Here is a 57,915-nt window from a genome sequence, read left to right as displayed (position 1 = left end):
TATATGATTCTCATTCTTTGACCTGGTTTGTAAGTACTAAGTTTAAGTTGTAACAAACCTAGTCAGATTTCTTCACTCTTATCGCAAAAATTTGAGTTAATAACATTCCTAGTTCTTTACTAATGATAATAATAATAAACAATAATTTTGAGTCACTTCTCTGACTATTATTGTTTCTCAATACCACGGTTGAATAGATTACTCAACAATTCAAAGAATTCAGTGAAGAGAAAGATGAGTTAGATTTACAGTGATACGTAGCCATTTGATCTCATTTGCAACATTACTTAATTCGTCACAAGTAAAATGTGCTTTATTACAAAAACTCTCCCAAAGAGCTCCAAACCTCATTATATAATCTCCTAAAATTTTAGAGTTCAAATTTGTTTCTTTTTCTATATTCTCATTCTCAACTCATTATAACATAAGAGTTTTAATTTCTCACTTGATACCTAAAACTTCTAATTCTAGAATCAAAACACTCAAAAGACATTTGCATTTCTTAGAAGTTGGTGTAGCACCAAACAGTCTCAAACACAAATAGGAGTTACCGACAATTTCACAACATTAAAGAATTAAGAGTTGCAAAAACACCAAATAGTCTTAAACAAAAAAAACAGGAGTAGTTACCGACAATCTAACAACATTAAGAATTAAGAGATTACAAACAAGCATGTAAATAAAAAACTTTATGTACAAAAACTAAAACACAATTTATTACCATTTATTTATTCATAGTAGTACAAACACGGTCACAAACTCCAATAAAGATTCTCTATTCCAAACACTCTTTGCCTTCAGTATAAATGCATGCATCCATACATACATGCCACGTGTCACATTCCACTGTTAAACTTCTGAGCATGACATCTGAACCAATCATATATGATGCCACGTCAGCAGGTGGTATTAATCCAACCACCGGCCGCCGGCTTCAAATAGCTGAGCTGTCTTTCACTCACTGTAGCAGCAAAGTGTTTTTTGTTTATTATTATTATTAATTTTTTTTTCTCTGTCCTCATTTCTTCTTCTTCTTCTTCACAACTCTCAAAAAAAAAACTCTTCTTCTTCTTCTCGTTGAGCTGCCCATTGGAAAAAAAAAAATGCCTGCCTGCTTGGTGGGGAAAAAAAACACCAAAAACAAACAAAGAACACCATCCTCATAATAATTCAATTAGAAATGAAGAGAAAAGAGGTAAAGCCAAAAGCTTTGATGAAACTGCAGCCAGAACTGCTTGTTCAGTTATAACTGGTGCTTCTTCATTTGATTCTGATTTAGAGAAAAGGAAGAAAAAGGGTCATCCTTTACCCAGACCATCTTTTTCTTCAGCTCCAAATAATTTTGTTCATGAACAAGCTGCTGCTGCTGCTGTTGTTTTAGGATCTGGGTCTGGGTCTGTTTCTGTTTCTAGTGTTAGTTCATCTGGTTCTTCTGATGAACCAATATCTCATGATTTTGGATTCACTAGTCATTACAGGTTGGTTTTTTTTAGCTTGTTTCATGATTTTGGTTTATTTGATAAGTTATTTTAATGGTTTCATTTGTTTCAATGAGTATTCAAAGATTATTCCCAAGTTAGGTATGTTTGGTTTCTTAGTAGTTCTTGTATGTCTTATTTAATTTGTGTTATTGGATTCCTATGTTTCTGAAACATTGTATATTGGATAAGAAAGTTTTAAGCTTTTATTTTGGAATCTAGAACATTTGCTTTTCATAGAAGTTGACTAGGTTTCTCTTTTTATTTGTTTTTATTTAGCAATTCATGCAGAACCATTCCTGCTTCAAGATCCTGTTGAGTAGTTGAAATTCCAAATTTGTAGCTATTTTCATGAGAAGAAATTTCAATATTTTGTTTCTTACAGAAATACGTGTTGTGACCATAGAGGACGTACAGAAAACAAGTTTAGCCCAAGAGCAAGAAGTCCAAAAGCAATGTCACCCTTGCACCACCGGATGTCTGTGATGAATCTAGAGTCTGGAACAGGAAACCAAGAAGATGGGAGAAGTCCATGTCATCCGCTTCCGCTTCCTCCAGGTTCTCCTACCAAGTCTTCCTGTCCTTCCTCCATCAGTAGCAGTGGAGGCAATGAGAACTCACAATGTTTTCGATCAAAATGGAAAAAGGGAAAGCTTCTCGGAAGGGGAACCTTTGGTCACGTTTATGTTGGATTTAACAGGTACCATTCAACCCTATTCTTTTATAACATCCAATCTGTAGAGTTGTCTCGTTCCTTCATATATTGACCTAGCATTAAACACCTTTTAAGTACTGGTAGTACTTAATTTTGTAGTATAACAAACTTTTATACTCTTTTTGGCAAAGATGTGGAAAAATGACTTAGTTCTTACTTTTTTTGTTTCCTACTTTAAATTAACAGTGAAAAGGGTAAAATGTGTGCGATAAAGGAAGTCAGACTTATATCCGATGATCAGAACTCAAAAGAATGCCTCAAACAATTGAACCAGGTTTGGCTAACTTCCTTTTTCTGGTCACCCAAAGTTGTAGTGCTTCTCTTCTTTCTTAGAAAAATTTGGGTTTTAGCACCTTTTGATGTGTTTCATTCTTAGCCTCTTGACTGAAATCTTTGTTGAATCAAATTTTAATGGTATAATCAGGAGATATCATTGCTTGGTCAGCTTTCACATCCAAACATTGTTCAATACTATGGAAGCGAGCTGGTAAGTGCTGATTGTGAAAAGTGAAAATTCTGACCTTGAGACCCATGTTAATACCTGCTGTACAATTTACTATCTAAAAATTCTCTGTTCGGTCAGTCATAGACCATGAAATTTGTATAATAATGTCAACTGACGTAATTTCAATTTTACAGGGAGAAGATACACTATCAGTTTTTGGAGTATGTCACTGGGGGCTCCATCCACAAATTACTCCAGGAGTATGGTCCATTCGGAGAACCAGTTATTCAAAATTACACCAGGCAAATCCTTTTAGGTCTTGCCTACTTACATGGGAGGAATACAGTACACAGGTACACGTCGATTACTCCACTTCAAGTTGCCAACACTATCTCTTACTTGGTCATTCCGCTTCCTCTCACTGCTATACTTAATTTTAGTGTAATGGGTCTCTCCTGGCAGGGATATTAAAGGAGCAAACATACTGGTTGGTCCTGACGGTGAAATTAAGCTCGCAGACTTTGGCATGGCTAAACATGTATGTGCCATTTCTCTATATTTGACATTAATAAATTATTTTGGAGGAAAACCTACTAAAAATGAATGTTAATGATAGGAAGTTCTCTCGATGACATGTGCTGCCTAGTGAAGTACTCATAATTGAAGTGTAATGCTATATTATATTAAAGGATGCATGCTACAAATATGCATTGCCTAGAAATTACTCCTAAAGGATTTTGGAAAATGAGAAATAAGCACTAGCCACTGGGTAGGTCGAATCAGATTCTGTTTCAGCAGTGAAAGCTTTTCGAGACAATATGGTTCATTGGAAGGTGAAAGCATTATGGAATCAACTCAAGGACCAACTCCAGTGGATAATGTTTACTAGTACTTGGCGAGAAGTTAACTTTGCTGCTGATGCTTGTGCAAGGAAGGGAGGGCAGCTGGACAAAGGGATCAACCAGTGGTGAAGCTCTAGGCCAGACTTTCTCAAAAGAGTAGAACATGAAGGCCTTACTTACTACAGATTTGTAGGATGAGGGTCTTGCTTGTTAGGATGTATTCTCTGTATAGTTGGTATGCTTCAGCATATGCAACTATTTTCTTACTTCATTTTTTTCGTTTGTAACACGTTTCACTTTGGCTATTCAATACAATTACCTTTAGCTAAAAAAAAACTAGGTAGACCGTAGACCATTCAGATAAATGTCAACTCGTATATTGACATTCTAGTCATCACCTCTCCTTTTCTTACAGCGCTCACCACTCACCACTCACCACTCACCACTCACCTGCCAAATTATATTTGGTGATTTTTTTTATATTTGGTTTCTGGATGATAAATTTTATCTGAGATATAAATTTGCTCTTTAACCCGAGAATTTTAGGTCTAGTCGCTTCATTTGCTGTAGAAACTTGGAGTATTTGCATGAAGTGGAAAGTGCACAGTGAGATGGAGGGGGACTAGTTGTATAAGCGGAAGACCGCTATGGATGTGAGTGCGAGTGGGGTGTGGGTTGGCACTTGGCAGTGAAAAGATAAAGGTGGGAGTGGGTCTGGTATGTGCGAGGGTGTGGAAAAGGACCTTGTAGATATAACATAAATATAATCAAGGAACTGTTCTTGACTGGAGTAGCTGGCTCTTAGTTGTGATTCTATGTTCTGTTGTTTGTCAACTGAAAACTGAGGTTTACATGTTTTGTGAGATTTATAATCCCATATCGGGTATCTAAAGCTTTGCATAAAAATATATAAGTCTTGGGGCTTCTCCACTCATTGCCAATTGGTTTTGAGTTGGATGCCCAAATTTAAGAATGTATTGGCGCATACTACTTCTCTGGCCTGGAGGCCTATGTACTCCTTGTCACCCATTCTAAATATGTTCACCTGTTTGGCTCAAGATACCTTGTACGTAAGGAGTGGGTGTTGAGATTTATAATCCCATATCGAATATCTAGTGCCTGACAATATATAAGTCTTAGGGGATCTCCACTCTTTGCCAATTGGCTTTTAGCTGGATCTCACATTTAAGACGTTTCTTGCTAGTGTTATTGGCTTTGAAATCTGGACGTTATGAGGGTCCCAAAGACAGTAGCTGATTCTTCTTCTTTTTCTTTTCGTGGCCAGGTTACGTCCCATACCTCAATACTCTCATTTAAAGGAAGCCCCTATTGGATGGCCCCGGAGGTATTTAAGTTTAAAATGTTATGTTTCCCTTTACCTATTTTGCCCTTTCCGTGTATATATTACTCATCACTTCCTTTTTCTGACACATGCAATAAATCCAGGTCATTATGAATATTAGTGGATACAGCCTTGCAGTGGATATTTGGAGTCTAGGATGTACAATACTTGAGATGGCAACTTCAAAACCACCTTGGAGCCAATTTGAAGGGGTAAGATATCAGATTTCCATATACCAGTCGACCAACATTATTTATGTTTCAGAAAAATTAATGCATAGAGAAACTGTTGTTTAAGTTAGTTAATTTGTTGCAAGTAATTTGAACATTTTGTGTTACTATACAGGTGGCAGCAATATTTAAAATTGGAAACAGCAAAGATATTCCTGAAATCCCTGATCACCTTTCTAATGATGCGAAGAGATTTTTGAAACTCTGCCTCCAACGGGATCCATCTGCACGTCCTACTGCTGCACAGTTATTGGATCATCCTTTTATTCGAGACCAATCTGCAACAGCAAGAGTTCCAAAGACCAATACAGTTAGTGACGTCTTTCCTTCTTCATCTGATGGAAGCCGTGCAGGGGTAAAGTCTTCACGCTACTCAAACCAACTGTTTTATGGTTTGTTTTTCCTTTGGTAATTGTTATTACTTTTTCAACTGACCTTAATACTTGATACTGTCAAGCAGACAGCAGCTGACTTTTATTCCATCAAATCTCGGGATGGAGCATACAGAGTTAAACCTTTGGTTACATCTTCCAGAGGTTTGAAGAACCCAAGGTAACATTTCTGTCGTAAATCATTTAGAACAGTCTATTCTTTGGATTTCAAACCCTTGGAGAGATTCTGAATCGTTATTTATCCACAGGGATGGTTTGAGAATGAACATGTCTTTGCCTGTGTCTCCCTCTTCAAGTCCATTACGACAATATGGTCCAGCACACAGGAGCTGTTTCTTGTCTCCTCCTCCCTCTTATATGTTGGCGGGACAAAGTAGTTATGGCACAACTGATCAGTTGTTCATGTCCTCAAGGCAATACATGAACTATCCTACTGATCAGTGGGTAGACATTCCCCAACTTAGATCCCAAACACCTGGTGGATCCCCAAGAGCAGGAACACACTTTTGAGGAACTTATATGAAGAACACACTTTTGTCTTAATCACACGTTTTTACCTCGTGGGTTAACACTGTATATTGTACTGAGGAAGTTCATATCCATACAATGACTACAACCTTGAAAGTGTAGTTGGCTGAGAAACTCTTTATCATTCCTGTTCAAACAAGTGGAGTATAGCAAGGACCCTTGGATTATTCTTGTGGGTTACTTGAGGAAGTTTCGTGGAATTATATCAAGAAGGATTATAAGGCAGCAGGGATTTGTTCTTTTTGTAAGCATTTCTCTTCTTTGTTAAATCATTGTAAATATACATTTACCGAATAGTTATTTTGTAAGAAAGAAAGGTTTTGTTTTATTGGGTGTAATTATCTGAGAGACGTAAAAAATGACATTTTCAGAAGCCATCTTTTAATAGGTAGGGTGTAGTTTGCAAAAGCAACGTACGACATTCATCTGCAGCAATGTAAAATAACTTCTTTAATATTTCTTTTGGTAGTTTAATTGGGCACTCCTAAAATTGGATTGGGCAATCCAAAAAAAAAATATTACAAGTTTGCCATCAAAATCTAGGCCTAATAACCAATTCAACCCGTCTCATTATAATGAAACCTTTGGATCGTTTGAGTGTATATTCAAATGGTCTCGCTATGTCGTTTAAGTATACACTCAAACGGTTTCGTTATATCGTTTGAGTGTATATTCAAATGGTCTCGCTATGTCGTTTAAGTATACACTCAAACGGTTTCGTTATATCGTTTGAGTGTATGGTTTCGCCATGTCGTTTCAGTGTACACTCCAAGCAGTCTTTGTGTGTTGTTTGAGACAAAACTATCGGGTTTTTGGCTAGACGATATGGCGGGATCGTTTGGGTAATTTCTAGGACGACATAGCCGGATTGTTTGGAGACTCTCTTTGGGTGACATGCTGGATGGTTTGGACTTAAAAAATTCGGTTTGTTTGTCAAAATGTTTATTTTAAAAATCAACTTCTACTTAATCAACCCAAACTCAAACTCGAAACGACTTAATCAAGTTTGGGCAAATTCAAACTCAAGTTTAATCAACCCAATCTTCTACCCAAACTCTAACTCATTAAGTTTGTATTGAGTTTAATATGAAATCATATTTGTAATATTTGAGTTAAAGTCATTAAAAAAAACACTTTGTATTGAGTTTGAAGTCATCAAGTTTAATCAACCCAATCTTCTACCCAAACTCGAACTCAAATTTTGTATTAACAGTGGTTAGATTGGACAGCTAAACTCGAAATTTCTTTAGATGCAAACTCAAATTTTTTAAATGCCAAACACAAACTCGCGAGAGAGATGATACCGGTACAAGCAGTTACAAAACAAAACTTCCGATACGCATTGAGGTGGGGGTGTATTAGGCTATTTCTGGTAGACTTAGTTGTTGGGCTTGGGTCGGAAGCTGACCAATGCAATTTCATGAGTGCCTAATACATGACCATTTCTTTTTCTTTAGCAACGGGGAGCTACCTCTAACTGAGTCAGAGGTGAGAAAAGTCACCATCGAGAGTTTTCTTACATTTTAGGTGGCAATGGATAAGTTCAATAGATTTGACCACAGCAACTATCTTCCCTGAAAAGTTCTAGAAGAAAATTGAAGAATGTGTAATTAGAAAGTAAAATAATTCTTGCAACTTGTGCAGGTAATGTAAGTGGCTTTATTTGCTTGGTGCAAAGCGCAAAACAACACATGAACCTGTTAGGTAGTCCACATGAAAGCATTGTCACCAAGAATGCGTGCAATTTAAAAAGCGGTATTTGAAAAAACTTAGTTAGCTTTTAAACTAACGCCTCTCGGGGAAAAAGCGGAAAAAAAAGTAAAAAAGCGGGGCATAAAAAAAATTCGGGTTTAAAACGTATAATACGTAAAAAACGGTAAAACCGATGATAAATAATATAATAGATAAGGAGTTTGATTTTCTATAAAAGTGGGAAAAAAAATAGACACATAAAATAAAAATAATAATAATACAAATGAAAGAAAATTCAAATACATGAAAGTATCAAATTATCATTACTCATCCAAATACTTAGAAGTTTTAGATTCATTGCCAAAACACTATTCAAAATAAGATACTACTAATTACCAACCATAATGGCATAATTAAGAAATTATTAATAGTCTAAAGCAAAATAGAACGGTCTCTCAATAAGTCAATCTAATCTTCAAAAAGAAACTCCAAAACCCTTTTCTTTTCTAGCATTTTCTTTTAAAAAAAAAAAAAAAAAAAAAGTTTTAAACGAGATTTTCAAAATCTCTTGAAACGTTTAAAACGTTAAAAAGGGTTTAAAAAGCGTTTAAAAACGATTTTTGTTGAAAAACCGGTTTTTAAACTGAATAAACGTTTTTAAACCCGTATTTGGTGACAATGCATGAAAGAGCAACTTATAATTTTGGACTTGATCGTGTTACAAGAGAATATACGTTTTGCACTCTTGCATGCTTGTCTCTTTCTTACGCATGAAACATGAAACATGAAACATGATAATTGAATGGCCATTCCTGCGTGGTTCTTTATCACTAACAAGATCTGACCTTTAATACTCCAGGCATGTTTAGTAGTAAATTAAAATAATAAGATTATTATTATTATAATTTTAAACAGAAAACTACTCAATGATGTATCTTCCACAATTTAGCGGAACATATTTTACATTAGAATTAGGAAAATCATCTAGTAAAAGTCTGTAGTGAACTAGATTTTGCTTGCACACCAATCATCTTAGATGCTCGATTTTTCAAGCAATTGGTCTCCAACAATTCAACCAAAGTTTGAAATTAATTTTTATTTACTAAATTCGCAGTCTTTAAAACTTACCAATTCAAACTGTCCCCTAGAGCCTACACACCTTCCAAATGCCTCCAGGAAATCTGTGTCTTTGACTAGATATTTTCCCCAATCATGCCAAACTACACTGTTCATTCTAGCTACGCACAGTATCATGATGCCAAAATCGTGTCTTTCACTTTTTTTCTTTAAATTATTCTAAGTCGGTGAAGTCATTCTAAGAGTCGTGGAGTTATTTTATAAACAAAAAGAGTCGTGGAGTTCCATAAAGAAATCTAGATGTACGTAATGCGTAATGGCAGTATATGTCAAAGGCGTGGAGTTCCATAAAGAAATCTAGATGCAAGTATATGTTAATATATAGTGTAAAATATCAGGATATAAAAAAATATTAATTTCTGATTTATAGATATGTAGATATATTTATCTCTTTAGAGATATTTGACATTTTTTTTCATATGTAAATATTGTAGATGTATCCAAAATATCAATAAATATCATAAATATTGTGAATATTTTTTAATATATTATGATATATAATTTATATTTATTTGAAATATAATAGTAAATATTAAATAAAATTATTACTGACATAAAATATTATCAAATATCTTAAAATATCATCAATATTTATAGTTTTATCTCTAAATATATTATGATATTTATATATTTTTTGTTAAAATCTTAATATTTATCGTAATATATTGTGATATTTTGTACTGTGTCAAGAATCCAAAAAAAAACCCGATGGCGACAGAGACAAAAAAACAAGAAGCGCAAAAAAAAACCCGATAGCGACAGAGACAAAAAAACAAGAAGCGCACGTAACAGCATTAAAGATGCTAGAAAGTGTAAGTCTTGATGAGTAAAAAAAATTGAGTATTGAGCTAGATGTGCATGTCATGAAGTCAACATGAGCTTGCTTCACCAAAATACAAGTCCACATGAGCTTGGAACGCCAAAAATACTTTCGAAGTGTTTGAAATGCAGTTTCTTTTCCCTGGGGTCAGTTAGTCAGTATGACAAATATCAGCAAAGCCGTTCATCCAATAAAAGAAAGGTAAACAAGAAAAGACAACATCAAGCACGATTAACACCAATCTAAGAGGGCAGTCAGCCTACTCCATGATAATTACATCACAACAAGACACAAATCCTTCTATACATCTCTATGAAAATCGGTCTGTCAAATTGATAGTGTCTAATGCAAGAGTACAATCGTATATGCTTGCAACAAAACTAGTTTTTTCATCTACGTAATACCCTTAAAATGAATATTCCTTCAAATCATTCTTCACGTCACCTAGCTCAATGTCTGCCATGCATTCTTCTGCTGTGAGTGGAGGAAGTTGCCTGGTCTTACGCTTCAGGTTATGCTTGTGCCACTCACTCTTGAAATGATCTCTGTATTGTTTGGCATCCCCAATAACTGCATCGCATGTGCTGCACTTGTTCTGCTTAGCCTCGGCTCCAGTACTTCCATTTCCTTCAGAGATAGCTTGCTTCTGTACTTTCTCACTTAGCTTGACAACAGCATCAGTGAGAACCTTAGAGTGGCTTGATGAAAATTCTTCTTGATCATCGTAGTGATCAACACTGGTATCCCCTTCAAAGTGCACTGACACAGCAAGTATTTCTACCCTCCCCTGCAAGTTCCTCACCATGGCATCACAGTCCCGAAAATAACTAGGTTCTATTTCACAGACCTGCACAATGATTAGAGTGTATGGTTTAAGCATGAAGAACTGGATAGTTGTTGAAAATCTTAAATGATTGCATTTATTTCTAGCTTCAATGTCAAGAAGTGATTTTAGATATAGACATATATGGTACATATTGTATAGATTCTTTTAATCAATGTCAAGAAGTGGGTTTAGATATAGACATATAGTACATATTGTATAGATTCTTTTAATTAAGTTCACTTCAATTTGTTCAAATTTTTTATTTTACGTTTATTTGTCAACTACTCACTTCTTTCTAACAGAGTAAAATAGTAATCAGTTTTTTTTACTTCACAGCTTGACTGACACTGTGGTAAGCTCTTGCACAAGTCACATCAAACAACAACAAATTACAGCAGAAACTACATTTTTACATTATTATTACTCTTTTTTTTTGTTTTTTTGACAAATGAATATATTTTATTAAATTTCCAAAATATATCATACAAAGGATTTGAGGGTAAAAGCGTTCACTATTGATTATTCTCTGGAGTTTTAGATAACTCGGTCTTACCACAGATAGATGCTCTCCAGATTCATCCTTTGATACAATGTTAGTTTTCCAGGCATTGAGCTTCTCTGAAAGCGAAGTAAATTTCTCTTGAGGTATGATGAGACGAAGTCTCATTGGTGCTCTTTTAATAGGAAATTGCTTCTGAAGTTCACGGATAACTTCTAACGCCTGCAGGTGAGACACTAACAGCATAAAGAATAATCCAACTGACAAGTAAGAACAATAAAAAAAACATAAAAAGATGAAGCAGAAAAAGTAGATATAAAAATGCTTAGATAATGTCACATGCGTGTAAGCATGAGCGGGAGATTCCTATCAATAAGAACACTGCATGAAGTGCAGACAAATACTACTAAAACAAAGGTTGTTCTTCTTCATAAAAGTCTAATACACTCGAGCATTATAAGCAGGGCCGGCTCAAGCCAAAGTGTGGCCTTAGGCGAGGCCTTTATTTGCGAGGCCTTTATTTCTCAGGCCATCTATAATCACCAAAAAAAGTTCACTGTATATTCACAATTTTATTATAAATTAAGAGCGAAAATCTAGTATCATGACTCAAATCGAACGAAAAAACGACAAGAACGTAACCAAATAAACATCAAAACTATAAATAAATAAAATAATAGATTCATATTGAAATAAAAAAAACAAAAACAAAACAAATTTCACAAAAACTGTGAGTATTAGATGATGAATTGATGATTAACTGTTTAGAACTCAAAAGTGAAATTGACAAACGGTTAAACTTGAAATTGGTGAAATAGAACAAGTGAGAGAGAAAGATTTAATGAGAGAAGTGTAATGACAATTTCTTTAATTAAGACCAGTTAATTAAGATAGAAAAGAAGAAAATGCATAGAATGTGGAGATTCTTTCACTAAACGTGGGATTTTCCATTTGTTTTTATTCTTCCAATGAAACAATTTGATTAAATGAGCACACTCCTACAAAAACTGAAATTACTATGCGCTTGTAGTCATTGGATTCATATTAATACATCGGGATGTCATTTGTACGGTGGACTATTGGATTGTATACACTCCACATTAATTCACTCCGAAATTTAGTGCGTGGATAGAAAACCCATTTGTAAATAAATTGACTATCATATCCTTTTTTGGTATTTTTTTCTTTATAAAATTAGGTAATAATAAACAAATATGTGGATAAATTAGGAAATATGAGGCCTTCCAAATTTGAGGCCTTAGGCGGCCGCCTAACTCGCCTAAGGGTTGAGCCGGCACTGATTATAAGCATTTTCTTTTATCACTACACTCAAACATTATAAGCTGTAAAGAATTTGATCAACAGATGCGATTTGAAATACAGAGTAGATGTAGCATGAGTTTTATAAATGAAAGTAACAACAAGGGAAAAGGAAGAGGAGAAAACGAGTATTCTCTCAAAATTTCAACTCTTAACTCATTCAGTGTTCATGTGTTATTGTTATGCATAATAAGGTACCTCAGATTAAAATTTTCAGCAGGACTACAGACTTCAAGATATCTTCTGTACACAATACACTTGACCAAAAAAGCCTTTGAATTACAATGCATAAGCATTTACATCTCATCGTTACATAACACAAGTATTTTAGAAGTAACAGGTTATGAGTCATCCGAAGTACTTGAGAAGAAATAATATTATATACCTAGAACAAGTTCTTAAAGATTTGCTGGGACCTGGATAATATAAAATGGCTGAAAAGGGTATTCCCGACTTCAAGTTGGTTGGAGAAGGGCTTGGATTATGATGACGATCAATCCATTCCTAGCATACCATTCACATCATGCTTGGGTAGAAAGAAGCATGAATAACGAGCTAAAATTTGATAAAAACCTACGTAGATTTTCAATATCTAAAAGTTTATTTGATTACACGGAAGATATGGGAAGTAGCATATCGAAGTTTCACTTGCCCCAGTTATTATCCTCAAATGAAATTTCTTCCGTAAACCCTGGTTGAATTCTCCCGAGGAATTTCTCCTAGAGTGGAGAAGTAGATTCTAAAATGCTTCCCATCTACCCAAAAATATCCAACGAAGTGGGATTAACCCATGAAATTTGCAAATATTCAATCAGAAACGCCGGCTATTATTGGAAACCAGATTCAACAATTAGCTAGAAAAGATACCTTAAATTACACATATGGCATCTTCGTTAGTCTTGGCACGTAAATTACACAACTATATTACAATCGGAACTTTCAATTTTCTAGTGAAAAAAAAAACTGTGATAGTGCTGAAAAGAGAAACCTGTTTCTTAGAGCTGTTATGAGGATCGACCGCAAAGTGAATTTCATGCATAAGTCGCTCAATCATGCTAATGGTATAGGGACGTTGAGTCTCGGGATTGATGGTCTTCTGCATGACAATTGTTGCAATATCACGAAACTGGCTGGACAACTGTGACTCCCTCTCCTTCCCTGCAACTTGAAGCTCTCCTTTGTCCAAAATCTGTGATGAATACACAGAATGAAAAAACAGAAATATCTCTGGCCAGTTTTGAAATAGATTATTTAACTAGTAACCTCCAAGCATATTTTGGAATGATCATCAGTCCCAAATGCCAAATTCAACTCTCTTGATTTCGCAAGTACTCCTTTGGATACATTGGAATACACAGTGTGCGACTGCACCACCTCATCCAAATCTTTCTCTCTGTCAAAATCCAATCTTTCTTATCAACACTAGAAAACAGTTAATAATATAAAAAAAATAATAGTAATAAAGAAAGGGCCTACACGCCGGAGCGATAGGAGAGGACTTTGTTTTTGAAGCAAGCGATTTCGAAACGCAGACCGTGCTTCTTCAATCGGACTACTGCCACGTTTGTTAGTCTCTTCTGTCCAACTGGCTGCACTATCATCGTTCGAGACATCTTTCTCTCTTCAACCCTGCTGCTACCGCTTTTATAATACCAAATTAGGTCCCTGGAATATGTTTGATATATCGGCTGTACTAGTTATACACACACAAAAGCTTAATAGTCAGTTTTGGAGACACTAGAATTTCCAATGTACTCACCCCAACTATTCTACTTTTACATCGACAAAATAAAATGATTAGGTTAATTCGGGTTCGAAATAAAAGTATTCCTTGGCATATATCAAACAAAAATCTGTTTAGATAGGCCGATCTAACCAAATGAGTTGACCTGCCAGATAATAATTTACATTTAAAATAATGAAACGATTTCATAGGCCAAAAAAAAAAACTCTTGGTTAATATATATACAAGTATGCAAACCGTGTTAAGCCACCGAAGTTTTTTTTTTTTCCTAAGTGACATTAGGAAGTTTTTTTTTCTAAATTCTTTATAAAAGAGGGTTTGTTCTAAATTGAGAGAGAGAAATGGAGAATAATTAAATAATTTAAATGACATTAGGGAGATTTTTTTAAATTATTAATAAAAGGGGGTTTCTAATTTTTGTGAAGAAGATATTTATAAATTGAGCAAATAGAGAGATTTCAATTTTTCTATTCGATAGTGGAGAGTGGGTTTCTGAAAACCGGCTATAATATAGTGGAGATATGCTTCTTTTTCCGCCGACTACTACAACTAATCCTACACTTTTTTTCTTCCACTATAATAATAATAATAATAATAATAAATCTGTGAGTAGAAATTGCGGAGAGAAAATAATGAGTTCTACCTCTCACAAGAAAGCGAAAACAAATGCAAAAACAGCCAACAGCAGCAGTGCCTCAACTTCATCTTACATCGATGTGTACGGGCAGTACGGCCCACAAGTATGATTTTTTTTTTTTAAATTTAGTCCTCATTGTGCTCTTTAGATACCATATTGATATTTTAATTTTGCTCAGAATAATAAAGTATTGTTTTTTATTATTAATAGTTGATTTTAAGTTGTAGCGAGTATAATTTCAAAGTATTCATGGAACTAAAACTGCGTCCTATTGCCTAGTTGTAGTACCTTTCTATGCTGCCCCTTCACCGTTCCCCCCCCCCAGCATCAGCCTACCCTTCTCCATATCAATACCCTTCCGCTTATCTACCATCTCCTTACCATCCCTCTCATCAACCTGCTGCCTACCCTCCACAACCGTACCCACCTCTGCCACTAGCAACACCATATTATCCCCCACCAGGTATCAATCCTCCTCCAGACATCTCTCTTATGGTTGTCTTTTTACTGCCGCCACTAATGTTTGTCTCTTAGTTTGTATTGCTAATTTTTCTGATTGTTCTTTACTTGCAGGCCCATACTCAGGATCGTATCCACCACCACCACCATACTGATAAAAGAGATGATATGATACACTGCTCCCCTATCGTGGGAGAAGTTGCCTACTCAGATGAAGATCTCAGAGCTCTTATGATTGTCTTGTGCATGGATTATCAAGGCTTGGTTGTCAATTGCATGTGATTGTATATTGGCTAACATCACAAGATTTTGTTCTGGCCAACTTCACAAAGATGCTATTGGCTAACATCTGGAGAATTTGAATGCTTTGTTTATAGCCAGAATAGTTGATGGTTTGATATGTTTATATTTTCTCAGTGGTTTGTTATTCGATAGCCGTATGTTAGTTTTGGGTAAACATGTACTTTTTATTTAGCTAGCTGGATAAAAATCAATAAATTCATTGAATTTAGTTCGAGTTATACATATTAAGCATGAATTGGACTCTAACATATTCTCATTAAACGTTGAGCTTTGAGAGGACAGTGTTGCTTATATTCTGTATCTTAATATGGCATGGATGCAAATTTCATCAAACCTTTGTAATGTGATAGACGCTGCCAAATTATATTTTCAGTTTTGCATCATCTTAAACGTAAACTTGGCAGCAAGACCACCACCTAAGCACAACATGCAGTGCCAGTCAGCGCAGCATCTGCTCTCTCGCCCTTCTATCTACTACATCATGTCATCATGTCAAGCAGCTCCCCCGCACCTAGTGTAGCGCGTTCGCCTTCAACTCACCACATGTTCACCTGTGTTGCTCTGGTGATACCCTAATTATGAAGTTTAAAAACGTCATCTCCTATTTTCAATTACATGCATCCTTATTGGCATTCTCAGACCAAACTCCTGTGAATCATGTATGCACTGCTTGCACAGTCCTGTCTACATTAGTTAACACGTCAACTCTTTCTGAGCACATCGATGTGAAATATTTAAACTTTCTCATGTTTTCAATTAAGTAACAAATGGAGCACTCTTGCTTTTGTTTTGTTTGGGGAAGTTTTTTTTTCCTTAGTTATTTTTATCATGTAACCAATGAAACAAATTTTAAATAATCCTAAGGTAATTGAGTTAAAACGGTACCCAATAAGGCAATAAGTTCATAATGGGCACAGTGTTTTCGAAACAGATAAGTTTCTCCTTAAGATGTGACTCAATCTCCCTTTGGTAAAGAAAACTTGGTCAATCCACGGAAAGATTCTCAAACATACGAGATTAATAATAGTACAAAAATGTTCCTATCCTTATTTTCATATACCATTAATACATGAAATGGGAACAATCTACAATCCTTGCTTTCTTGTAAGAGCAGTTATGATCTTTTGCAAGTTAGCAACTTCGTCATCCCTTTGACGCAGTTTTTTCTTCAATCTTTCAATCTCTTTGATGTGATGCTCACACTCATCGCTGTTCTCCACTTCTGCTGATCTCTTCTTTGTAGAAGTACATTGTACAAGAGAACCGTCACCTTTGTTCTCTTCAAGCGGTCGCTTTTTTGAAGTGGGTTGCTCAGTGGAACCATCTGGTGCCATTTTACGAACAAAGAGGGTGGTATGTAATCCTGTACTGCGTTCGAACACAACATATTTCTGGGGATGCCCAAAGGAGTCCTGAAACAGGAAGAAACACTCTGAGTCCAGCAAAGAGAACCAACTCGATGAAGTAGTCTAAGGATTAATGGAGCAAATAATATAACCAGATTTTCGGCTCGCGATGTTGCAAAAATTAAATTGTTTGTGTGTGTTGTGGGTAGGCATGTGCGGGGGGGGAGCAACAACCAAAGAGCACCCTGGTCGAGGTTAGATGCCCAACTATCCACAAAATTTAGAAGTTAATCTGACTTATCCGAACATCATATCAGTTGACTACTGCAGTTAATTTAATCAAAATCAAAATGTATATATTGAATATCCAGACGGTTTCATTTTGCCTATAAATCGACATTATAACCTATATTAGCAATTCCAATAACTTCCGCCCTCCAATTTCTACTTTCACATCTGAAGAATGATGACATTTAAATACTTCATACCGTTTCCTCCTCTCTTTCTATACTTTGAAATGCCCTGTCTGCTTCCTGGGGATCATTGAAAACTGCACTGATGGAATACTTCTTCTGTAATTGCTTTCGAATATTCAACCTGGGCTGCAGATAGAATTGACCATGGTACCAAAACAATCATGACGGCTTCAATTAAAACAAAGAAACAAAATAATTGATCCTTAGGTGGTTCACTGTGCAAAGGCAACATTAACTGGCAGCCTAACAAAGCTCTCCTAGAAAAACATCCCAAAGACATTAGCTGCCTAATGGGTCAGATATATTCCCACTTATAGGAAATACTTGTGCAATATTTTAAAGTTATTAGGAGTTAAGGTCATAATACTGTGTAAATCTTTTGACGAGGAAAATCAATATAGGAAAGCCAGAGGGTACAATCCAGTATCACTGCATGTACCATATCAATGGATTAGACAGTAAGGATAGCTCTTTTCAGTCATCGGGAATTGGGTTCTATTTGCAAGTAAAGAACCATGTTTATAGATATAACCTGAAATTCAAAAGTGAAGCCTGGAAAAATTCTTCGCAGTTCCTCCTGGGGAACATCCATGGATATTCCATGAAGAAGTAGCTTTGCTGATTCAAATTCAGGAACCTGAGACTTCAAAGTGCATAAATTATTAAGTCAACATGTCGACTAAGCAACATTAAAAAAGCTATAATTAATTTGCTGATGGATGAGACTCACGTGTTTGCTGATGCAAGATATGGTACCATCAAATCCATGCTCAAGTTTTGCAATAATTAATTTCATTGCTGCTCGTGCATCATCTAGACAATTATGTGGGGCACCATCTTTCCGAACTTCATAACCCAAGATAGTCTGGCAAAGATCAAAAAAGAAAAACATCAATCAACAATTTGAAAAACCAACTAAAAATGCTGGGAAGCTGAGTTTCTCAGGATCCAATTTGCTAATAATCGCATGTAAAATATTTTATAAGGAGAGTTTCACCGACTTGTGAAGACAGCATTTCAAGTATTAGCAATACACAAACATGGTACAGACCTTAGTCACACAAACCGTGTGTATAACCTATCGCTCTCGCTCTCAAACCTTGCTCTCACAGTTTGAGAGCAAAAACGCCATAAAACCGCGCTTTGGATTTTTGTAAATCGCGCTCTGGTTTTTGAAACCAGCTTCCCCAATTCTTGAAGAAAACCAGATCTTTTTTAGTATGAAACAGAGTGCACAGACCATTTATATCCCAAATGTTATCTTCATGTTTTAAATTTGTAAAGTGTTTGGGATAAGATTTGGATGATTTCTTGGCTTTTGATTTGGGATGTGCTACTGGTTTTGTATGATGTGAACGAATAGAGAGATAAGAGAAGAGGGAGACAAATGAATAGAATAAAAAACAGGAGTTGAATTATTTCTTACAGTTTCTGACTTTTGGATTTTTGTGCCCAAACTAGTTATGACGTGGTCACTAGTTTCATTGAATTTGCACATTTAGGCTTTTGGGTCTATATTCTACGAGGCAATATTCTATAGCATCTTTTCTTTCCTGTAAATTTATTTAAAATTTAGAAAATATGTCTTCAATTTGGGTCGTGTGATGGCATATGTATTTTACAATATACTATGTCCTTTATATTACTAGAAAACTCATATATGTAAGTAATTACTTTAGAAAAATATCAAAATATCCTATATGCATACACGCTCCCAAGGCGCTTTAGATTACAGAGCTTCCCAAGTTAGACGCTCTCGCGCCTGCTTCACGTTCTGGTGACTAAGGTACAGACAATCGGATCTACATGGCCTCAACTTGCCACTACTCGCCCAACCTACTGACTTTGAAGAAGAAAAATCTTACTTTGATGAAGCTTGAATGCCCCGATGCCCAAACCCAACTATTCACTACAACTGTCTCCCCTGAAAAAACCTCATTATTCCAAACTTCTGTCTCTTCCAACAGGAAATCTGCACATCTTTTAGGTACCTATATGCCCGGTTATACTAATCACCAATTTGTTTCCTCAATTCTTCTAGAAAACCCATTTTATTATTCCTCAAAATGAAGATCATACATGTAGGCTACTCAATTTTGCAATTAGATTTTCTTCTCAATGTTTTTTTTTTTTTTTTTTGGCTCGGTAAAAGTGAAATCTCATTAAATATGAAAATAAAGTAGGCCGAGAAAGCCTACTATTACAAAGAAACACCATAAAACTAAAAACATAGCCACAGGAGGCTAACCCGAGAACTACAAATTATTCTACTTCTAAATACAAAAGTCTATCCCATCGCACCACAAAATACTTAAAAGGGATACTCCTAAACTCTTTAAAAATCTTAGACCACTGAAATAATAGAACCTTAATAGATATGATAATCTCCTGCTTAGATGCGGAAACGCCTTCAAAGTGTCGACGATTTCGCTCAATCCAAATACCCCACAGAAAAGCAAATGGTAAGAAGCTTCAAAGACGATTGCCTGATGAGGTAAAAGGACCATGACCACAACCCTTCAACAAATCCACCACTCGCCCAGGACTCACCCAATAAATACAAGACTCTAAATGGAAAGAAGACCAAATGTTCCAAGAAAAAGGACACCCCAACAAAACATGATTTACAGATTCACCATCTTTCCTACTTAACAATAATTTTTTTACGTTTCTAAAGATTATCAATGGTAAAAATACGTTCTAAGGAGACTGTCCAAGCAAAGAAATAAATCTTAGTGGGGGCTTTAGCTCCCCATATGATTAGACTGGGAAAAGAGGGAATAGGAGCACAACGATTATGAGAATTTGACCAAGTAGGAATGCTGAAATAAAAAGACTTCATAGAAAAAGTACCTTTCTTGCTCGGGTACCACACTCTCTTATCACAATTTTGCGTCACAAAGGTAGTGCATCAAGCCTAGCCATAAGAGAAACTAACGCATCGATCTCCCAGTCATTCAAAACTCTTCGAAGACCTAGATTCCACGATATGCCAACCTCAGTTCTGACCATGCACTCTGTAACCGGTTTACCTTTGAAGCTAGACAAGCCAAACAACAATGGATAATTGTTAGAAAGTGAACCTCCCTCTAACCAACTATCTTCTCAAAATAGAATCTTGTCACCAAGCCCTAACTTATACTGGACACCTTTCAGAAACATAGGAAAAACATTAAAGATTCCTCTCCAAACCCCACAACCATAGGAGATACGAACCGAACCACTATCCTATCTGAAATGAGTTTCCCCGAAGCGGAACGCAATCACTCTTCTCCACAAGCTCTGATGTTCCTCTCAAAATTGCCACAATTACTTTCCCAGCAAAGCTTGATTAAAACTACTCATGTCTCGAAGACCTAAACCCCCGTTCTTCTTAGCCAAACAACACAACTCCCACCTTACCAAGTGATAGTAATGTTGCTCGTCCAAATCATCCCAAAGAAAGTTCCTCATAATACCTTCAATCCTATTCGCCACACTTTTGGAAATGACGAAAAGAGACATAAAATAGACAGGGAGACTAGCCAGGGTGCTTTTAATGAGGACTAACTGCCCCCCTTTTGATAAATATCTACACTTCCAACTTGCCAATTTCTTCTGAATTCTTTCAATAATCGGGTCCCAAATGAATTTAGACTGTGAATTTGCTCCAAGAGGCAACCCCAAGTACGTACAAGAGAAGGAATCAGCTTGACATCTCAAGACCGTGGCTAAATCACCAAGACCAAAAACATTGCCTACACCATAAATCTTACTCTTGGACAAGTTCACCTGCAGCCCCGACACAGCCTCAAAACAACAAAGGATGCCTCTCAACCATCTAATCTGATCCACCTGAGGTCCCAATAAAACTAAAGTATCATCAGCAAACTGGAGGTGAGATATGCGAACCCTGTCATGCCCAACACGTATCTTAGACAAGTATCTCAATGTTTTAGTTGTTCACATCTACTTAATTAACAATGGTTTATTGGAGCATTGGGGGTTTTGAGCTTTTGACATCCATTTCTAATGCGTCAATTTTGTACCTTTATTGTTTATTCAACAATTTATAATAATTTATGTTAATTGGCTTCTCTTTTCCAATTAAATATTACTTATGTTAATTGTTAATCACTATTTTTTCTAGTATTAAAATTGTTGAAGTAAAGTTATAAAGATGGTAAGCTCTGTAATTTTGTATACCCCCAAAAAAAAAAAAAAAAAAAAAAAAGCTCTCATCGGGTACGCACAACATGCAAAAATTAAGGTATGACTCCTTTAGCAACATACCTTGCACAAATCGTTCAACGAAAGTTTCCTGCGAGTAGGTCCCTCAAAAATATAAGATGTGTCGATCACACGAGCATGATCCAATTTCAGTGCTGCATAAAAGAAAGGAAACAAAGTCCACATGAACAGAATACCATTATGCTAAATTCCTTCCTATAGTATTGAATCCCTCACAACACTATTCAAAGCATACCGTGTAAATCGTTACTCAAACTATGACCGACCAAAATAGTTCCATGCCGTAATAGCTTCTTCATCTTTTTCTGGATGTCCAATATCAGCTTGGGTGAGAAAAATAAAAAACCTCAAAGTCCAAACATTCTGATATATAAAGCTCGTATTACCTGTATGTTTGCCAGAGTACAAGTAACTCCTTCCAGGTCCTTAGCAGAGAGTCCAGTAATATCAGTTCTGTAATCAGCAATGGCTTTATTTGGATTAACAAGTTCATTGAGTTTGACCTGAAAGACTCCAAGGAAATCACAACAATATAAGGCATATTATACATGTGTAATTTTAAAACCTTAGAAGATTCGGACCGAGCTCATAGTGCATATAAAAGATTGAGGTCCAATTACCTCCATATTTTCATCAACGACACACACTTGAACTAATGCTTCTGTATTGTCTTGACAAAGGACCATCTCACAATCGACAGCAACCATGGAATTTGATTTTACTGCCTTTGAAGATTTACCTAGTTTTGTGGCAACCCACTCCTGTTTATCGTTCCACAATTGTAAAGCAGCAGAATTAGTCGTGTTTACTGACTAATGTTACTAACAGGATGGTAAATTGGTAATCATTTGAACTGTAAACCTAGTACACTAGTAGTATATCTTTTACTAAAAGCAAACTTCTAAGGCATTTGTGCATAAATTGAGGACAGATGACTGCTAGATTACCATTGACAAAAAATATATAAGCAAGTATTAAAATAGGATATGACCTCATTCTTGGATGGGAATGAGTAGTTCAACAAGTAGTCTGGGTGTTGAATTGTTGATCTAACCAGTTTCTGCACCCAAACAGGGGTTAAAAATTTACAATATACAAAAGTAGGTCAAATATTGCGATGTCCAACCAAGCCCACCTGTTGGGGGGATTCCGCTTCTGTAGAGCTCTCAGACAATTGTTTGACTGCTGCACATTTTGTGATACCCCGAACCATTGTTGCAAAAAACTGCATGCAGAAAGAGCAAAAAGTTATAAAACGTGCCCATAGATAAGAAGTTAATTGAGACTAATAAGCCGCTTATTATTAGTTACCTTTAAATCTTCCTCCTTTGAGAATGTTCTAAGAAAAGCAACTAAGTCATCGACTGATCTCTTTGCAGGATCACTCATACTAGTTCCCATCTTTGTATCATGAACAGTCAAGAAGTCCTTCCATTCCCCTTTATCACCCTTTAGTCCTTGCTTTTGTGCCATCTTCACCACACCAACAAGAACCTACCACATTAACAATTTATCACTGTCATTAATAACTAGCTCAATACATTGCTAAATATGTGCTTGATTAATTTTGCAATAAAAAAAAAAAACTTAATTTGAAAGAAAGAGTTAAATAAAAGTACCTGCTTTTCACAAGATAAGATGAAATGATCTCTGTATTGTTTGGCATCCCCAATAACTGCATCGGATGTGCTGCACTTGTTCTGCTTAGCCTCGGCTCCAGTACTTCCATTTCCTTCAGAGATAGCTTGCTTCTGTACTTTCTCATGGACGGTTTGTACACGTTTCTTAGTCTCTTCTGTGCAACTGCTTGCACTATCATCTGCTGCCGGTTTTATAATACTTTCTTTCCCTTTTTCGTCTGGAAATTTTAAACGAGTAGACTCACTGAAATATGTTTGATATATTGCTTTAAATTTCAACCCTTAACTAAATTTTAATATACTAAAAACATATTTTATTTTAGTAAAAAGAAATAAAAAAAATTTCAGTTGCATCCAATCCAGTATTTCACTAAAGTGCAAAACAAATAGAGTTAGTGGGTGTTTGGTTCTCATTTTTTCAAAAAAGTATTTTTTCTTAAAAAACACTTTTATGAAAAAGTATTTATTCTAAAAAAAAACAGTTTTCAATAAAAACATGTTTGGTTGTGACTTTTTAAAAGCTATTTTATCAAATCGGATTTTACACTTATGTTTACCGATATATTTTTGGCGTATCATGTATAAATCAATCAAGCTCTCTAAAATATCCGGGGAGTTCATTTGCCTTTTAAATTTCCAAAAGTGTTTCCTTCAAAGAAAAATAGTTTTTTAACTTAAAAACAAATTTTACCTAATTATCATAAAACAAGTTTTTGGGACCAAAAAATGTTTTTTGGATGAAAAACTATTTTTTTTTAAAATAGAAAACAAACACATTTATTTTTTCAAAAAATGTTTTTTCACTAATAAACACTTTTTAGCAATAAATAAATAGGATCCAAACACCCCCTTAGACTATCACTTCATACGATAAATGATTCAATATGTGCAACTCCCCGTGATACATGTTCCATCTTGAATTCAACTTGCATATATTTTTTCCAAAGTTGCATAACTAATTCCGTATGCTATTATTTAAGTTGTATATTTCAGATATACACACACAAGCTTAGGCTGAGTCCAATGGTGCATCACTCTTTATCTCTATTCTACTAAAAAACAGTGTTTTGAGGATGGGGAGTCAATTTTAGTGTCCCTACGCCACTTTGACCGGTGCGGAAAAAAAAAATTAAAAAAAATAAAAAAAAATTCATTCCACGCCACTTTAAATGGCGTCGTTTGGATTTTTACAAACCACACCATTTCAACTCGCGTGGAATGCACAATCTATTTCTCAATATTACTCTCTATATGAAAAGTATTATGGAGATAAAAGGCAAAAACCACCGCCACTCCCTCCACTTTTGAGGGAATGGAAAACCATTGCACCCAGTGTTAATAGAAAGTTTTGGAGACACTAAAATTTTCAATGTATTTACATCCACCAAGCTACCCCAACTATTCTATTTACATGGACAAAAGAAAATAATTGGGCTACTACTTGTCCAATACTGTAGCACTTGTCTCTTTTGTATTTCCAAACTTCAATATTACTCTCGTCAACCTAATTCGGGTTCGAAATAAAAGTATTCCTTAGCATATATCAAACAAAAATCTGTTTAGATAGGCCGATCTAACAAATGAGTTGACCCGCCCAGATAATAATTTACATTTAAAATAATGAAACGATTCCATAGGCCAAAAAAACAGCGTTGGTTAAATATATGGTGCTACCCCTCTTTGCCGCGACTACTACAACTAATCCTACTTCTTTTTTCTTCCACTCTAATAATAATAATAAACCCGTCAGTAGAAATTGGCGAGAGAAAATAATGAGTTCTACCTCTTACAAGAAAGCGAAAACAAATGCAAAAACAGGCAACAACAGCAATGCCTCAACTTCATCTTACTTCGATGTGTACGGCCCACAGGTAAGTTTTTTTTAGTCCTCATTGTGCTCTTTAGATACCATATTGATATTTTAATTTTGCTCAGAATAACAAAGTATTGTTTTTTATTATTAATAGTTGATTTTAAGTATAATTTCAAAGTATTCATGGAACTAAAACTTTGCCCTATTGCCTAGTTGGATAGTTACTGATAGAGTACCTAGTGATTAATGTGGAATGCTAATCATTTTATATGCAGGCAAAGGCAGGTGCTGTTTTTAAGTCTGCTGCTTCGGACTCTGTATTAAATATTCAAGTAGGTTTTACGATTTACTTATTCATTTCCGTCAAGATGTTTGTGTTAATATTCTGAACGTCTGATGATATCTCTGTGGTGAAACAGGATGTACAAGGACTTGTTACCTGGGTGCTTGGTGAAGGTGTTAATCCATCTTGGATTTTTGTCAAAGTAAATAATCTTCTTCTCATTGCATTTTTTGTGTGTTCGTCTACTTTAATTTCACATTTTCATTTTCTCCCCTGCTTTTTTATGCACACAAATAGGAACATGCTAGTGGCCTGGGCACAAACAACTGGTTTTCACATTTTCAATTCTTCTTATAAATCCATTTTGAAACTCTGTCCATTATTAACCAATGAAGTTTGGTTAGCAAGCATTTGAAAGATATCATCAGCTGCTTTTCGTTTTCACTGTTATGATATATGGCGCTTCTATACCTTTATATACTGAGCAGGTATTCTTATGATCTGCAGAACAAGCCCCTTATACGAAAAGTGGTTCTCCTTTATGTCCCAGGGCTTGATGCAGCACTTTACATGGCACATACTGCTCTGCTTGCTGGTCTTAAAGAAATATGTGGCAATCCAAGGGCGTTATTAGCTCTTAGGTTGGTAACAAAAGCTCTAGTGGTTTTTTATCTTATTTGCTTTTAAAAGAAATTTAATTTACTGGTTTATAATTGATTTTCTTGATATTTTTTCCCGCCTCCATAGTGTTTTAGACTAGTCCTTGATGTCCTGGCTATTTTTGATTTCCAGTGCCACTTATTTATAGTGGTTCTATGTTCTTTGCTAGCTGTGTATCAGATGGAATGCAGACAGTAGATGCACTATTAACAAGCAGGGTGAAGAGAAAGAGGAATGAGAGTGAATCAGTTAAGAAGAGGCCTGATCAAGCGTTGGAACCAGGTTAGTTGGCTTCCTGAAAAAATTAGGGATCCTAATCTTGTGACAATGCCTGCACTGATGTTCTTAGTGTAAGGGTGTCTTTTAGGCATGATTAATGATTTTTTATAAGATCTGTATGGCGTGATTAATATATATTGTGGCACACAGCATCTTGTGGTCAAGACACTTGGCTTCATTTTTCAAAAGTTAGTGGCTTGTTTCATGACTGCTTGTTCGCGGGTTGTATATTTAGATTTCCAAGCCACCGGTTTATTTAAAATACCCCATGTTAATATGGTGGATGACATCTGATTTCAAATTGAACCCTTATAAGTCCGTAGAAGATAAAAAATGATACTAGCATGCATCTGTTGGTCTATAGATATTCAGGCATTTATGAGAGAGATTGCTCGGGCTTATTTATGCAGACTTTTCTTTCTTATGAGAGAGAGGCATTTATGAGAGAGGTTAGTTTTTCTTGTTTGTTTGTTTTTTTTTTGGTTTTGTTAGTTTCTTTGTTTTTGGTTTTGTTTTTCTCCCTGTACATTCTGTTAGTTATGCATGTTTTCTTCGAAGTAAAGTCTTAGTTTGAATTGAATCTTAAGTGAAATTGGCCATTTTGGTTTTATTAAAGTAAAATGTTAGATCTGAGTATAGTAGGAGAAGCTTCAGTAGGAATCGTAACTTTGTATTGGTGATGTTTTTGGTTGCTCTGTTAATGAAACAAGCTTGAACATCTTGGAATTCGTTCAAGTGATTTGGAATTTAGACACATATGGCCATCCCGTCGTATAAATTAAAAGTTTTTTTTTTTTTTTTTTTGATTGGCAAGCCTGTTTTAAATGAGATCAGTAACTCTTTGATGCTGGCGGGGTTCGAGCCCCAAACCTCTGGTTTCATCACCCAAAGGTTTTACCGACTTTGCTAGTCAGCACCTGCATAATAAATTAAAAGTTGTTTGTATGAAATGTTTTATCTTTAGGTTTTTTGTTAGTGTCATAGAGTTTTATACCTTATTCTTTATTCCATGTTGCATTTCTGACTTGTGCTTTGTAATGCAGCTTCTACCTCTAGTGTTAAGCCCTCTTCTACCGAACTTATGAAGAATCTACCATTTCCTATTTTATACTACACACTCAGTGCGAAGGAATTGGAGGATAATGGATATTGTACCACGCGACCAGGTAGTGTGAGTCTTTTTTCATAACTTCTAGTTGTGCATTGTTAAATAACTTATTCCATTTAAATAAATGTTATTCGTGACATCTTTTTATTGGATCTTGCAATGCAGATTTTGTTTCTACTGGACCTGCTCCTTTAGGATCTTCTACTAATGAAATGCTGTCACTTGATTGTGAGATGGTAGGTCTAAAGTAGTATTTGATTCTTGAAACTATCACAAGTGATATTCATGCATAGTATAAAAATGGAGAGTTATCAAGGATAAGAAAAAAATGGAAAAATAGAGGGAAACAAAGAAAGGATGAAAAGGAAATTAATCATATGTCTGTAGGTCAGAAATCTCTTACCATTATCCCTTGATCGTTGAATATATTGGAGTAACAGAGTGAGTCAAAGGGGCACGAGTGATCTACGCCTCATTTTTAGTGTCTCACCTATCTTTGTACATTTAGTACCAGGCAATTAGCTGCATGGCTGATTTTTGTAGGCACATGGGTATGTTAGGTCATGTCTGCAATTATAATAGCAAAAGACAACACATCGACTGGAATCTTCATTTGCACCTGTTGGAATTGATATTTTTCTAATTAAATCCTGTGTAGTTAAAGGCACATTTAGGCTCACCCTTTGCTCTTTGCACCGATTTTCGCCCAGTCTCGTACCTAGCCCCTACCCTACAGTTTTCCTTTAACTGCACAGCTTAAATAAAAAATACTGCGTGTGTCCACAAGTCTACAGGTTTATTTTGTCATAAGTTTTCGCAATACATGTTTATTTCATTGAATGCGTGTTTAGAAAACTTCATAGACACAGTATAACATATTATATAAGATAATAGTAATTTTACGAGGGGAGTCTTTTTTTTTTTTCTACAAGAGAGATGCTTATGAAGTATTACCGCTCTTCTTTGGCAGTGTATCACAGTCAATGGATTTGAACTTACAAGAGCAACACTTGTAGATATTGAGGGACAGGTGATATATTTATATTACTTTTTACTGCCAATGTTCCTTGTAAATCCTCGTTTCGGAGAAGAAATGATTTATGATGCTCTTGTATCCTTTATTCCCACAGGTTGTGTTGGACAAACTTGTCAAACCTTCCAACGCTATTCTTGACTATAATACAAGGTATCCTTATAGTTTGGTCTGGATATTGCAAGATAAATCATGTCTATGTTTTCTAAACATTTATGTGAATAGTATATGCTATTTCAAGGGCATTGGGAGCTGCCAGATGCTTACATTCTGGTACTTGTAAGAATTATCGAAAGAATAATAGATACCCATTAGAGTTAGTCTGGGCTATCAGAATGGTTGGACACTACTTGGACACCCCCTTTGCTAGTAAATTGACTTAGGTGATGAACGAGTCAACGAGTAGGGTTGCAGACGTCACTCGTGTGCCACGTGCCATTGATCTAAATCACAAGCATAGTTTGAAAAAAACTCACCAGGGCTTACGCCTCAAGCCTCATAGAAGAAAGTCCACCGAAGCTATAGCCTCTTTGTTAGTTGAAGAGGCTTCCTGATGTAGGAAAGAAGCACTATTTCAGCAATTATTATTTAGTATGTTATTGCTAGTCTTTTTTGGGTTTACATTAATTAGTAGGAGTTGATTTAATAGTTTTTGTTATTGAGTTTGATTAGAATCAGAAGTCTAGGTTCCTTGTTCTTGAAGTTTGGCTAATTTATATAAGGAGGCCAACATGAGTTGGTTAGTAATTCAATTATTCGATCACACAAATTATTCAAATTATCTCAATCCTATTACTCTTCTTGTTCTGAAAATTTCATCTTCTTCAATCCTTTTTTTTTGTTTGACTAATCTTCTTATTCGCCTTCGTCTTTTCTCCTTTCAAGGATCTCCACATTCTTTTCTTCTAAATCTACATTTGTCCCCATTACTTACTCCTCATGCTAATGAGGCATACACATCGCTCCCTACTTATCGAGCCTCAATGGAAACCCTTTTTCAGCATTGATATAGATTTTTTCCCCTCAAATTCTGCAGATACAGTGGAATCACTTGTGAGATGCTGAATGGCGTAAATACAACACTTCAGGATATACAGGTTCAGATTCTTCTGATCTGCTTTTGTTTATCATGGACTTTATTTTCACTAAAACCAAGTTATTGTTATATTTATTATTTTTATCTTTATGACTTTCATATGTAGGAAGAGTTTTTGAAGCTTGTTCACAAAGAGACCATCTTGGTTGGCCATTCACTGGAGAATGATCTATTAGCGCTGAAGCTAAACCACAATTTGGTAATTGATACCGCAGTGTTATACAAGAATCCTCGAGGAATACGTTACAAAACTGCTTTACGAGTCCTTGTTAGAAAATTTCTTTCTCGGGAGATTCAGGATTCTGATAATGGACATGACAGTATTGAAGATGCTAGAGCAGCAATGGAACTGGCACTTTTAAAAATTAGACATGGTAAAATAGTTATCTCCTAATTAGATGGACCACATTTGTTTGTTTGGTTTTGACCAGGCAGTGTATACTATGCATACCTGAATGAAAGACAATAGTTGCTCCTGTTTTCTTGATCATATTCTGTAACGCGGGCCTCGCCTCTTCTAGTAAAGTATTACTTCATTTAGTACTTGATCTTAAGATAAGCTTCTGATTTTTCATTTGTGGATTCAGGACCTGATTTTGGTGCCCCTCCATCAATGTCATTCATGCGGAAGAAGCTGGTTACGATTCTGAGTGAGAGCGGTAGAACCTGCTCTGTTATTGATGATGTTTCCATAGTGAAGCGATATGCTGCTGGATCATGCAATGCCATTCCAGTCTCTTCAGATGAAGAAGCACTTTCAAAAGCCAGAAAGGAGGTTTGCATTCCTTCTTTTCTAGTATATAGTAATGTATGATACTTAAGTGCTGGTCTGGTAAGAATAAATTGAAATCTGTTAATTGGGTGTAGGTGAAAAATGAAAAGGTACAGTTCATTTGGACCCACTTCTCAGAGTTGTATTCTTATTACAAGAGACAGGCTGAAGACACAGAGAAGTTGAATGGGAGTGTTGCAGAGATGATATCATTGCTTACATGCAATAAAAACTCTACAAAGAAAAGAGAAATCCGTTGCAGTTTGACTTCAGACCTAAAGAGCATCTTAACTCGCATGGATGACAGGATTAAAAGTCTATATACTGCCTTACCTAGCAATTCTATGCTTATTGTTTGCACTGGCCAGGGGGACACAGCAACCGTCCAAAGGTTTGTGCTTTTATTTCTTGTAGTCTTTATTGATAGTATGATTTTTATGTTTTGTAGTATCTGCTGTGCATCCGATGACTGGTAAGGTGTTGTGCATTAGTGAGTCAAAATTTTGAACTGTAGGAAATAAGTAATACAGCTTCTGTAAGGGAAGTATACCATCTTGAATTGGTAGACCTTATTCATTCAGTTATCAAACTGTTGTGAGTAGCTGGTGCAAACAATGTGTCTCTCTTCTGTGTCATTATGACAATGTGTGTCCTTCATATACCATAATTTGGGGGGATGAGTGGTAGGTATGATATTTAGGGGTTAGAGAAGGTGCTTTGAGAACAATCACTGTAGGCTTGCAAAGTCTTGACTTAGTCAGCTTTTTATGTATTTTACCGAGCAAAAAAGAGAACTGTGTTGCATGTTTTTTGTGTATTTGATTTCGTGGAAATTTTCTTACCCCATTTGTCTTTACTCATCTCTGCTCTCTGTGCTACCTTCTTTGTGTACTTGTGCAGATTGAGGAAGATGCTCGAGCAAAAAGAGACCGCAATGTGCCGCGAGATGCTTGTTAAGGTGCTGGAAGAGCTGCAGGCCCAAGCTGAAGTTGCATTATGTTTCGTTGGTGTCAAGACTTAATTGCACTTGTTTCATAATCCCATTTTTGTATTAGTACATTAAATTAAGCATGCTGAGATTGAAAATATTTAAAGCCAAAATTGAAGAATTGTTCTAGTAGTTTAAGAGAAGGCAAGAAAAGTTACATGTACTAGATGAATCACTGTTATATTAGATCCTGTTGTCTCTCGTGTATGTTTTAGTAACCATTTTTTGTAAATAAATTTGATTATTTATGATCCACTCCACTCTCGTGGTTCTCTCATTTTTTGAAAAATTGAGAATTGCGTCAATGCCTATAAACGTTCAACGTGTCATCTTCTGAGAGCCCAAGTTCTCAATTCATAAAGTTCAAACTCTTATTTTTTCGATATCGGCATGCCACATTAGTCAAACTAAAATAATTCGGGGTGCAAATATAAATAATAAAAAAACGACAAAATCCCTCCCCCAATCAATTATTTTCAAAACCCATCATACCATGTGCCCCCCTTATTATTTTTCAAGCCCTAAAAAATCACACCATCAAAACTAGTCCAATCTTCAAATTAACTCCAACCCTCACTTTCTCCCATCATTTAAACCAAAACCCGTTTCTCAATTTCCCCCAATTCCCAATTTCCACAAAACTAGGGTTAGGGTTAGGGTTTTGATTTAAAAAAAAAAAAAAAATGCTTAGCTGAAATTGAATGAAGATTATAGCATTGTAGTTGAAAATAGAAAAAGGGTATTAATTAGATTTAGAAAATTTAGTTTAGAAATATGAGTAGGTTATCGTTTAGACCTAGACCACTTGACATACACAAGAAACTTCCAATATTCAAATCTGTTAAAGATTTTGAAGATGAGGAATCTTCGACATCGTTACGAAGCTCCCAATTACTCCGTCTTGCTGGTGAAGAAGTTGATAATGAGGTACATCGAATTCCCACTAAGAAAACTGTTGCTGAAATACCTACACCTCAATATGATATTGTAGATACTTATGAAAGAGATTATTTATGTACATTTAATCAACCGAACTCTTATTTACGTGGCCGTGGAGCTCGTTCGGAGATTGGGGAGTTTGTTGAGTATGATCTTGATAATGAGGATGAAGATTGGTATGAAGAGGAGTATATTGAAAACGAAGCGAAAAAGAATTTACTTTCGCCGGAGGAGTTTGAAGGGGTTTTGTTTAGGTTAGAGGTTATGGATCATAAGACGAGGGAGAGAGCGGGTGTTATAACACCTACTCTTAGTTCGCCGATACCTGTTTTGTTACAGATGGATGCTGCATTCGAGGTTATGCAGTTTGAGTCGATAAGTTATAGTGTTTTTCAATCGATTTTTAGGTATTGGAGAGATAAGAGAGAAAGGTGGCAAAAGCCTATTCTTCGTCGATTGCAACCCCCACCGCCTGTTAATGATACTAATCCTTATAATGTGTTTCGTCCTAGGGAGAAAGTTCATCGGTTACATACAAGAAGAATGCAGAGGAGGGAAAACAATGTGTTGTCGTTTGACAGGCTTCGTCAAATTAGGCGTAATTTGGATCAGACTAAGACAGTGATAGAGGCATTGATTAAGAGGGAAGAGAAGAAAAGAGAGTTATTAGAGAGTGAAGTTAGTATTCTGCGGGTTCAAATGAAGTACAAACAAGATACTCAGTTTATGGAAGATGGTTTTGGGTTTGGCTTTCCACCTTATTCTTATACTATAGGTTCATCGATTGAGGATGATGATTATCCTGATTCAGATGATATGACAATTACTCGGCTTCCACCTCAACCAGCTTTTGCACAGAATTTACCGTTTACAAGACCGTTAGATCCACAAAAATTGGCTGCTGCAGGAATCAAACCACCATTGAGTCCTCCAGTCCAGAATGGTATGCCAGGTCCAGTATACAGATTTCGTGGAAGGATTGGCAGAGGAGGACGGATAGTATTTGATAGATGGAATCCACTTTTGAGAACTCCAATTGGTCATGACAATGCTCCCTTTGTATCACCTATTTAATTTTCAAACTTTTGATCCGATAATTTGTATAGTTTTGACGTTTTCAAGAATGAATATGATTCATTTTTTGTGATACTGATCGTAACAATGCCTTAATTAGCTCTTGTACTGAAGGCTGCATTTCCTTAGATCCTTCATCTGTTATTGGGAATTTTGACTTTCAATAATGGAGGAGATTGAATACTTAAATGATGGTGGACTTCTACTTGGTTTGGCATTGAGACCTCCATAGCTCAGTATTAAAGCAAGTAAGCAACTAAACTTAGAAATTTAGTTCCAATCTGCAAAATTGTAAGGATAATCTGTAAGGCCATTGGGCATTAAGCCATTTCCACAAGAAACCAAATGGTGATGGGCAGCTCAGGTGTAATAGCGTAGTTAGCAGCAGCTAACGAAGTTCGGTTTTAGCAAATATTCCATATGCCGTCCATATTTTGAGTTTGTTGTTAAAAATACACTCCAAACTGTGATACGAAGTTGGTTACCAATGATGTACTGAAGTATTCAACCCTTTTAATTACTGGCGGTTTAAGAAGAACTGGTTCAAGACAGTACAAGATCCATAATTCTGTTTTATATCGAAATCCTAATACTGTGCACCCAATGATGCACAAAGTTATACACATTATGGGAAAACAAACACTCGGACAATTACATAAATACTTCCAGTCACTCATCTATCTCCATGCCGATGCAACTATCAAGATCTTGTCCTCCCACCCAAAATGAAGTGCACCCCCTTCTTCTTTCAACTTGTATCTATCGCAGTACTGTTGTTTAAGAAGTGTTCTGATCGTTCCGTTCACATAGGTACTCAACGGGTATGGCCTGAAACCAGCCATTGTCATCCTAGCCCTCCATTTTCCAGCCACCTCGTACCTTTCTATTCTGTCCTCACCCTCACATGCTACAATGTTAACAATGTCTCGTGCGAGGCACTGTCTCTCGACATTCATCCGGTCTGGGCTCTCTCTAGGCAAAGTTGCATCCAACGACTCAAACACAGCAGAGTAGTAGTTATATGCTTCCACAAACCTTGGGAAGAAGGGGGCAGTGTTGGTGTTAACATCTTGTTCAACCACTGTAACTAGCTTAGGTTTCATGCTCTTGACCATACGGAGGAGCTGATCCCTTTGGTTTACAGTTGAGACACTCTCATCTGGCATGTGGTGGAGCTGAAACGCAAAATTAACCACAAGCGCTTCGTTGGGTCGGCAGTTAAGCATTGATGGGGTAACATCCTCAGTCTTTACAGCTAATGCATGGAACTCAAATGGCACCCCACCTGACTCAGCAAGCTCCTCTAGCCTCTGCCCGATGACCTTCAGACCACCAACTGTACGTTGCACAGTCTCAGGGTCATCCACTCCAGTTATCCTAATGTGTGGCGGCTTACCTTTCTTGGTTGTGAGAGCTTGAATCAGTGTGATGTACTGGCTCCCTTGGTTTATATCAAAATCTACAATATGTACTCCCTGTTCATCTTTGAATGCCTCCGCAATTGCACCATTGGCGGCCATAAACCCAAACTTGAAGCATGGGCATATCTCAAAGAGGATCTGCATAGCTGACAGTCTATCACTAGTGGGTGGCTCCTTGCATTTCAGAGCCTTGTAAAGTCCGTGGCCTGAGGTGGCCATGCGAGCTGCAAGGCCTTCAACCATGTAGGCTGCAATTCTCTGGGGAGGATCTCCTTGAATAGAGACCATCTGTCGGAGTTTGCTTATGATGGTTGATGCCTCCTCCATGTTGCCTTCTGATATTAAAGCAGCACATTCGAAAAGCATTTGCTTGGGAGTTAACGTTTGAGATGGGTGTGGGCTAGAAACAGAACGTAACACAGGGGTGTCTTTGTTGCTACTGATGCTGCTGAGATTCGAGTCGGAAGATGATTCTTTTGGGGAGTTGGGGAGTACTAGATTGTTGATCGAGTCTATCCACTCAAAATCAATATCCATGTTTTGGTCTACACTTAACACATCATCATCATTATCATTCAGTAGCTCCCTTTCCAGCTCTTGAAGCTTTAACCTGATATCATCTACATCATAGTGAATTATTCCCAGATCTGCGCTCAAGCTATCAAAGTAGTCCAAATCAGAACTTGGTTGATAGGTATCGGGGTGCCTTGTTGAGACAATAGAGGAGCTAAATAAGTTAGGCGAGGTAATAGATCTAGCTCCAGGAATCAGCTGGTAGGGAGCAGCACCCTGGGGATGGAATATAGCTTCCGGACTACCAGAACTATAAGGGCTGTGAAACTCATTCCTTGAAGCAGGGAATTGTCCTGTAGGGGAGTTGGAAAAGTATGATTGTTCGTAACTCTCACGGCTCAATGATTCAGGTGCATACTTTAACTTACGCCTTTCTGAGCTGAGTATTCGAGTGGATAAACTGGAGCTTTCACCGGTACTTTGAAGAGAATAGAGTTTAGACTCACCATATGAGGTGGCGGATGGATCTGCTGACCTGAGCAAAGACATTTCTTACGAAGCACTGCCAAGGGCTGAGGCTAAGTGGTTGCAGTATATCTGTTTACCAGTATTGATTGCAGAAGCTACTCCTATGGTTCCTCTGACAAATTATACTGCAATGAACTGTGACAAAAAATGAGGCAGACAATGTCAATGTGGTTGTAGACCACTTTGATGCCAAAATACTGACCAGAAATAAGTAATAGGTTGAAACATATAACTCAATAATTTTGTATGCTTAAGCCTGATAGTGATTCGTATAACCAAAATACTAAAAAAGAAAAAGAAAAGAAGCTGAACATTAGTGACAATTGAGTACTGCATAAACACAAACAAGGGGCTAGAGGTAGGGGTATAGGATTTGCAGAAAGGCGAGGGCATAACGAAACAAGAATAGATTGAAAATGCAAATTGAGCCAAGAATTTTACTCTACCAAATCATGTACAAAGAACATAATAGAAGAGGAGGCAAGAGGGCATTTACCATATTTATTTTTCTCAAAACTGAACGTTTACTTCGACATACAAAGGCAGGAAGAACCCCTCTGAACTCTGAGCTTAACCAGAAAGGCATGGCACAAGATACATGACGAGAAAAAAATACCTTAATACCCAAACGACTATACAAAACAATATAAATTGTCGTCTTATCAAGTTTCACTTTTGAAGTTCATTTGTTCAGAAAAATTCTCCTGTTAATGACAGATGCAGTACTTAAAAAAAAAAAAATTCTTTACACACCTACACACACGAACATAAAATCCCTCTCTTTCTAAGACCTGCCTATTTCTGAATACTAAAGGGAAGGGGGGATGGAAAAGGAGTAACATAATCTTTTGAATCTTGTTCCTACGTAGCTCATGCAATGAACGAATGAATATTCACTATTAAATCATAAGGAAGTATATACAGGTGCATCTTTACAATTAAAAGATCCATGAGAATCAGCAAACATAACACATAATTTAGTCCACACAATTAAACAAAATGAAATTAAAAAAAGAAAAAAAAAAGAAAAAGAGAAACACAGAAAGTAGTATAGATCACCTGCTATAAAGGCATATACAAAGAAGAACCAGCAAAGATCATAATCCAAAGAGAAAACCTGCAAACTGAAAGGTGCCCAGATGAAGAAAACCCACAGAGATGACTTTTAGATAGGAAGAATGAAACTTGAGCTTTGACCATTATTACATTACAAATAAAGCTAACAACCAAATATTCAAAGCAATTTAGCAAGTAGACAACTTTGTGAATCTAAAATATAACAAAGTAATAAATTGTGGGGTTTGGTTGGTATAAAAACAACAAAGCAATAGAATCAAAAGAGTTGAAGAAGAAGAAGAGCAGCACCAATACAAAAATAAAAATGAAAAACAGCCCAACTCTTGGTAAAAGTAGTATAACATATTTTTCCTTGAAAGGGTCCCATATACCTATCAAGAAAGATTTCTAGATGAGATTATTTTTCAAACTTCATCATTATAGTAGATAGATAAGTTACAGGATAAAACTCACTAAATTCCTCTTAAGCTAAGTTATGTGCTATGACTCTTTCTTGTGTTTTCTCTGTGTCCTTAACTGTTTATTTCCTTCTTTGGTATAAGTGATAGAGTGATAGCCTGATAGCTGACTTTTGGTTTACTTTGTTCATGTGTTTCTGTTGGTGAGCATGCTTACTGCCACTTGTTCTGACGTAATTTGACTCTAGGTTTTGCATCATTGTACAACTAACACATGAACTATTATGTCAGGCCTTGGTGGTACCTCCACCCATCAAACAATCATATCTTCATTTTAATCTTCTAGACAATGATCATGTTTAGCAATTCTTAATTGTTCTTTCGATGCGTTCAAAGGTTCAATTGTTCATCAGTAACATTTATCGTAGACTTATTCGGACTTGCTGTAGAAAAAAAAATGTAATTTTGACTTGAGAATTAAAAAAACGACTCGGGTAGATTAGTAGATGACTAAGTCACCAGATAGTAACGTCAAAATGATATGGCTGTATTAAAAAAAAAAAAAAAATGGTGTGAGCTACAAATTTGTACAATTCATTGGTAATATATACTTGCCGACGTGCATACAGATTATAGTTGCTATAATCCGTAGTAGAAAATGATCCCTTGGATTAAAAACTCCAGTGCCAATGTGTCTTTTTGTCATTGTGGACGTTACAATTGAAAAGATACAACTGTTTTGCCTACTTTCATATATAAATTACCCAGAGTCAACGTCTTGTTTGTTTGAATAAAAATTAGCGTCTAACCTCTTAATTTATTCATGCATTCACGGACAAACTAAAGAAACAAAAAAAAGTGTTTTTTGAACTTTTTCTTGAAGCAAAGTCCTGCCTTAATATCGCTTTCATGACTCGCGGCTGGGATTTAATCTAAGGGTGGATAAATCGAAGGCTATCGTTCTGCCCCATAGATTAAGAATAATTAGAAAACCCTTCGGAGTGCGAATCCCTTGGTTCTCACTTTCGCCTAAGAGAAACCAAAGCAGGCAACGCCTCATCTCCTTAACTGACCTATCTATTCATGCTCTATCTATTCATGCTCTCTCAACTCGCAACCCAAGTTCAAGTGGACTCTCCCTCTCACGCAGCTCTCAAATCCGAAATCATTGACTGTAAGTGTTAAAAGTTAAGGATATTTGTTTGTTGTTGTTTATGCGTTTCGATCAAAGTCTGGCTTAGGTGCCATTACACTGTAAAAGTTTGGCCTGCCAGGTTTCAATAGATAGGGATGCTTCTATATGCAAACAAACCTTTGGTCCATTACATTGTAAAAGTTTCGGCTGCCAGGTTGCAATAGATGGTTCCTGCTTCTATATGCAAACAAACCTTTGGTTACTATGTTGCAACCTAAACTGATTGGGATATTAGATGTGTTAGTGGAACATAATCTGTCATTGTAATTTAGTCTTTTGTTGTTCATTGTATGCTTCTTCAGTTGTATGCACCAAACTGCTTGGAAGCTTTGAATGATTTAGCCCGTGCCTTAACTGCTTAGGTGGTCATCTAACTTTCGTGGATCCCCATCATGTAGGCCTGCTTTTAACGGCTGTTTTGTTTATTTGTGCACAAATTAACTTCCTCAAGAGTGTTTCCTTAATCCTTAACCTCAAGAGTGTTCATTAGATGCTTGGTCGTTCAGCAGCATCATGCGTTTTTATTTGTGAACAATATGTAGGAAAATTGATTATGATAATAACATAACTCCATTTTACAAACTGCTTTTGCAGCAAACCAAAAGGTCAAATCAACCAAAAAGAAAAAAAAAGAAAAGATAAATTAAACCACCAAGACCTACACCTCCTCTTTGTCATTCGTAGACTGACATTGCAAAGAAACACCCCTTTGCCAACAGTTAGTTTTATCAAAAAAAAAAAATTCCACCCCCTCCCTTGACTGCAAGGAGAGGGTCTCTCTTAATTAATAAGAACCTCACTAATTTTGTCTTGCTATTTCTCAATTCAATTTACGTCTGATTCAGGGTAGCCACATAGGCACCTAAAACAGTTTACATCTATCGTTATATCATGGTGCTGTTGTGATAGTACATCTACTTTTTCTTATTGATTATAGTTTATCCATTCTAAGTTGTTGTTCTCTTGAAATTGCATTTAATGCGGTCATGCAGCGTCGGTGGGCAAAAAATTATTGGTGCTATTTATTGTCGGTGCACTCGGTGCAAATCCATCTTATTCCTCGAAACGGTCCAACAAAAAACGTAAGTTGTTTTGCATACTCATGTTGTGCCACAACTCAGAGTTTTTTTTTATTAACATGAAGGTTTTTTTGCATATGTAGTTTGATCTTGGTATTTGCATCAGCTATTGTTTTAGACTGCTGTACCACATCATGCAAAAAAGCAACTGTGCTTTTTCTAACCGCATCTTCTTAGATATACTTTTTGTTGAATTTCTTATCTACTTAAGGGCTTTGGTCAAATTTAATTTCTTTCTTCCTTCGTTCTTATTTTTTCCTCTTATCACTTTTTGTTTCCTTGGCGTTCATCTTTATTTTGTTACTCTTCATAAGATCGATTGGAAGCGCACACGGTCATAAGAGTCTTGGTGTCCCTTTGAGGGTGTTTTTTCACCCTGGGTTTGCTGTTTTGCATGCTCAAGTTGCTTATTTAAATTTGGTTAGTCATGTTAAAAGTGGCTACTAAACCTATTGTGTAGATGATAAAAGGAATCTAGGGATTAATGGTACCTAATTCGCTCATTGTATTAACTTTTTCATTAGAGCCCTCCCCTCGAGTCATTTCAGTTTGCCAAATTTGTTGTTATTAGTTTGATTAGGCTGTTTTTTATCCCATTGCTTGATGTAGCTGAAGCTACCCAATAATTGAATTAACAACAAATGAACAGCCAGGAAGCTGCTGGGGAATTCTTCCATTGCTCGATGTAAGGAATGAGGGTGATATGATTAAATCAGATTCCACATGATTAACCTAATTGGACCACACTGGCGCTGTTCAATTGCGAATGGTTAACCTCAAGTAGTTTTAACATTACAGATCAACTCAGAGTTTTTAATTAAAATTAGGGTCTTTTTGCAAAATGTAGTCTGATCTTGATATTTGCATCGACTGTTGTTTGAGGCCGCCGTACCACACCATATAAAAAACACCTGTACCCTTCTTTAACTAGGCAACAAGAAAAATATTATACGGTTTTATTTTTGTCTCTGTTCTTTTTCTAACCGCATCTTCTTAGATGTTCTTTTCATCGAATTCTTTATCTACTTAACGGCTTTGGCCATATTTTTTTTCTTTTTTCTTTCGTTCTTATTTTTTCCTCTTATCACTTTTTGTTTCCTTAACGTTCATTTTTTTTTTTTACTCTTCATAAATATACGCTTGATCGATTGGAAGCGCACAAGGTCATTGGAGTCTGGCTCTCCCTTTGAATGTGTTTTTCCCCAAAAAAGGACAAATTAAACCACCAAGAGCTACACCTCCTCTTTGTCATTCGCAGACTGGCATTGCAAATAAGCACCACGTTTTCCTGTTTTTTTTACCACATTTCTAACTTTCTTGACAAATTCCTTTACATTACGTTTCGATCTTATTACAACTTTATGAAAACTTTGGTTTCTTTCTCCTCACCTTTTTATTTAAGTTTTTTACTTCTTGGTTAGTTGTGGTTAGATTAATTCTTACTTTTGTGACTTCTCAGAAAAAGATGGTAGACTCGGCTGGAGGACACCAGTTTCTTGAAATTGAGGTATACCGTATATAGTGCAATTTTTTCCCATGCCTTTGTTATTAGTTCCGTTTTGCAATTTTATCCATCTCATTATAAATACTTTTAATGTTTTTTTGAGGTTGACATTACATTTTCACTGTTAAGGGGAGTGTGGAGATCTACCGGGTGACAATACGTAACAAAATCCGAACTCAAATTATCAAAGAAGTTGAGGTATATGTATAATTCTTATCTCCGCCTTGCAAAGTATTGTTCGATGATAGCGTATCTTATCCCAGTTACTAACTCAACCGAAAAACTGCATACTTTCTTTTTTTGCCCATAGGGATTACATGTTCATCGATCAAGGGCGAGGAGAAACTTCCATCTGAAGCGGTTAACGACATTAACGTACGTTTGTATTTTTTTACATCATATATTTTGTTCACTGTTTATTCCCCGCACATGTTTTTATTTTGTTTTGTTACCCACTATACACTTTATGCCTTAAACTATTAATGAACCCATTATGCATATCTTCTTCCCCGGTTTCTAAACACACAAAAAAAAAAATTAGATTATTGTGTTGTTGTTAATACAATGTCTTATTACGACCATATCATGTTATTTTCGATGCTACTAACTCTTATTTCGGTTATAACATTTCCTTTAAACTGTGCTGACGATAATTAATTGCTGCTCAAAGAACGGTGCAAACTCAAACGAAGCGGCACGAGTGCAGCTCCAACGCCAGCTTACTCCAAGATCTGCTCCTCCTATGCTTTCTCGACGCATTGCACAATGTGCTCGAAGAGAAATAGAGCGTCTTTCGTCTTCATCCACATCTCATGGAATGCAACTATCATCTCAAGATATTCGCATCCATTTGAGCCTAACCGTGACACCAAACTGAAAAACACTTGTGCGCCGTGCCCGAAGCGACAGGAAAAAAATGGCCCGCCTTCCTAGGTCAACTTTAATTAAGTGCGCCTGTGTGCCACCAAACACTCATCGGGACGCTTGCTACGCACCTATCGTTGGCGGTTCCGCATCAGCACAGAATGAAAATCATAATAACGGGAAGAACAAAGTTTTATGTTCCACTCCGAAACCACGGCATTACACAATCACGTATTTGGTTGGGTCATCATCTAAAGGGGACTACACACGAGAGAATGAAGTTCTATTCTGAGAAAAAATTAAGAATGTTGGCACCTTTGATCAACCCTTGTGTGTTAGTCAAAGAAGACCATCCTCCTCAAAATTCTTCAAGTATGTATTTTCTCTGCTGTTCGGATTACCCGCTCAAAGCTTGATACTACTTTAGAGAAAACTTATATACTAAATACTTTTTCATGAACAGTACCCAGTCTGAGCGATGCTACGAAAGAGCCAATTGTACGGCTGCAAATGCATATGGGGAAGAAATGTGGAATCCATTTGATTTAGACTACATTAGCGAAGGCGCTACAACAAAGCTCCTAGCGAAACCATTGACTGATTTGCCAGAAGGATGCCATTTTCTAGGACGGATGGATGTTTGTTGCCCACATTGTTCAGCTCTTCACTGGATGGCTGAGAAATTGAAACAGTCATCCAAAAAAAAACCCTAAATTTGGGATGTGTTGTTTACAAGGAAAAGTCTGGCTACCATCGCTCTCGCCGTTACCACCTGCTCTCCACTCACTATATGAAGGAAATGATGGACGCGCAACCTCATTCCGTGAGCACATTCGTGCATATAATGCATGTAATGCTTTTACAAGCCTTGGTGTGGATCCGGACCAACACGTATTGAGTGGACGTGGTCCACAATCATTTGTTATCCATGGAGAACTCTACCATAGCGTCGGGTCACTCCTACCAGCTCTAGGCAGGGCTCCCGTCTATTCACAACTTTACTTCTATGATGGAAACGAGGCTTTGAATTACCGTCTTCGTAGAAACCCTCAACTATCAAAGGATGTTTTGAGCATCATTCAGGACACTCTTATCCAAAACAACCATTTTTACAGGTTGTATATGAATGCTTTTGAGATTTTAAATGTAACTGATTTTGCAAATAACAACGTCCCAGCCCGCCTTCATTATAGCTCCGGGAGTGACCGCCGTCACTACAACCTTCCGTCCACAACAGAAATAGCTGTGATTTTGCCAAGCGAGGGGAGTGCGTTTGATAGCATGTGAGATATTGTTCTTTGCTTGCGAGAAGGTGGGTTAGAAAGGATCAGCGAGTGTAACCCCCCATATTCACCCCTCCATTATGTTCTTCTCTTTCCGCGAGGGGATCTCGGTTGGTCTCCTAACTTGCGTCAATGGAACGTCGTTAACAATTGTCCCACCAATGTGCGCTTGACACAAGCGCAATACTATGCCTATTGTACGTTTGATCGCCCATCAGAGTATTTCCCTATTTTGAATCGCGGGCACCCTAGGCCAACAATTTTTAGTCGATGCTTGGGCTGCAACAGACCAGAACCGCGTGGGTTTTCTTAGAGATCGCCAAGCTGAGATTCGTGTAGAGTTGTACCATGGATTAACAGATATTGCAGCATAGGGGCTGCATCCAGGTCAAGTTGGGCAACATGTTATCCTGCCATCGTCTTATACAGGTAGCCCAAGGTATATGTACGAGATTTACCAGGATTTAATGGCCATCACACGGTACAATAAACATCTGGATGTTTTCCTTACGGCAACCGCGAATCCGAATTGGCCAGAAGTTCTAATGGAGCTTAAAAGCCATAAAAAATCAACTGATAAACCAACGTTAGTTGCGCGTGTGTTTGAGATGAAGCGTAGAGCAATCATGGAAGAAATCACCAAGAAACACATTTTCGGTCGTGCAGTCGCACATGTTTACACCATTGAATTCCAAAAGCGTGGTCTTCCACACATGCACGCTCTCATATTCCTCCAACACGAAGACAAGATTCGTACTACTGAACAAGTCGATCGAATTATTTCTATTGAGATTCCCGATCCTGACACACAACCGGCTCTCTTTCAAACAGCTATGAAATATATGATTCATGGTCCGTGTGGTTCTAAAAATCCAAAAGCGCTCTACATGCAAGATGATCATTGCAGGTTCCAATACCCGTGGGAATTTGCTGAGAAGACACAATGGATCAAGAAGGATACCCGCTTTATATGCGTCGCAACACCGGCAGAGTGTACAAGCGCAATAAACATAAAGTTACCAACCGTAATGTTGCTCCATATAATCTGTTCCTATCTGAGTTGTTTGATTGCCACATTAATGTTGAAGTGTGTGCATCAGTTAGGGCAGTCAAATATATCTATAAATACATTTACAAGGGTTTCGACAAAACAACCATGGTGTTAACTGGAGCAAATGAGGAGATACAACAATACATCAACGTGAGGTATATCGGCCCACAAGAAGCTATATGGCGGCTTCTAGAGTTTAACATGCACCAAGAGGTGGCCAACGTTGTTCGTTTAGCAATACATTTGCCTGGGATGCATCGGGTTTTGTACAACCCAACCGAACCAATGGATGAAATTCTCGCTCAAGCTGAACATCAACAATCAACTCTAACCGCATTGTTCAAATGTTGTGCTGAAAATCCAAAAGCTCGCGAGTTAACTTATCCAGAAATGCCTGAGCCTTCGTTTAGAACAAGGGCTTCAAAAAATGGACCCCTAGGTGTCGAGACAGTTGTTTTGCTATCGGTCGAATGTCGGGGGGCGTTTTTATCTGTGCATGCTGTTAACCGTTATTAAAGGGCCCACATCATTCGAGTCACTTAAATTGGTGGACGGTGTTCCGTTTGGTACCTTCAAGGCAACATGTATTGCACGAGGTCTATTGGAAGATGATGAAGAGTGGAACCAATGTTTGCAGGAGGCATCTTGCATGCGGGTATCAGCTACACCGATTGTTTAGCATTATCCTAACAGAGTGCTCTCCAACGCGTCTAGAAGTATTGTGGAACAAATTTACAGTTAATATATGTGACGACTTTCCACACAGGATGAAAACTAAGTTTCTTATAGAGAATCCATTTGAGGCCTGAGTTATAGACTACGGTTTGTTTTTGTTGGAACAACTCCTTCAAGAAAGTGGGAAGGATCTATCAAATTTCTCTAACATGTCCCTACCATAGGAAAATTGGAGCTGTGTAGTTGGAAACAAACTCATTTGGGAGCAGCAACAACTTCACCAGCATGGCCTACAAGAAGCAACGAATGCTAATATTAGCCGTCTCAATGAAGACCAACGCAATGCTTTTAATGCGGTGACAGAATCCGTACACAATGGTCAAGGGAAGATATTTTTCTTGAATGGACCCGCCGGTACAAGGAAGACATTTTTGTACAATACAATTGCAGTGTCATGTCGTTGCATTGGTAATATCGTTATAATGGTGGCTTCCTTTGGAATTGCATCTTTGCTATTGTCTGGGGGTCGCACTGCTCACTCAACATTTAGCTTGCCCCTTAACGTCTTCAACGACACCATGTGTGGATTTTCCAAAGATTCATTGCAGGCTGGCCTTTTTAGAGAGGCAAAACTTATAATTTGAGATGAAGTCCCAATGCAACATAGATACTGCGTTGAAGCCGTTGATCGGTCACTTCAAGATATCTATGAAAACAAGAAAACTTTCGGTGGAATAACCGTTATCCTAGGAGGGGATTTCCGGCAAACGTTGCCTGTTATACCAAAAGGGGCCCGTGAAGATTTTGTTGCTGCATCTTTGCGTAGGTCTCAACTCTGGAGGCATGTGCACGTTTTGCATCTATTTCAAAACATGCGTCTGGACATGTCGAATCCAGATAACATCAACTTTGGAAGTTATCTTATGGAGGTAAATACTATAACATCATTGCCTTTGAAATGTTGTTGGCGCAAATGCTCAACGTTGAACTAAGCACTTTATTTTTAATTGATCGTGTAGATAGGCACAAATCTAGCTAAAACAGTTGAGCTGCCATCGGGTATACAAAGTTGTATAGATCTCAAAGACCTCATTTTCTTTGTATACCCTCGATTGGACGAGGAAGGCACGACCTCAGCAGAATTCCTCAGAGAACGTACTATTCTAGCTGCAAGAAACGACGATGTCAAGGATATTAATGATATGGCCTTGAGTTTGTTTCCTGGCGAAGTTATCGAATATTTGGCTGCAGATAAAGCTGTTGATAGTGATTGTAAATCCCAGCCCACAAAAAAAAGGAAAACAAACAACTCAACTCCAAATGTTGCCGACTCTCAGTTAAAGAAAAGGCTAAACAGTGATAAGTCTCCTGCACTTGGTGGCGAATATCCAAGTGAGTTCCTCAACTCACTTGACCCATCTAGTTTACCTCCATTCAGACTCAAGTTGAAACTTGGGTGCCCAATTATGTTGCTCAGAAATATTAGACCCAAAGCTGACCTTTGTAATGGAACACGACTTACTGTTCTCCAATGTGCCCCTAAAGTGATTGAAGCAGTGATTATAACCGGGGAACACGCAGCGAGAATCTCTTTGACACCTTCATCTACCCATTCCAATGAATCTCTTTAGACTTTATGTGACTTGACAATCAATAAATCCCAAGGACAATCAAGGAAGGCCATTTTGCAAATGCACATCTTCAAAGAGACATCTTCAAAGAGAATCAGTGTAGTCCTTCCACCAAACTCTTCTAGTTGTACCACAAATATCGTGTACCCAGAAGTTCTGTTATAATCAACTTATGTTGAACTGTCTTCGATTATTGTTGAAGTTGCATAACTTGAAACACAGTTTGTGCCAAAGTTATTTTCTCAAAGACAAAACCATAAGAATTCTTTTTTATTTTGATTATCGTTTCATCATTTGTTTCATATCTATTCTATATTAAGTATTGTTTCTTACACCGAGATGGTTTGTCGAGCCAGGTAATCTATAGATATATTTTTATGCTTCTTCAATAATCTATCTGAAGCATTCTAAATTTTTCTTAAAAGGTAATGGGGTTCTTCAGATAGTCTATTTTTTATTTGTTTGTTTCAAAATGTGCTTTTGTTAACATCTGTATTTCCGTGCAATCTATAGTAGCAAATCGTTGAAATCCCATTGAATGTGTAGTATGTAGTTGGATTCTCATAGATTATGATTTATTAGGAATTTGTTTTAATAGTTTTCCCGTTGCTTCATCTTTTTGCTAGCAAGTTGTTTGTGTAGAGTCCAATCACATGTACAAAGAGCCTACATGTTCCTAAAATCTATCCGAGATTTTATCAAACCATGCTCTCGGTTTGAAGTAAGCATTCACTCTCATATGGCTATTCTAGCCTTTGATGGGTCAGGTTGTTATAGCACAACATCCAAGAAACGATTGCAATAAGTCGTCTAAATTTAACTGAAAAAAGCCCATGGGGTTCTTCAAATTGTATGTTTTTCATTTATTTGTTCCAAAATGTGATTTTGTTAACTTCTGTACTTTCGTGCAATCTTGAGTGCCAAATCGTATCAATCCCATAGAATGTGTAGTATGTAGTTCGATTCTCATAGATTCTAATTTTTTAGGAATTCACTTTAATAGTTTTCCCGTTGCTTCCTCTTTTTTGCTAGTAAGTTGTTTGTGTAGAGTCCAATCTAATGAGCGAAGAGTCCACCCGTTCCTAAAATCTATATGAGCTTTTATCAAACCAAGCTCTCTTTGAAGTCAGCATTCACTCTCATATGGCTATTCTAGCCTTTGATGGGTGAGGTTGTGACAGCTCAACGTCCAAGAAACGATTTAAAACATTGTATTTGATTATCACACATTGCATCCATTTGATTATTTGATTATTGCAATCGTTATCATACTTCTTAGTTTAGCTTCTATAGTTGTGTCGTTTTATGGATGATGTTATGATGGTCGCACCACCGACACTGTTTGAAGGGAAGGGTCAACGTTGCTCATGTTAAAACACATCATGTAAAAAAAACATGAGTATCATTTTAACTTTGTACCCTGAACATGAAATGCATCATATGTTGTTAATCAAAACTACACCATACTGTTATTTAATTTGATGCATGGATTTAATTTGATGTGGGTGGTTTTAATTTGATGTATGGATTTAAATTTGATCCTATTACATTAATAAGTTCTCTGATTTTCCCCCTTTTCTAGATGGCTTTTCTTCTTAAAACCAGTTAAATCAGCAAGCATTCAGTTAATTGGACACTCAATGGAGCCATTTAAAGGATGGAAGATTGCTATCTCTTTAAATTGGTAAGCTTTTCCCCTGTTTTACTACTTCATTAAGCTTGGATTTTTCTAGGGTTTCCACATTGTATTGGGACTTGGGGATATTTTCTTTACCAATATCCACCTATCAAATGGGGATTTTTAAAGCATTGATAAAATGCTAACTGTTTCAAATAGGCTTTTGGAATCTCTTGCTTTAATAAGAAGTTGATTTTCATGGCTATTCATATGCATGTGGACACATTTTAGCTGCCATATTAGGGAATGCCACCATATTAGGCACTCCATTTCAATTTATTTGATGCCTAATTACATTTTAAACTTTGAGGGACTCCGCTTTATGCTTAGTCGTCTCTTTTTAATCAAGCATTTGTCACATTCATTTCTGGGAGACTTAGAGCTGGTGGAGATGTATTCATATTATACATCAACAACACACGCTGTGGTGGTCAGAGTTCCCTACAGTTTGGCCCACTTTGTTAAATGAAGAGGTACGTTCTCTTGACACTGCATTTGATTAGGCCCTTTAGTTGTTTTAGTTCTTAATTTGGGTGTTACCTTGTATGAAGCCAAAACTACCAACGCCATACCCAACCACCGTTACGTAACATAGTTGACTACATTATTAGTGAAATAAGCCATTCAAGGGGCAAAAGGGGCCTTTGTCTGCAAAGGTGGGCGGGAGTGTCTTCTTTGAGTGGAAAATGGAAGCATTTGAGGCAGCATTATAGCTTCAACAAGAACCTCTTGCCCAAATGTTTGGGCCTGTAAAGGGTTTTGTGCTAATATACCATCTATTGAACAATATAGAAATCAAAAGAAATCATCCGATGTAACTCCCTCACAGTATTCTGAAGTTTGTAGAATTAATCCAAAAACTTAAACAAAAAGGGAACATGGCATGCCTGATTGTATCAAGTTCATATTGGTGCTATATTGGATTTCAAGTTCAATGGCAATTCACTGTGAAAAACTTAAAATTACCTCAACCTTTGTTGTCATTCTCTTTTCCCTCACAATTTCTCTTCAGTTTTTGCATTTTTTACTTCTTCTTCCAGATTTCCTTGCGACTCTGGGTTTCAAATGTCAAGTGACAGCTCAGATAAAACTGTCGAGCCATAAACTATTTGTGATTTGTGTCCATTTTTGAAGAATGTTAAGCCTCGAGCCCTCAGTTGAATCATGCATATAGACAAGTAAAAAGAAATGAAATATAAGTGCTTACATTTACAGTGCGAGCAATATCTTAAGTAAACAGTGGTACAATACCAGTCAAAACAAATTTGAACGTGTGAGGCCAAAAAGCAGAAACAAAGGCTACAATTATCATTGGTCTTTTTGCACCTAGCAGCAAATTGGGCGGCCGGATGAGTTGCAAGTACAAAACAAATAATATGAATCACAAATTTCAATCAAACTGTAATAGCAAAACACACAAAGAAGACGGTTAAGCAGAGAACCAATAGTTTTAAGACGAAGGGGCAAAAAAAGGATACTATGCTTTCGAGTGTACATTAGAAGTTATCATGAAACACTATTTTTCTTGCATATTTCAAATTTCCATAAACCCTTAACAAATAGAAGTTATATGTAATTCATAAACACAAGATGGCGGAAATATAATTTCCTCCTTGAAATAGTTGTTTTGGCGGTTTCACTCAATTACGGATCCCAAGGTTACAAGGACGGATAACAAGGTCGACCAAGCACTCAAGCCCGGCTATTAATGAATTGTGGACATTTGTTGGGCGCTAAGGGTGAACGAACCTGCCTTCTTTTGATGATGATGCCTACAATGTCAGCAAATGTAAGTTCTAAACTTGATTGCGGATCAACTGTGCATATTAGCTCATCATGGACCAGCTACTAACAACAATAAAGTATCAAGCAGTGTGCAGGTGGCATCCTCCATCACAAAACTTTGTTGAAGTGAATTGTGCTGGAGCGCTACTAAAGGCAGCTAAAGACTTGCTGGTGCCGGGGATGTCTTAAGAGATTACAAAGATGTAGTCATTGGTACTATGTGAATAGACCTAGACCACACTACCAATGACCTTGCTGAATCTTGAGTGTCATTGAAGGTGTTCATTGCGGGCTGTCACACAAAGTTGGACTAGATTGTTGGTCAAATCTGACTCAGTGGCAGCACGACAAGGACTTTGAACAAATCTTGCGAAAGATCGTCATTGTTAATAAGAGGTACATTGCGTTCTAAGAAGTGTTATTAGATTATACCATGCTGGCGTTTTATGGAATTTGTTTAAAATGGAGTTGTCACTCCCTTATAGGGCGCTTAACCCATACCAATTACAAACAAACTCATGGAACAAGAAAATGTGGTTATCATTGCAACTTCCCTCATTACAACTATGTGATCATGTATGTATTATGTATTATGTATGGTAACAATGCAAAAACTGTGGCAATTTGCTTTTATAGGAAACCATCTTCCTCTCCTCACTTAGTGCAGCGAAGCTCTACATCAATTTGGCAAACAATGAAGTAAATAATTTCAGAACTCGGTAAGTTTTTTTTAGTCTTTTTAGACAAGTTAGTAAATGTATTGATCCAGAGTTCCATTCTCAGTCATGAATGTGTGGTTACAAATAATTCATGCTATGTATCTTTGCATTTACCAACCGTTAACAAATCGGCTATATTCCATGATACAACGCCTGTTGTTGTTCATAGTTCTAATTACTTAACAACTATTCGTGTCATGGTATTAATGGATGGAACTTAACAATATATTTCTCCTGCACATCTCTAATTACTGCTGTCTTCAATCACCTAGGTGGTCGGTCTAGTAAGGCTGAGTCCAATGGCTCCCTATCCCTTTAAAAGTAGAGCTAAAGTCAATAGATTTTACTCTCTATCATTAATTTCCTCTTTATATATACAAAGAATTTTACTCTCTATCTCTATTTTACTCTCTATATCTCTATTTTACTCTCTCTATATAGAGAGTAAAATAGAGATAGAGAGTAAAATTCTTTGTATATATACATAGAAAAATAATGATAGAGAGTAAAATATGTTGACTTTAGCTCTATTTTGTTGACTTTAGCTCTACTTTATTGACTTTAACACTACTTTTAAAGGGATAGGGAGCCATTGGACTCAGCCTTAAGTGCTTCTTGTGCCAGCTTTTCCAGGTCGTACGCTGAGAATGGTTCTACTTTAAGTCTTGCCTCAGCATCCCTTGGCTGATTGACTTAAGAGAACAAATATTACAAAAAAGTCAAAGAAGGATACTGAAAGAAATGCTGCCTTCAACAATGCCTTTGACTTTGGGATATTAGGTCATAGTGTTCTAGTGTGGACCCTGATTGCGGTGATAAAGCATACGGTTTCCCATGTACTTTGTTATGTGTAAAAAAAATTGCCTTGGAGAAATGTCGCAATGTCTGCTTTAACTTGCTAAATTCTCATGTACATGGTTTGTTCTTCACTTCTCAGAATGTCTTCGAGAACGTGTTAAACCTTTTGTATCTACGGCTATTGTAATTCTATTTTCATTCTTATAAAACACCTGCTTTTACCATGGTTGGGCTGCCTTCCTTTGGTTAATTCCCTATACACCAACATCTTTCTTATTAATTGGTTTTGAACTGCAGCTTTGGTTCACTTACAAAATCTGTCTTACACAGCCCATTTTTTGTTGGCTGGCCAATGTGGACCCGCACCTTCAACAAGCTTTTCATGTCTTCATTCTATTTCGCATGTTTCCAGTATCTACTCTATGTCTGGAAGTTCTTCTCTAACTAACGAACACCCGATAACAACCATTACCTCAGCTGTGCTTATAACATAATGCGCATGCATTTGTTCGTCAATCCACATTTGTTTGCTTCTACCTTTGCAACGTCGGCTTCCCATGTTATAGAACCACAAGATTTGTTAATTAGCTTGCCATGTTTACCCGATTTTAGTTTTACAGCCTGATCAAAATCTACGTTTGTAGTGGGCGAAACACTTAGTTTAAGATAGTGTACTCAAAAAACTTAGACGTTCATTCTTTTGATATCTTACCGAGGCATCATGTTCGTTAGGATTGTGTTTCCCTCGGGTCAGATATCATGTTCCTGACTTTTGAGGGTTCCTATATTAATACACATATCTTAACTTCTTAACGCTTGCACCAGACACTTTGTCTCCCCTCCCCCTCCAAAATACTGTTCATTTCCTTTTCCTCTAATTAAATTTTGTTAGCAACTCCTTTAACAATTTTTAATAGCTTTCAACCCATGACTTCCCAACTATGTATCGTTACTCCAAGGTCTCCTCACTTACTATAAATACATGGGAGGAGTTAGTTCATTACCAGCAAGTTGTTCAAAATTCTATCATCTCTTCCGCGAGGTTTGTTTCTTTTTCCACAGACAATGGCAAACGGCAACACTATTGCAATTTCTTTCAAACTTTTGCTAAATGACATTACCCATTAGGTGGGTTTACCACTACCAATCTATGATGCAGTCTTCAGTTTCGGCCGTTCGTTACGAGTCTTGGGTCGATATACAAACGCTTACATTCATCATTTCTAAGAAGAGATGTTTCGGAGATCCATCTATTAGCCAAAATGGATCTGATGAGGTTGCCGCCCGGAGAGCGATCGAATACCTTCGTTCTATCTACCATTTTGATCTTATTGACTTCAACTCAAGGGAACTACGCCAAATGCGACTTCATAATCAATAGCTCCAAGCCGAAACTCAACAACTACAAAACAATAACGCGACCCTCCTTCAACAAATTGCAACTCTCCAAGCACAATATGACATTCCTAATGTTATCGTCATTAGTGATGATGAGGAAAGCGTTGCTGACGACTCTAACTATGTGCCATCATCGATGGACATGGGGGCATCAAGGGACTCTTGAAGAAAAAAACATCAATTAATTTCTTCCTACCTATCACTTATTTTGTTTCCCTTTGCTTCCTCACAACTACCTTTGCAACTTGCTTTATCTTATCATGCTTTGTTGATGTTTCGTACATTATGGTGCGCCATTTATATATCCCATGTTTGAACGAACATCTGTCATTCTCGAATTTAGTTTTTGTTTACGCCATTTTTTACCATTCATTTACTTTGTCATTATTATCTGAGCATCATCAACCAATATATATCTTATACTTAGTTAATTACTTATTGCTGTTTCTATTAAATTACTGTCTCTACTTTAGGCAAGATCGACAAAGCCTTTTGCCAGTACCAAGCCATAAGTCAGGTATACAACTAACCATTTCAATTACAATCTAGCCAATTCATTTTAATTTATTTGTCTTTCAGCTCATAAGTCCAACAAGCATAGCAAATAGCAAATGGTATTTTCATTCAGTTGGAATTGTGGTGGCACATGGTTGAGCAATGAAACCAAGCATCTAAGCAAATCAGTTATCGACTAAAAAATCCCAACTTATTGCCACTCTCCAATTGCTCTTGAGAGCCCGCAATGTGTGGCACTTGAAATTGGAATCGTTGCCAAATTCAATTTAAACGCTGGTTTGCATTGATACACACAAACACATCTGTCGAGACAAATCAATCATTATCATTAGTAGGCCGGTAAGGCTGATTAAATTAGTTGTACTGGGTATCATTACTCACATTATATTCAATTACAATTCTTTTCAAGCAAAAAAAATCTGCTTTGTACATAATCTATCATACATAGTTAGTATTAAAATTTCCACAATTATTACATTAAAAACATTTTCCATGATTTTTATTTTGACTCACTTAAGCCTATATGTATATGTAACTCCCATACTCATCAATTCTCCAACCTTCTACATTTACTTACTTCCTTCCCCTATAAAAAATTACCCTCATTTCCCTTCCAGACCCAAAACTTGGCGTCTATTTCTCATTACCTCGCCATATAAGCAAAACTTCTCTTACCAAAAAAGTAGTCCACAGGTTCGGTTTCACTTGCTCTTCAGTTTCCTTCATCTAATTTGTACATTGTCATCTATTTTATGTGCCTAATCTTTGGTCATTCTCATTTATATTTTGCAGCCAAATGGCGAACTTACCTAACAAAGGTCCAGATACAAGCAAGCCATTGACAACATCCTACGAAGCCAACTTCCCAATTTATAAGCCCCAAACCCCACCAGGAATGGCAGGTCTTAACGCAATGATGTATGATTTTGATCGTCTAACTGAGTCACACCTCAATTACCTTAAACCAAAACTTAAGGTTGAAGAGACATCTGCCAAAAACAACAAGACGCCTATCAAAACCTCCTATGATCACGAGTTTTATCCCACTTCCATGGACGACATAGATTAGGTTGTAATACATAACGAGTTCAACTCAATCCTAACTTGCCACCGTTCCCCTTCAATAATAATTTTTTTGTCTATTTAGTTTAACAATTACTAATGATTTCCCTATTCAAAACGTTAAATGCATGAAATGTAATTAACCTATTTCCCAGTGCTATCTATCAAATACTGCCTAAATTTTAAGTTTTAACCTAATCTATATGACTCCATCCATATTTTGCTTTCTTCAACATCAACTGATCATCCATGTAACTATATGACTTAACTGCTTTTTTATAATTGGTTGCCACTTATTTTGAACGGTGTGCTATGCCACTATCTCCCGTAGAAACTGTTGGAAGGAGACCCCCCCTTCTATATCAGTTATCCCTTAAAGTTATGCCATCGTTAGGGTTCACACCCTACATTGCAATTTTCCTACGCAATAATAGGCATGCCTTATATACTTTTACTAGCCATGTTGTAGATGTGATGTGCCCTTTGTTTTACCTTCGATCAACACATTCCCAAACATGCAGCAAAAACAAAAAATTATCATGAACTATTAACCTAATACAATAACACAAGATCTAATCATAATGCAGGGCTGCCACCCATTATCTCCAATGTACTCGACAAAGGATTATACAGGGCTGCCACCAATATCTTCAACGTACTCGCCAAAGGATTAAAAACAATATTGGCTGCATTGCTAATTAACAAACTTTAAGAAAAAAAAAACCTTGGAGCTAGTCACAATGTCGCAAAAAAACAATGCTCTCTGAGGCCCTTCACGGGTATATTTTCCGATTAGGACGAAATTCCAAGAGATTTTAGTAAACTTCAATGTGAGGCCGTTGGGGTCACTTTTCTTGCATATCGATTAATTTCCTTTGTCCTTAACAGTCCCAGCCCTCTTAACATTCCTTCATAATAACCTTCTCGCACTCCCCTTTTTTCTCTACCTCCTCCACAATTCAATTAAACCCCTGCGTCTTCAGTAACCACATCCTCATCAGCACTGTAACGGATGGGGCTTTTCTCCTTCTCCCTCATTTTACGTCTTGTCCCAAAGACTATAAATTTGTTTCGGATTTTCATATCCACCACATTTGTTCAGCTTCTTCATATCAATCAAGATACAATTCGTGTTATTACATCAGCAATCAGGTTTTGTTCTTATTCTTAGATATTCCTCACAAATGCCCAATGCTTTATATGTGGATGCGAATTCGGTCTTCTGATACATGGATTATGCAATCTCTTTTTTGTCTAGTTCCTTACTGCATGCAGGCTACTCCCTACTTAATTTGTCCTTTCTATTACTGATTCATGTGTTATGCCTTCTCAGTCTTCCAAATAAAAGAAGTACTTAACATGATTGCCTTGCGCATCGCTTAATTTAGTTACATACCTTTCCCTATTGGATTGTTTGTGTTATTTAAGATGCCCGTATATTATTCAATAATTGATGCTACCCATCCAAACCTAGTTGTAAGCCCAACGAATAGTTACTTTTAAATGGGTTGGGTCAATAGTTGTGGCATCTGCCTTCACTGTTGTTTAATCGACACACTTTTTTACAAACTGCGCTTTGTTGTTGTTTTGGTTATAATTTATCTTTCTTTTCACCTACATTCTTTGTTTTTTGGTTATACTATACTGTTTAATTTGGAACTTTTCCTACCCTTGATTTGGAAAAACTATTTCAAACTTCGTACCAAACCGATATAAAGTAAGGGGCTACAACTTACAAGGTTGTGGAAATCAGCTCATTTGAAATATAAGAACAAAAGATGCAAAGGTAATTACAATACTATGACCATCTATTTGCCACAGCCAAACATAATGGATTGCCGACTTTGCCAAGACCTCAAAACCGATATCAAACCGATATAAAGTAAGGGGCCGCATTACAAGGTTGTGGAAATCAGCTCATTTGAAATATAAGAACGCACTTAGTTTGGAGTTTCTTCTTTTAGATGCAAAGGTAATTACAATACTATGTGTACCATCTATTTGCCACAGCCATAACATAATGGATTGCTGACTTTGCTGTTCTCCCCCCCGCCCCCCCCATCATAAATAGGGTGCTCACATCCATGTCGTTTTATTGAAGAAATATTTTGATGCTTTTCACGCTTTGCTTAAGGATGATGTGTTAAAAGAAGGCAATATCTACACTATGGAGAAATTCGACGTGTGGGCTTCAAAAGATTACCGGCCAGTTGTTAATGATCACAAGATTTTTATTAATCCTGGAACAGTTATCGCACCAATTGATGGAGATGGTATCCACATTGCAAGGCACAAATTCAACTTCTCCCAATTCGACACCCTTTCCGGCGGAGTTCACGACAAGACTCACCTTATAGGTAATAGTTTGCTACAAGTTTCAATTTCACCTCTTAATAAACTCTTAAGGATTGTATTCTAACATTTATGTCAAAAAAATAATGAAGATGTTATTGGTCTTCTTAAGCGAATCGGTGAGATCACAAACAAAAATGGAACTATTTTTCAAGAGATTGTGCTCATGGATAAGAGGTAACTTGCCGACGTTCATCTCTAATAAGCACTATGTATTTCTTTTCTAACATAAATGATCTTATATTCAGTGTCACAGAGTTGACAATTGCTTTATGGGGTGCTTTAACCGAAAAATTTCCAAATGATCTTTTGACACAAGAAAATGTGATTATCATTGCCACTTCACTTAATCCAAAAGTTTTCCAAGGTACATATTTATTCCACCTATGTGTAATCAGTCCATTTTTTTGGGCTTTCCTAAGGAAAATAATGCATATTTCGTGTCTTAATGCTATGTTGTAGGCAACTTTTCTCTTTCCTCGCTTAATGGCACAAAGGTCTACATTACTACATAAATTTAGACACCCCGGATGTTATCGACTATAAAAATAGGTCAGTGGTCATCTTATTATTCGTCTTTACCATATTACCTACTAATCATGTCATGCGTTACAAAATTTGTCATTCTTAATTATATAGTTTCGGGGATATCAAAGTACAAATAGCAAAGCAGGATTCATTTACAAAAGAGGGCTTTTCTGAGGATGAACTACTTAGAAACCGTAGGGTTTCACTAGACACTTTAAAGGAGCTGGGACTAGATGAATCCAATAAGGTAACATTCAATCCATTAAAGACAACTGTCTTCCATTGCCCAACATTCTATTAAAGGTCATTATGATCGTAAAATAGGGAGCAACATACACTTGCAAAGCAACCATATGATATGTCTTCGACACGAACTGGTATTATACTTCATGCAGCAACACGAACTGCAACAAGAAGGTTGTTGATCGTGTTTGCCCGAACTGTCACCTTGAAACCAGAAACCGCAATGAGAGGTCAATCATTAATCCCTTATCAAATTTTAACTTTTGCCGGAAAAACTTTTTAAATCATTTATTTAGGGTGTACAGGTACATGCTAAGGATGGATGTGGAAGATTCGTCAGGGGTTACTCAATTTGTTGCATTTGATCGAGAAGCTGAATACCTAATGGAAAAGCTCGTTAAAGAATTGGTGGACTCCTACAAGAAGGCAACACCCTATAACTTTTCATATCTCTATTTTTGCTTTTTAACA

The 57,915-nt window shown here is 36.8% G+C and overlaps 7 protein-coding genes and 2 long non-coding RNA genes across 19 annotated transcripts in view; 6 read left to right on the top strand and 3 right to left on the bottom strand.

Moving 5' to 3' along the window:
- The first annotated feature begins 1,014 nt into the window (after positions 1 to 1,014).
- On the top strand, positions 1,015 to 6,298 carry MAP3KA (mitogen-activated protein kinase kinase kinase 3). 2 transcript variants are annotated; one of them, XM_086607588.1, is made up of 11 exons: positions 1,015 to 1,478; positions 1,885 to 2,178; positions 2,380 to 2,467; positions 2,618 to 2,680; positions 2,833 to 2,991; positions 3,101 to 3,176; positions 4,766 to 4,825; positions 4,927 to 5,034; positions 5,168 to 5,407; positions 5,513 to 5,604; positions 5,693 to 6,298. In XM_086607588.1, the coding sequence occupies exons 4-11, from the start codon at positions 2,667 to 2,669 to the stop codon at positions 5,952 to 5,954; spliced, it is 1,011 nt and encodes a 336-aa protein (XP_086463714.1). In that variant the 5' UTR covers positions 1,015 to 1,478; positions 1,885 to 2,178; positions 2,380 to 2,467; positions 2,618 to 2,666; the 3' UTR covers positions 5,955 to 6,298. The 2 variants fall into 2 exon arrangements, with proteins under 2 accessions (XP_086463714.1, XP_086463713.1); XM_086607587.1 differs by having other exon boundaries at positions 1,041 to 1,478; positions 1,864 to 2,178.
- A 3,493-nt stretch (positions 6,299 to 9,791) lies between these two features.
- LOC147502737 (uncharacterized) lies at positions 9,792 to 13,962 on the bottom strand. Its single transcript, XM_086607586.1, has 5 exons — positions 13,743 to 13,962; positions 13,530 to 13,659; positions 13,255 to 13,455; positions 11,001 to 11,168; positions 9,792 to 10,468 (listed from the first exon to the last, which is right to left on the bottom strand). Exons 1-5 carry the CDS (start codon positions 13,877 to 13,879, stop codon positions 10,028 to 10,030), a joined length of 1,077 nt encoding a protein of 358 aa, XP_086463712.1. The 5' UTR covers positions 13,880 to 13,962; the 3' UTR covers positions 9,792 to 10,027.
- Positions 13,963 to 14,576: 614 nt separating this feature from the next.
- LOC147502736 (uncharacterized) lies at positions 14,577 to 15,623 on the top strand. Its single transcript, XR_015220051.1, has 2 exons — positions 14,577 to 15,110; positions 15,221 to 15,623. It is a non-coding gene; the product is annotated as an uncharacterized LOC147502736 (long non-coding RNA).
- A 705-nt stretch (positions 15,624 to 16,328) lies between these two features.
- On the bottom strand, positions 16,329 to 23,680 carry LOC147502735 (small RNA degrading nuclease 1-like). The gene is made up of 13 exons (XM_086604602.1): positions 23,659 to 23,680; positions 23,081 to 23,367; positions 22,773 to 22,955; positions 22,597 to 22,686; positions 22,453 to 22,521; positions 22,082 to 22,222; positions 21,848 to 21,964; positions 21,697 to 21,766; positions 21,504 to 21,595; positions 17,962 to 18,096; positions 17,764 to 17,874; positions 17,244 to 17,357; positions 16,329 to 16,821 (listed from the first exon to the last, which is right to left on the bottom strand). Exons 1-13 carry the CDS (start codon positions 23,678 to 23,680, stop codon positions 16,495 to 16,497), a joined length of 1,758 nt encoding a protein of 585 aa, XP_086460728.1. The 3' UTR covers positions 16,329 to 16,494.
- Positions 23,681 to 24,656: 976 nt separating this feature from the next.
- On the top strand, positions 24,657 to 31,388 carry LOC147502734 (Polynucleotidyl transferase, ribonuclease H-like superfamily protein). The gene is made up of 14 exons (XM_086607584.1): positions 24,657 to 24,972; positions 25,190 to 25,246; positions 25,334 to 25,399; positions 25,705 to 25,838; positions 26,027 to 26,139; positions 27,180 to 27,302; positions 27,410 to 27,480; positions 28,215 to 28,274; positions 28,375 to 28,430; positions 29,314 to 29,374; positions 29,480 to 29,747; positions 29,961 to 30,148; positions 30,241 to 30,536; positions 31,046 to 31,388. Exons 1-14 carry the CDS (start codon positions 24,766 to 24,768, stop codon positions 31,164 to 31,166), a joined length of 1,821 nt encoding a protein of 606 aa, XP_086463710.1. The 5' UTR covers positions 24,657 to 24,765; the 3' UTR covers positions 31,167 to 31,388.
- Positions 31,389 to 31,588: 200 nt separating this feature from the next.
- LOC147502733 (uncharacterized) lies at positions 31,589 to 33,219 on the top strand. Its single transcript, XM_086607580.1, has one exon. The coding sequence runs from the start codon at positions 31,908 to 31,910 to the stop codon at positions 33,144 to 33,146; it is 1,239 nt and encodes a 412-aa protein (XP_086463706.1). The 5' UTR covers positions 31,589 to 31,907; the 3' UTR covers positions 33,147 to 33,219.
- A 420-nt stretch (positions 33,220 to 33,639) lies between these two features.
- Positions 33,640 to 37,333, bottom strand: SCL1 (SCARECROW-like 1). Of its 7 annotated transcripts, XM_086607579.1 has the most exons (4): positions 37,139 to 37,248; positions 36,668 to 36,732; positions 36,105 to 36,172; positions 33,640 to 35,743 (listed from the first exon to the last, which is right to left on the bottom strand). In XM_086607579.1, the coding sequence occupies exon 4, from the start codon at positions 35,627 to 35,629 to the stop codon at positions 33,824 to 33,826; it is 1,806 nt and encodes a 601-aa protein (XP_086463705.1). In that variant the 5' UTR covers positions 35,630 to 35,743; positions 36,105 to 36,172; positions 36,668 to 36,732; positions 37,139 to 37,248; the 3' UTR covers positions 33,640 to 33,823. The 7 variants fall into 7 exon arrangements, with proteins under 7 accessions (XP_086463705.1, XP_086463703.1, XP_086463699.1 ...); XM_086607577.1 differs by lacking the exon at positions 36,105 to 36,172 and having other exon boundaries at positions 36,668 to 36,725; positions 37,203 to 37,333; XM_086607573.1 differs by lacking the exon at positions 36,105 to 36,172 and having other exon boundaries at positions 37,139 to 37,289.
- A 607-nt stretch (positions 37,334 to 37,940) lies between these two features.
- On the top strand, positions 37,941 to 51,667 carry LOC147502731 (uncharacterized). 4 transcript variants are annotated; one of them, XM_086607583.1, is made up of 9 exons: positions 37,941 to 38,257; positions 38,581 to 38,672; positions 39,271 to 39,360; positions 40,817 to 40,864; positions 40,991 to 41,059; positions 41,172 to 41,236; positions 47,948 to 48,049; positions 50,465 to 50,547; positions 51,172 to 51,667. In XM_086607583.1, the coding sequence occupies exons 4-8, from the start codon at positions 40,823 to 40,825 to the stop codon at positions 50,529 to 50,531; spliced, it is 345 nt and encodes a 114-aa protein (XP_086463709.1). In that variant the 5' UTR covers positions 37,941 to 38,257; positions 38,581 to 38,672; positions 39,271 to 39,360; positions 40,817 to 40,822; the 3' UTR covers positions 50,532 to 50,547; positions 51,172 to 51,667. The 4 variants fall into 4 exon arrangements, 3 of the variants coding, with proteins under 3 accessions (XP_086463709.1, XP_086463707.1, XP_086463708.1); XM_086607581.1 differs by lacking the exon at positions 38,581 to 38,672; XM_086607582.1 differs by lacking the exons at positions 38,581 to 38,672; positions 51,172 to 51,667 and having other exon boundaries at positions 50,465 to 50,675.
- Positions 51,668 to 56,807: 5,140 nt separating this feature from the next.
- Positions 56,808 to 57,915, top strand: part of LOC147502730 (uncharacterized) — a 1,736-nt gene continuing 628 nt past the window's right edge. Inside the window, exons 1-5 of the long non-coding RNA XR_015220050.1 lie at positions 56,808 to 56,850; positions 56,922 to 57,040; positions 57,136 to 57,225; positions 57,313 to 57,448; positions 57,526 to 57,915. The exon at positions 57,526 to 57,915 is cut by the window's right edge and continues 233 nt beyond it. This is a non-coding gene — a long non-coding RNA (uncharacterized LOC147502730). The remainder of the gene's footprint in view (positions 56,851 to 56,921; positions 57,041 to 57,135; positions 57,226 to 57,312; positions 57,449 to 57,525) is intronic.

Source organism: Coptis chinensis, chromosome 4, assembly GCF_015680905.1.
Source record: "Coptis chinensis isolate HL-2020 chromosome 4, ASM1568090v1, whole genome shotgun sequence".
Lineage (NCBI taxonomy): Eukaryota > Viridiplantae > Streptophyta > Magnoliopsida > Ranunculales > Ranunculaceae > Coptis > Coptis chinensis.
This window is presented reverse-complemented; position numbering and strand designations above follow the sequence as displayed.

Excerpts from the sequence above, each read along its gene's own strand:
- SCL1 (XM_086607577.1), bottom strand. The coding sequence starts at position 35,629 with ATGTCTTTGCTCAGGTCAGCAGATCCATCCGCCACCTCATATGGTGAG.
- LOC147502734 (XM_086607584.1), top strand. The coding sequence starts at position 24,766 with ATGGTGCTACCCCTCTTTGCCGCGACTACTACAACTAATCCTACTTCT. Across the intron at positions 24,973-25,189 it reads TCGATGTGTACGGCCCACAG|GCAAAGGCAGGTGCTGTTTT; the intron begins GTAAGTTTTTTT and ends TTTTATATGCAG. Across the intron at positions 30,537-31,045 it reads GACACAGCAACCGTCCAAAG|ATTGAGGAAGATGCTCGAGC; the intron begins GTTTGTGCTTTT and ends GTACTTGTGCAG.
- LOC147502731 (XM_086607581.1), top strand. The coding sequence starts at position 40,823 with ATGGTAGACTCGGCTGGAGGACACCAGTTTCTTGAAATTGAG. Across the intron at positions 40,865-40,990 it reads ACCAGTTTCTTGAAATTGAG|GGGAGTGTGGAGATCTACCG; the intron begins GTATACCGTATA and ends TTCACTGTTAAG. Across the intron at positions 48,050-50,464 it reads ATTGCTATCTCTTTAAATTG|GAAACCATCTTCCTCTCCTC; the intron begins GTAAGCTTTTCC and ends TTGCTTTTATAG.
- MAP3KA (XM_086607588.1), top strand. Across the intron at positions 2,992-3,100 it reads GGGAGGAATACAGTACACAG|GGATATTAAAGGAGCAAACA; the intron begins GTACACGTCGAT and ends CTCTCCTGGCAG. Across the intron at positions 4,826-4,926 it reads CCTATTGGATGGCCCCGGAG|GTCATTATGAATATTAGTGG; the intron begins GTATTTAAGTTT and ends CAATAAATCCAG.
- LOC147502735 (XM_086604602.1), bottom strand. The coding sequence starts at position 23,680 with ATGATACGCCAAAAATATATCG. Across the intron at positions 22,522-22,596 it reads AAGCGGAATCCCCCCAACAG|AAACTGGTTAGATCAACAAT; the intron begins GTGGGCTTGGTT and ends GTTTGGGTGCAG. Across the intron at positions 17,358-17,763 it reads GCTTCACTTTTGAATTTCAG|CCCAGGTTGAATATTCGAAA; the intron begins GTTATATCTATA and ends TTCTATCTGCAG.
- LOC147502737 (XM_086607586.1), bottom strand. The coding sequence starts at position 13,879 with ATGTCTCGAACGATGATAGTGCAGCCAGTTGGACAGAAGAGACTAACA. Across the intron at positions 11,169-13,254 it reads ATAACAGCTCTAAGAAACAG|GCGTTAGAAGTTATCCGTGA; the intron begins GTTTCTCTTTTC and ends TCTCACCTGCAG. Across the intron at positions 10,469-11,000 it reads CTGGAGAGCATCTATCTGTG|GTCTGTGAAATAGAACCTAG; the intron begins GTAAGACCGAGT and ends ATCATTGTGCAG.
- LOC147502733 (XM_086607580.1), top strand. The coding sequence starts at position 31,908 with ATGAGTAGGTTATCGTTTAGACCTAGACCACTTGACATACACAAGAAA.